At 32.3% G+C, this 60,948-nt stretch overlaps 7 protein-coding genes and 1 non-coding gene across 9 annotated transcripts; 4 read left to right on the forward strand and 4 right to left on the reverse strand.

Annotated features, from left to right (window-relative positions):
* Positions 1-5,759: 5,759 nt before the first annotated feature.
* LOC137807410 (AP2-like ethylene-responsive transcription factor At1g16060) lies at positions 5,760-9,002 on the reverse strand. 2 transcript variants are annotated; one of them, XM_068608045.1, is made up of 8 exons: positions 8,251-9,002; positions 8,086-8,168; positions 7,925-7,933; positions 7,751-7,839; positions 7,539-7,612; positions 7,389-7,439; positions 7,193-7,269; positions 5,760-6,518 (listed from the first exon to the last, which is right to left on the reverse strand). In XM_068608045.1, exons 1-8 carry the CDS (start codon positions 8,418-8,420, stop codon positions 5,965-5,967), a joined length of 1,107 nt encoding a protein of 368 aa, XP_068464146.1. In that variant the 5' UTR covers positions 8,421-9,002; the 3' UTR covers positions 5,760-5,964. The 2 variants fall into 2 exon arrangements, with proteins under 2 accessions (XP_068464146.1, XP_068464145.1); XM_068608044.1 differs by lacking the exon at positions 7,925-7,933 and having other exon boundaries at positions 7,751-7,852.
* An 11,686-nt stretch (positions 9,003-20,688) lies between these two features.
* On the forward strand, positions 20,689-23,607 carry LOC137807411 (heptahelical transmembrane protein 2-like). The gene is made up of 4 exons (XM_068608046.1): positions 20,689-21,041; positions 21,140-21,214; positions 21,332-21,398; positions 22,809-23,607. Exons 1-4 carry the CDS (start codon positions 20,827-20,829, stop codon positions 23,484-23,486), a joined length of 1,035 nt encoding a protein of 344 aa, XP_068464147.1. The 5' UTR covers positions 20,689-20,826; the 3' UTR covers positions 23,487-23,607.
* A 4,103-nt stretch (positions 23,608-27,710) lies between these two features.
* On the reverse strand, positions 27,711-28,403 carry LOC137807412 (uncharacterized). The gene is made up of 2 exons (XM_068608047.1): positions 28,146-28,403; positions 27,711-28,070 (listed from the first exon to the last, which is right to left on the reverse strand). The coding sequence occupies exons 1-2, from the start codon at positions 28,349-28,351 to the stop codon at positions 27,938-27,940; spliced, it is 339 nt and encodes a 112-aa protein (XP_068464148.1). The 5' UTR covers positions 28,352-28,403; the 3' UTR covers positions 27,711-27,937.
* Positions 28,404-32,237: 3,834 nt separating this feature from the next.
* LOC137807414 (nuclear pore complex protein NUP43) lies at positions 32,238-34,970 on the forward strand. Its single transcript, XM_068608049.1, has 5 exons — positions 32,238-32,943; positions 33,150-33,219; positions 33,766-34,003; positions 34,278-34,351; positions 34,669-34,970. Exons 1-5 carry the CDS (start codon positions 32,333-32,335, stop codon positions 34,720-34,722), a joined length of 1,047 nt encoding a protein of 348 aa, XP_068464150.1. The 5' UTR covers positions 32,238-32,332; the 3' UTR covers positions 34,723-34,970.
* A 1,052-nt stretch (positions 34,971-36,022) lies between these two features.
* Positions 36,023-37,915, forward strand: LOC137807413 (uncharacterized). Its single transcript, XM_068608048.1, has 3 exons — positions 36,023-36,362; positions 36,466-36,632; positions 37,501-37,915. Exons 1-3 carry the CDS (start codon positions 36,140-36,142, stop codon positions 37,552-37,554), a joined length of 444 nt encoding a protein of 147 aa, XP_068464149.1. The 5' UTR covers positions 36,023-36,139; the 3' UTR covers positions 37,555-37,915.
* Positions 37,916-39,430: 1,515 nt separating this feature from the next.
* TRNAL-CAA (transfer RNA leucine (anticodon CAA)) lies at positions 39,431-39,514 on the reverse strand. The gene has a single exon. It is a non-coding gene; the product is annotated as a tRNA-Leu (tRNA).
* A 78-nt stretch (positions 39,515-39,592) lies between these two features.
* On the forward strand, positions 39,593-42,474 carry LOC137807415 (large ribosomal subunit protein bL35c). The gene is made up of 3 exons (XM_068608050.1): positions 39,593-39,928; positions 40,008-40,124; positions 42,205-42,474. Exons 1-3 carry the CDS (start codon positions 39,692-39,694, stop codon positions 42,280-42,282), a joined length of 432 nt encoding a protein of 143 aa, XP_068464151.1. The 5' UTR covers positions 39,593-39,691; the 3' UTR covers positions 42,283-42,474.
* A 3,275-nt stretch (positions 42,475-45,749) lies between these two features.
* On the reverse strand, positions 45,750-52,556 carry LOC137807417 (autophagy-related protein 11). The gene is made up of 5 exons (XM_068608051.1): positions 50,539-52,556; positions 48,462-50,145; positions 47,500-47,720; positions 46,570-46,783; positions 45,750-46,358 (listed from the first exon to the last, which is right to left on the reverse strand). The coding sequence occupies exons 1-5, from the start codon at positions 51,480-51,482 to the stop codon at positions 45,960-45,962; spliced, it is 3,462 nt and encodes a 1,153-aa protein (XP_068464152.1). The 5' UTR covers positions 51,483-52,556; the 3' UTR covers positions 45,750-45,959.
* Positions 52,557-60,948: the final 8,392 nt, after the last annotated feature.

Consider the following 60,948-nt stretch of genomic DNA (forward strand, 5'->3'; position numbering starts at 1 on the left):
CCACTCGTGCAGGGTATAAAAACGAACTTATATAAATTTGTGTTTCAATTATTTAATATCCCTCCAGTGGTTCTATATGATAAGTGTATGCATAAATAGAGCATTCCTGAATTGAGTTACAACTTTAACCAATTTTGTCATGAATAAAGTTTTTTTTATACTCTAACATTATAATAGGTTTTTAGAATAAAATATTATATTATAATAAAATAATAATTTTTTTAGGTGTAAATTGCAAAAGTAACATTATCTTCTAGTATTTTCTTCATTGAAATCAACTATGTGATCTAGAGCTCTATTAAGACATGTCAATACAATTGAAACCCAATTGGCATGTCATTAAGGTATAAGACTAACAACAGATACGTCAGATAAACTTTGTTACCCGAAGCATCTGACATAAAAAATACTTCTTATCAATGTTAAAATGTTTGGTCATGTTTGTTGAACTATAATGATCTCAATTGTAAGATAAAGAAGTTTATGAAAAAGTGTTGTTCAATTAAGATAATTTAATTTTATTGGATTTCATGTCATCATACTTCGACATGGCAACGCGGGTTGGTCTGTCTCACACAAGGAATGTAAGCTCATTTTATGACCCGTTTCGCATAAGAAGTAATTCACAAACTTTTTGACCAATTCGCATAAAGAAAATATTTTTTTAAAAAAAATTAAAATTTTATTGATTATAAAAAAAAAGGATAAAAAAGCATATTTCTTCTGTTGAAAAATTAAAATTTTATCCATGTTTCAATTCATCCAATTAAGATAAAAAATATGAATTCAAGTATGATGGTTGTTAGAAGGCTATTAAAAATAATTAAAATTTTATTTTGCATCTATTTTCCTTTTATATGTATGTAAATGTATCAAAGTATCTGATAAAAGTTTTGCTATAAAATATTTTAATGAAGATGACTAATTTGTTAAAGAGTATCTTATTGAAATCTCTTCTTTATATTATTTTTTTATTAACAAATTTTAAATATAAAACTTTACTTAACATTAGATTAAGTCTCACTCTTTGATATTAACTCCTTTAAATGATCAAAATAAAACATTCCATTTTTTAGTACATTAAATTCAACTTTTTTAAAATAAAATAAATGTCACACTAAAATAATAAAAGGATGATGTATGATTTTTTTTTACAAAAAAGTAAAATAATTATTTTTTATTTATGCAGGTCAGTAGACCAATCCACCATGTCTTGCCGTTGGCCTGCACATGCTGCGAGTTATGCGGGACAGACCTAAATAGGTCAGCAAACTAGATTAATAAAATCTATCCCATGTTTATTGGTAGCAGACTTTGGAACGTCCCACATAGTCTACCCTTACATTACCATTACCATCCCTACTTGAGGGTGATAATGGGTAACGTAAGGATTGACACATTAAAATTAAGGTGCCAGTGTCGACACCTGTTATAGGTTCTCCAAAGGGAGATAAAGTTGCAATACCACATCTTCTACAAAAAGAGTGACTTCTCCAAGAGAAAAATGAAAGTATGTATTTTAGTTATCTATCTCTTTATTGTGTTGTAGCCGAGATGATGACTAATGTCAATATTTACCAAAGTTAAAATATGTTCCAATCCAGTTTGTTTAATTAAAGTAATCACTTATGAATCTGCCTTGTCCAAATATTTTATCACTCATGTTACATGTCTTCTAAAGAAATATTTCATTACTTCTCCATAATGCATTTGTGACATGTTTGTGTTTTTTGGTATAAGCCATTATTATAAGGTTTTTGGTATTTTTAGTTGTTGTGGTTGTATGGCTTTTTTTTTAAAATTTTTTTTTAAGTCACAATCTAAAAAGAAAAAAATTAACGAGGTGTGAAAATGGAGTATAAAATTAAGAAAAAATTATCTTCACACTAAGTAACATCAAATATAACTAATCTTCTCGTTAATCTTTTCGTACATGCCTAAATGATGGAATCATTATCTCAAATGTTAAAAAAAAAATGAAAGTGTTGGAACTAGAAGAGAGGTATGAAAATGCGGGAACTCGAGCACTCCAGCGCGGATGGAAGAGCACCAATGACTTATGTTTGCATCAGTTGATTTGTGAGGTAGGAAAAGCACCAAAATTATGGGAGAGGTTGTTTGATGGTTTCCTCCCATATACATTTAGTTCGCTGTCCTTTATTTTTTGTTGTTCCTTCACGTGATGTTTAAATAAAATCGAGTAGTAGATTTTAAAAGAGGAAAACAAGTAAATTATCCAGAGGAATAAACTTATTAAATAATTGTAATATTAAAAATAATTATTTTATTTTAATTTTATTTTTAACAAATATTTAATAAAATTATTATTAATAATTAATTTAAATATAATAAAAATAAATAAATAATAATATTAATTATAAAAATCTTTTTTAATTATTTTTTTATAATTATAAATGTTAATTTATTTATTTATTTTTACCTAATAATTTTTATATTCTAACAATTTTACATAATTCGTAATGTTTTCAAAGTTAACTCTTATAAGGTATCAATTTCTTTTATTAATTATAAATAATTAAAATAGACAAAATAATTATTCAACGACCCTCAAAATAATTTAAAAAAATTTAATTAACTCAAATCTGCACATAAATACTTTATATTTCATTATTCAAATATTTTTAATTAAAAAGATAAATTTGTAAACTTATATTTTACACCTTTTAAAATAATTAAAAAATCTCTCATACTCATCATCACTCATAAACTTCAATAAATTCTTCTCACAAATCTACCTAATTAATATATCTCAATCCAAACAACCTTTATTTTCTTCCCATTTTCTTCTCAAATCTTCACATATTCACTTTCTCAAACCTCATAAGTTCAATTTCTTAAATCCTCACATATTTTATCCCAATCTAAACCCGAGTTATTTAAAAAAATTTAAAATATTGAAACTGATTTTTCACGTAAGGACCGAGAAAAATAGATTTAGAGTAGAAGTGGTATAATTAAAATAATACCTGAATATTTTATTATTAAATTTAAAAGAGCATATAAATAGAAATTCAGTTATTCAGATTTCATTATAAAAGAACCATCATCTCTCTAAAAAATCATTTTTCCTTTCCTCTCTCTTCTCTCTAAGATTCTGATCTCCTCATCAGTTTGACGATCAGAGTCCGCCATCAGACTCCTGGTAGTGAATACTACAAGACTGCCCGATCAGAATCTTTAATAGAGTTAGTTCATTGTTACTTTTCTCTATGAATTAAATTTTGAACATGTTAGGTTTGTCTTTGCACAGGCTTTGCATGCGACTCTTTTAGTTTCAGGGTTAATCTATGTTAGCTCAGGGTATTAGTCATATAGTTAAATTTTTTAAAGGACTATGTGGTGCAGGTTAAGCTACCCTTGAGCTTTTGGTAGGTTTGGAGCTCTTAGTGAGTGTTTGCTTAAGTTTATGTAAGGGAAACTAGTTTATATTTTTAATAGAACCCTAGGCTAGAAGATCTGGATGTGGGGGTGACGTGGTCACTAGTTTCAAATTTTATTTGCAAGATTGATTGTTTATAACTAATGCAGAATATTGTTTGAGATAAAATGTGAATATGTTGATTTTGATATGGATGATTTATGATAGATGCTTTTGTTTGAATATGAAAAATTGGTTAATTTATATAGTTGATATAATGTATGTTACTTTTGAAGTGAAGTGAGTTATTGAAATTGTTTTGTTTGGCTAGGAATGATGAAATTAGACATAATTATGAAGATTTCTCTGCATATCTTGCTCATACGAGCTAATTCTCGCTCAAGCGAGAATAGAATGGAAAGATGGGGTACTCTCGGGTCCATTCTCGCTCAAGCGAGACCTAAAATGAAATTCTAGGTGCTCTCGGGTTGAATCTTGCTCAAGCGAGACCCATTCTCGCTAAAGTTAGACTCTCTGTAAAAAAAAACTTAAAATTTTTATTTTGCTTTTGAAAACACAGTGTATTATTGCTTATTGCTTTTAAGTGGAAATTCTAAATTTTATTTATAAATATGACTAAAGGAACTTAATTATATGTTTAAGTGAATTTTGAGATATTTGAATTGTTTAGAAAAGTTTAAAATATGATGTGATTGAATGATGCATTGATGTGTTACATGAGATATGGAATGATGTGAAAGTGTGATCAAGACATAGTATTTTCAGGAAAGGAAATATAGTGTTGAGATTGTTATTAGAGTGTATTGATTTGTAAGTGTCCTGTAAATGAGACGATCATGACTCTATTGATATAATAGAATCACATAGATGAAATCATTCAGTTGGTGAAGTCGAAAGAGGTCCATTTGGCTGAGTCTGAGGTTTGAAAGAACATATCAGAGCAGATCAAATGGATTTACCCTGTCATATGAGATGATGAGATGATGAAACATTGAGATGAATATGCGCATGACTGTGTGGATTTCACAGCGAGTAGTATGACAGGTGCATGTCTCTTGATGTCAAGTTCAATACATGAGTCTTCCAGAAGTAGAGTCGAGATACTGTGAGTCAGTAAAAGTGTAACATGAGAAAAATGAATTGTGAAATTTTGTTAGACACTTGATGATTATGTGGAAATGCATGAAAATTGATGACTCTATGTGAATATTTAAACTTTTATTTATATTAAAAGTTTTTAAAAATAGTTAGCTTACCCTTTAAAAATAGTTCTTTAATCTGTGATGATTGCGTATTTACACGGGAACAGATGATGTTACAAATGATATAACTTCTCAATGAGAGGGTAGAGATGAAAATATTTATTTTATTTTGAATATTGTATTTTAAACATTTGTGTATATATTTAAAAATTTTATGAAAAAAGATATATTTTTTTGAAACGTGAAAGAGTTATAAATATATTACATATTTTAATTATTAGGAATGAGAAAATATAGGGATATTATAAAGAATGCAGGGAACTTATGAGATTGCAATGGTTTTGAAAATTGACAGCCCATTTTTTGTAAATGGTGTTCTAAATCACGATTTGCACAATCTTCTAATTTTTTTTTTCAAATATTCTCATTTAGGTTTTACCCACTTTCTTTCGTAAAAAAAAACGATTCGGTGTTGCAGTGGAATTTATATGCCGATTGGCACTGGCAGTGATGTTCCCCAGATCAGTTGCAGCCCCTGCAAACGTTGTCCCCAGACAAATAAATTCATTTTTCTCTATTAATTCAACATCATGTTTATGAAACAGAAAATCCAGTATAGCCCCAAAATTTGTCAATATCATGTTGTTGGTTACAGATTCATCTAATATTTTACCCCATCCAAAGCTGCTATAATTGAATACAATCATCAGATGCCAGCTGTTCCAGTCAGAAAAACCAGTACTCTTACACTCTCCAGTATGGAGATGGTGGTGGGACATAAGACTATTACATGCCAAAATAAGATGCATTAGGATGCTTTTTTAGGGATCTGTGACAGCAAAATTCTTCAGTGCCCACATTATTTTTATCACTTTTCAATTTTAGCCTCAAATGGTTCACACCATCTCCTTTTTTCATGATTGTTGGTTTAATCATGGTAAACATTACTATGTGAATGGATAAGTTGTAAGGACATTGATAAGGTTTGATGGAGCACTTTAATTCTGCCCTCAGCACCCACAACAAAATGAACCATCATAGTTATTTTATAACATATTAAAAACTAATAATCACTTATTTAATTATTCGTCAAAACATCATCAATGGACTTAAACGTTATTATTAGTATAAAAGAGTTATCAAAAGCATGGTTAACAGATAAATTTTTTTCATATTCAGTAATTGAAAATAAGTCCACTTATTATAATATTTTTGTGAATGGTGATGACCTCTTCTAAAACCTTAAACTTGACTAAAGATTCGAGAGTGGTCTTTAACAGATATAATCAACCAATTAAATAAATAAAGAAACATATATAAGATTTTCTTTCCTGCATGCATTAAATATATGTAAACCTCACTTCAACTCTCGAACTCGTCACAGTGGTAAAACGGCACAATGGAGCTGAACTCGTTGAACTTGAACATGAGATCATCCACTTCCTCATATCTGTTGGAATCTTCATACTCAAAGTACGTTTGAATGTGATCAGGAAACGCGCACTGTGGCAACTCAGACTCCATCTGTGCGGACATATTGGCCACAGATGTCATCTCCATCATTTCCTTGAACTTTGATGACTGCAGAAGAAGCTCCAATGCCGACGTGGCACCTGATGGACGAGGCTGATGTGGCACCAATGTGGCTTCTTCTACAATAGTATTCAGTGAATCCTGGTTGTGGAAGAACCTTAGTTCTTGCTCTTGTTCTTGATCAGGGTTTGGGGTGAAGTTGCTGCTACTGCAATTGTTATTCATGTGACTGAGATTAATGCTAATTTGGTCATTACTGTTGGTGTTGTTATTGGGCTTAAGCCACTTGATGTAACGGCTGAGATCGAAATTGGTGACAGCATTGAGTCCACGGTATTCTATAGCTGCGAGGTCATAGGCCGTAGCAGCTTCTTCTTGGGTAGCTGTGATAATTGTATATAAATTAAAGATGATATAGATTTAAGATATTTACAATGATTGCTTATCATATGATCAATTTAAACTTTGTTTATTAATGAAAATGACATGTTATTGTGTAGTGCGTAGCAGGAAAAGGTTAAGTTAACAAATCAGTTAAGAGTTGGTGGCTTTTCTGCCTGCCCCCATTGAATACTGCTGATAAATTTGCCATACATGACCCATGCAGACCCATGGCATGGGAATAAGTTGATTAAATAATAACGGAATTGAATGTGATGAATGGAAGAGATTTATTGAACTCGTACTTTACTTCTGGATGCTTTTGGTTTACAATATACTAACTGTGAAAGTTCTTTCATATAAGTTTCAAATGGGGAGAATTTTATGCAAGTGTACCAAAAGGATTCATCAAAATGAAAATAAAAGCTTCATCTTTGAGAAATCAGGCGTTGAATATCAGTAATGATAATTACTATGGTTAAACTTTATTTTTAATTAAACAGCATCAATGTTCTGCACTAATTAAGTGTTGCCATTGCGTATATAATAGCAAATACTAGAGAACAAACAACACGTTAAAGATCCAAAGCATTTTCCTGTGTTAATTACTAATGATAATGCAGTATTTTCTTATCATTTCATTTCTGGCTAAAAGTATTTTAGGTGATGAACGTACCGTAAGTTCCGAGATAAAGATATTTATTACCAAAAACTTTGCCAATCCGAGCCTCCCACCTTCCATTATGATGATGTCTGATCATAAAAAAACAAGTCACCAAAATATGATTAGTTATATATAATTAAGATGATTATTACCACTGATGTAAATATGAAATGGTTATCGTTTATGCATAATATAGATATAAATCTACCTTGCAACCCCTCTGTATTTAGAAATCCCTCGAGAGAAACCACTGCTTTTCCTGCAATTTAATATTGAATAAATTCTTCTGTGTATAAGGAATAGTTTTTGGTGAAAAATTATGTCCATCACCATAAAAAGAAGCTTGCTAGAGATTTACCTCCTCAGTGATCCAATATACTCCTCCCGTGATTGACCCCCCATTTCTTTCAGTTCATTCAGATAGTTTGATAACTGCAATTGAAACACAAATTTGATGTGTTTTGTTCTAAACTAATTCACAAGCAAGATGCATATACATATATAATATGAAAAACCACAGAACATGTAGATTAACAAAAAGGGCAGTATAATTAGAATATAATTAAGTACCGGAAAATTAAGAATGGTATCTTGACCCCAGTATTTAAGTGCTGCTAGATCATAAGCATGTGCTGCTGCCACTTCATTGTCATAAGCACCTGAATTACAGAACTAATTGCTTAATATCCATGTAAATGATCACGATGATTCTTTTTTAATCAATGTATAATCGAATATACGTACCAAGGTAGACTGAGTTAATTATATATGTGAAGAAACCCCAGAAGATTGAGAACACCACATGGAAGTAAATTAGATTAAAAACATTAGCAAATTAACTTCATCAAACATATTCAAACTGCACACACACACACACACGTTGAAGTATTTAAAGAGCATGAAACCTTGTCGTCCTGTTTTGTTCTGTGTTTCATTCCAGCAATGTTTGTCCCACAAATGAGCTTCGTATCGACCAGTCCATCGGTGCCTGATGAAGAACACCCATGAAATTAAATTATAGGTGTAACTGAAATCGAAGAAGTAATTGAGATTGAAGAATATGTACTAACCTAGTGACTCCTCGGTATATGGAGCTGCGTTGAGGAGGGGAGTCTCTAGGGACACTTCTCCTGGTTCTTTTGACCTTGGTGGGGACAGTGTTGATTTCATTAAGATTATTGGCAATGTTGGTTGCATTGTTTTTCTGGATTCGGAGCTGTGAGTGTGATTTTTTGGCCATGGAAAAGGTTGCACCATGCAAGAGAAGAAGAAGAAGAATAAGATACAGATGGATGGATGTTGATGATATTAATGGTGCATTGCATGGATGGAAAAAAAGTTTATATATATAGAAATGTGTGTGTGAAATATGAATATGAAATATAAAGTGATTGAAGTGAAGAGGGTTTGTTTATAAAGGAATGGGGAAAGGATGGGGTTAGAATAGATTGTGCTGGCAAAGATGGGGATAGCCGGCTCAAAGATGGATGTTTCTGGCCGTCTGTAAAATCGGCTCTATGTTAAATTCTTTCCCTCTTGTCTTCACTCTCACTTTCTGCATGTCATGTACCTTTCAATACGTTTTCATATCACTTTATTTCTTAATTATCCTTTCTTTTCTCCCTTGTTAACACTTATTATCTCTCTTGTCTTTTAATTGGGTCTAAGAATCTACCTTCAAATAGTTTATTGAAATTATATGATGTGATTAACAAATGATTAACTTTAAAATGTATGTGGGTTTAATGCCTAATTTGTATGCATGAAAAAATATTTCTATATATTAAAAATTTGTAATTTCGAAAACTCTTAAAATTACTCTCTCCATTTTGTATTTTATTTCTTGTTCCTCACAAACATTTTGCCACTTTAATTATGTTATCTTCTTTCCTGTCCTTTTCATAATTTTTTTCCACTTTAACTAATAACATATGAACATTAATGAATGATTAAAGAGAATTAACAGTGTTAATTAACGTGATCTTTATTAAAATATGAGATACTAAGTATGGCTAATTCTAATCTACTTCAATTAATGTACAAAACATACAGATAAAAAAGGTTTGATATATATAATTCAATAATATATTAGACACTGAATACAATAGGTGGTGATTTAGATATTTGTACGAGATTTTAGATTTAAAAATATCTAGTTGTCATGTGCTAAGACTACAATTACGTGATGTATTGGCTTAAAGTAAAGTTGCTACCAATGTTCAGGTTTTTTCTTTCTGAGGATTTAGGTAGTTGTCAACTTTGCTTTTGTAAATGCATAAAAACATGCCTATTTTAATGGTACATTAGTTAAAATTTTAACTTGAAATGTGTATATTTAAATATCTAACAAACATTTCACATTATACAAATATTAATGAGAAAATTATATTTGGTATTTAAACACGCATTATATTAATGTAAATTATTGATTTGTACGAGTTATAATTTTTAAATCATAAAAATAATTATTAATCGGTATAACTTTGCTTTTATAAACTTAAATTAATTTACATATTTAATTAGACCTTGATGAAAAACTATCTGGGATTAATATTGTAAACGTCAGTGTTAAGCCAGTCAACAATTGTATTTTATTTTTCATCTTAATTATGTTTATATTAGTTTATCCACACAATAGTTCATTAATTTCATCGATGCAGATTAACTTGCATTTGCATATTTCACAACAGATATTTCTTAAACTGCCTCAAATGAGTTAATTCACACTTCAATAAATAAATAAAAAACATCACATTATTATATGTTTATGTTTAAAGTGATATAGGTTAACTAAAGAGGGTGATTTTGAAGTATATAAACATGAGGTGTTACACCTAATTATAAAGATGCACATGTGGTTGAACCATTTATTGGAAGTTTTTTGAAAGAGAAAATTGAAAAATATAATAGTAAGTTACCTAATGTTGTCTCCTTAGACATGGAATTTAACACTGAGCAGTTGCCCCATGTTACGATGTAGGTGTAACTACCCCATGTGATGGATTAAAAGGGTGATGCAGTTTTAGGGTTTAGGGGTGTCCCTTTTTTCCACCATTTTCTGAAATTGCGTGCTTTCTACACACTTTAATGTTGGTTGTGGGGGCCTAAGAATTAGATCATATTGCTTCTTATATATAGTGGATGGAGAGAGTTAGATGGAGTGCCATGCATGTTGCACACTTGATTGTTAATGAGTAAACCACATATGAGTTTTATCACCCAAAAAAAGATGTGCATTAATTAGTCATGCATCTCTGTTTAGTAGAAATTTGGTAAGCAAACCATTGCTCATTTTCAAACACTCACCTCACCTAAATTACACCTAATACCAAACAACCCGTTTACTACTCTCAACTTCTTTTCTCTATTGCACTCAGATCAGGAATGTTTTTAGTTAATGAATAATTATACATTGGAGGACTTTAATTTTTATGAGCCAACACTAGTCTTACTTTCATGTAGATAATTTATTTGGACCAAAAAACAAGTGATAAAAAAAAGTATGGTGACATTTTTAATTAAGATGAACTTTGTTTACATTCGACCATAAAGAGTTTGATGTAAAACTTTCATTTTAAATTATTTGTGTTGTTTTATTTTTTCTCAATCCTTCATTGTAAAAATGTCGTTTTTACCTATTTTATCTAGCAGCAACAACCTTATTGGAGGATCCATTGGTGAACTAAAAGACAATTTTGTTCGTGCTCTCTTATAAGTTTTGCATAGTAAACATTTTTTGTTCGATTGATTGTGTTTACATTCTTCATTTCATTGAGGTTAGGAGTCCAAATCTCAATTTTTTTAAATTGATACTATGGTTGTTTTTGGAGATCTTAATCACGACATTTTTGTAATTAAGATGATCTTTGTTTACATTGGACCATAAAGAGTTTGACGTAAAACTTTCATTTTAAATTATTTGCGTTGTTTTTTTATCTCACTCCTTCATTGCAAAAATGTCGTTTTTACCTCTCTTCTCTGGCAACGATTGTGATGACTTTATTGGAGGCTCCATTGGTGAATTAAAGAACAATTTTGTTTGTGCTCTCTGATAGGTTTTGCATAGTAAACATTTTTGTCTAATTGATTGTGTTTACATTCTTCATTTCGTTGAGGTTAAGTGTCCAAATCTCCATTTTTTTAAATTGATACTATGGTTGTTTTTGGAGATCTTAATCACGACAATGCATAAATTTTCCCCTTAAATTATTATTGCTTACTCTTGATGTTGAAACCATGTTATGTTGTTTAGATTTATAAACACTAGTACAAAATATAAAAACTAAGACCTCAAATTATGAAACTTATTGCAAAACCGTCATAAAAGAAAAGATGGTGACAATTTTATAATTTTTCAAACTTTTTAACATGGTTCCTGATTTCAAACTAGTAATGAGACACAAATAATGACAACAATACTATGAAATGTCGTTAAAAGCACCTCTGAACACATATAACAACGGTTCTACTATGAACCATCGTTGAAAGTGACGCCGAAAATAAATCCCACGCTCTATCACTATTTACTCTCACTTTTCACTTTGTGTGCCCTCTCTTCACTCTTCTTCTATCTTCACTCGTTTATCCACCACCAAGCATCGTTACTCACGTCGTCGCTCTTCCACCACCGCTTCTCTCCTTTGCCAAACGTCGTCCCGCTCATTTCCAAACGCTGCTGCCATGCGGTTCTGCCGCTCAATCCGCCTCCACCACCGTTCTGCTCCTCTATCAAGTGTCATCCCACTCGTTTCCACGCGCTACTATAATGCATTTTTGCCGCTCGATCTGCCTCCATCATTGTTCCGCTGCTCTATCAAGCGTCGAGCACCATGCGTTGCATTCGTGCTTTTCTGTTGCTCGTTTTTGCGTGCCATTGCTCTTGTCGCTCGTTTTCGGCAAGCTATTGTTCTTGCTTTCCTCCATGCAACATTCTTGTCGTGAAAGTGTAATTAAAAACTGGTTATTATTGATTTTACTGTTTGTTATTTAATTAATTAAATTAATGTTATTATAAATATGTGTATGTATATGTTGAATGTGTTCATTCTAAGTTTTGGGGTGTCTGATCTTTGACAATTTTGATTTATATTTTCTTAATTTACTAGTTCTATGAATCGAAGTTTATTAGTTTTTTTTGTTGAACTTTTTCATATATAATTATTTGTTGAACTTTTTATTGTACTTATATTAAATTATGATATTATATGTATCCAAAATTTCGTTAAAATGCATTATTTTTCTGGAAATTTGATCATTATGCAGAACGAAAGCATATATAGTAATATTTGAATATTAGAATATTTGAATTATTTTTATAAAAAAATCACTTTTAACGATGATTCATAAATAGAACCATCTTTAAAACTGTTTCAGGATGACTTTTAACGACGTTTCTTAGGTAGACTTGTCGTTAAAAGTGGTTTCAAAATTACTTTTGTTATCTTTATTAACGACAATTCTGAATTAAGTGTCATAATATTTTTTATTATGACAATTAGTTAAAATCTATTGATTTATAACGAAACCTCCACTAATGAAGGTTATAAAATCATCTTCAAATGTTGTTTATTTAACAGTCATTATAAATTGTTTTTGTAGTAGTGAAATTTGAAATTTTGAATATTGAAATTAATTGTTAAAATTAATATATTAGAAGGTTTACTAAATGTTTAAAATTTAAACTTAAATTTTAGAAATGCAAAAATGGTAGGGACAGGAAAAATTGATGGGGACTTAGGAAAAAATTATTTTAGTCCCTAGGAGTGAATTAATTATCAAGTCACTGATTTGTTTATAATCTTAGAGACTAAAGTATAGGTAATTTATACGATATATTGTAGGAAAATTGTTGGGAAAGTTTAAATATAAGATGTATTTTGTGAGATGTTACTAAATTTGTTGCTTTTAAAGATTATGATGGACTCTAGATCTGGAAGTGGAGAGAGTCGACTGATGACTCTTTTATGGCAAGGCAAGTGTACCGCATCAAAAGTAATAATTTGTCTCTAAGGACGGATATCGAACCCACAAGAAACAATTGAATTATTGAGTATAAGATTCACTAAATAGAAAACAAAATATTAAAGTTTGTTGGAAGTTTGTTATGTGTGATTAGGGTTTGTTGGTTATAAAGAAAGCAAGTTAAAGAGTTTGTTGGTTCAATTGGAAAAATTGGGATTAGGGTTCATCCTTCTAACTCTTTTGTATTTTGAAAAGTATAGTAATATTCTATCATTTGATTGATGTTGATGCCCATATAAAATTCATTTATATTGATTCCTCGCATAAGAGTCTCATAAATATTGATTCCTTGCATATTTATAAAAACTCTTTAGCATTACAATTAGATGTTGATAATAATTAACATTTCAAATCTTTTTCTAGCATTCAAATATGTCAAACATTATTATTTGGGTAAAAAAATTATAGATACTTTTCAGTCAAATCTAAGGATCTAAATCATGATAAAAAAGCATTACAAATAAAATGACAATACCAATCATCAATCAAGAACAAAATATTATATTTAAATATCACATCAATACATAACAGTTTGAAAAAATTACTCCGAATCCCAAATGGTAGAATAAACCACTCATGTTCGTCATTACAAGTATGGAAAGAAAGAAAAGAAGATTCAAGATGTTTCTCCTTGACGATTTCAACCTCTAGGGTTCTCTATCACCTTGATAGCTGTCGTTTTGCTGTCAAATTAATATGATTCTAGTGTAGACTTGTCTAACACTAGAGAGATGATAGTATAATTGTGGACAAATGTCCCCAAGTCATCTCCCAACGAATCCAATAGTAAAATCAGTTGATCAGGGTTTAAAATCTATCTGCAGGCAATAAAAGTTAGCAATAACAATAAAGATATAAAGGGGGTTTGAGATAGTTGTGCAAAAAATATAAAAGAGATTAAAATAGCAAATAAAAAGCGGTTGATCCCTAGTTCTTCCATCATTGAATTCTTCACAGGTTCTCTAAAGATTAATCTTTTCTCAATCCTCCAACAGAGCTAAACCAGATTGAACATGCGCCAATCTGATTCAACTGAAACTCACCAGTAAAGCATGCGTCTACTAGTTTAATCAATACCCACTTTGTTCCATGCGTATACTCTATGGGAATGCTTACCTCCTCTCCCTTGAATCATGCGCCCAAGAAATTAATTAGAACAATGTGAACTAACTAAGAAACCAAAGTTTAAGATAAGGAAGACTCTCAATCATGCGTTCAAGTACAACCTCTCACAAAAACTAGTTTTCCAGAAGATTAGACAATAAAAACAACTGCTATAAAGAATTAAAAATTGAAACTTTTATTGAACAAAACCTCAGAACTCAATGGGAAATTACAAATGAATCAACCAAAAAGGTTTAGTCTTCCACGCGGAGGCAAAACAAAAGAATTACTAAGAAGAAACTAAACTAAGAAAACCCTATGAAGCTCTCTCTTTTCTCCTTGATGCTTGTGTCCTTTTATAGGCTTTTCTGCTCCAAGGATCTTGAGAGAATATTGTAGTTTATATTTTGTTAACCGTTTCTAAGTTTCCATCTTTCCAGAATTCTTGTATTTTGCAGAAGATTTGCTTCCAATTCTGTTTCTGAGATATTGTAGAATTTATTTTCTCTTTCTTCTCCTCAGAATTTGTTTTCTGTTTTGGTTCAAGAAGCAACTTGGACTTTTGCATATTTGGCCCATTCACAAAGGTAGATGCTTCCTCCGGATAATTTACTCTAAAAACACAAAATTAACAATAATAATAGTTAAGGCCCAAATAAACCCAATTATAAGAATATTAATTAAAACAATGGATTTATTTATTATTATAGTCCAATAATCTATGAATAAGGCTAGTGAGTGTGAATAAATATATGCTCATCACACCTCTTATTCTCCTGATTGATGTTTAGGGTTGTGTCTCACGCGTCATATTTAACCTAGTTGGGTTTGGGCTAAGTGACTTCTCGTATGAACGTGATTGAACTCGCTATGGCGAGTTAAACGAAAACATGCTCAACGTCTCTAGAGTAATCTCGCTTGAGCGTGACTGAGCTTGTTTGGGCGGGATCCTCTGAGAGCTTCTGACTTAGAAGAGTTTGGACGAGTATTTGGAGTGTTTCAACTTTCCCTTTTTATTTGTATATTCTCTTTTTACCTTTTCATCATTTTTCCCCTAGAATCCTGAAATTAACACAAATTTGAGAATAAATCGTTCTTATCTATATTATAATCACAAAATATGTAAAAATAAATAAATTCATAAATTAGGAGTTATATTATAGTTATTTTATCAATTAATATCTATAAGTGCCTGTATTTTAATATGAAATATTACTGAAATATGACACTTATCACCAACCAGGTATATTTTTGACCCGATTGGCTCAAGTCATCGTGGGACAGATTGGAAAGGAAATGATGTAGGTCGACATGGATCCTCATTTGGGTAAGCCCTTAGGCCCAAAGTTTAGTAGTTATAGAGGTCTAATAGCTCGAAAACATGTATTTATTGTCATTCCATCATGGGTTGAGGTTGAAGAGACAGAGAAAAACCTCATATGGTAGGATATTAATGTATTACACCATTTTATGTTAACACCTTATTAGTTAATTTCGTTATTATCTAACATTCTCAATTGATTAATGTTTTAATTTTTTTTACAGCAAAATCTTGACATTCCAAACAGGAAAGTGGTTAGAAAGAAGGTATTATCAACCATTGCCGCCAGGTGGAAGGATTGCAAGACTTTCTTGATACGAGAGTATATGTTTGAAAAACATAAAGATGTGAGTCCTTGTGTCAAGCACTAGATAATTGAGGAGGACTAAATGTATTTTCGTGTCAGTCGATTGGAAGCTTCTTAGCATGTTAGTTTTCTACAATTTTTATACTTATACAAACTTTTACCTATATTTTTTAGTTATCTCGTAATTTTGTTTTGAATTGTAAGAAAAAAGAATAGTTGTCCAGAGAGGCATAAGCTTAATGATGCACCTCATCTGCCCTATGAAGGCTCGAATAAAGGTATTTGGGCTAAAGTGAGTTGACCTTGTACCTCCACCTCCACGTTATGTGCTACAAACTATCTTGACAAACAGATGACTAAGGACACAACATACACTTCACAATTAAGTTAGTCATCTTTGTATCCAAGACTAGGCCCCACCAAACTTCAGAAGGACCTCAACAAAAGAAGAACTGGACATAGGCCAAAGCATCAAATGTTCTTTCTTCTGGTCTTTTTAAAAGACATGTTTATATAAATAAATTGGGCTCACTTTGGGGGTCCAAATAAAAGAATAAGCTAGAGCAAGGTGTGTTTAGTTGTTTGAGTAGGGTGTGCTTAGTAAATTGGGCTTGTGCCAAACCCACCTTTCATGACACGTGCACCTAGGTTTAGGGTTTCTTTGACCTACCTTCTAGAAGGTTTCTCACAAATGACATCCCTACCCCTTTCACTCTTGCTCCCCAAGTCACTCTCTCCTATATAAAGGGTGTCTTGCCTTCTGTATTTTGACACATTGAATTTTGAATAGAAAAGAAACTATGTCAGAGTGTTTAGTGAGCTGAGTCTGCTAAAGGTTCTTGGGTCTTATCTTGTGAGTATAGTGCACTTCAAGTGGCGGCTCTTCACCACTCATCTTGGAAGCTCCCATCCTTCCAAGTGGCATGATCCATCTTCCATTCCATAAGATTTCTCACATCTTTCTCTTTTTCTTTCTTCCATTACGTCTTCCATAATTCCATTTCCATTTGCTTGTTCTTCATTTTTTATTCGGTCATCATCTTGCTTCCTTCCATCTTATGTTATTTTAATTTTCACACCTCATCATCACCTTCTATTGTGTTTTTCTCTTTGCCCTTTAGAAGTGAACCTTCACACTTACTTAACCACTTGGTTAAGTTCGTGTCCAGTGGGAATATTCTTTGGGTTTTTCACCATATTCTGCTTAAAGCAAAAACTCATAAACGAAATACCACCATAAAATGTGCAATCCTAAAATCAACTCACATCATTATGAGATATGGAAGGTTGCTTGCACGAAATTATACAAGCAAGTGACTTCACAATTTGCCCAAATTATTACAAAAGAATTTAAATATAAACACCCATATATACTATCATTTTCATTTCCCCTTGTTCCTAAGTGAAGTAGTATTATTTTATGCTTAACTATTGTTTATATTTATGTTGTAGGATTCCTTGGTTGAGCAGGAAACACATGACTCATTTGTTCCCCGTGGTCAAAAGGAACCATAACACCTAGGACATGTGTGTGGTATATTGGTGGTTTGTGGGGACTATGAGATTACTTTGGTCCACTACCACTCTTTCAGTCAAGATGCCTTGTAGAGGATTGAGATGCAGTTTGAAGAGAAACTTAATAAAATTCAGCAATCCTTACGGTAAGAATTCAATGAGAAGTTAGAGTCCATTCATTCTCAACAACAGACTCATGGCACATCTATATTTCCTAAGGTTGTTCGAGTGAGCACGAAAGGGAATTTGGTTATTGCTTTTGCAGATCCCTAAGGGGATTATACTCACACTGATATTCCAAACTAGTGTGAGTTATATGTTAAAGATAATCCCCTACGTCTAATCGCATATGAACAAAAAATAAAGGGAGGGTTAAACATCCATGATGTCCCTCTATAGTGTGACTAGACGCGAGTGGTGGTGGATGAAACTCAAGATGCTTCGGCTCGATTGCCTTTGTCTAACATAGAGGTTCAATTAATGGGGAGGCTTTGTCACATTTTTTACTTTGCCCTCACATTTGGTCGAGTAAATCTCAACACGACCACATGTAGTACATTGCGTTATTTTTTATTTATTTATTTTTATTATAAATTCTATCAATGTTCATCTAACATTTTGCTTTTGTTTAGAATCATGTGCGTCGTGGTAAGCAGGTAATGGGAGCACCTGCTAGTGATGATGATGACATGGTAAAAGTTTAGCATGGTTTAATATCTATCGTCTTACCATATTACCCAAGTTGAGAAGAAAATCATTGCAACTACATTGGAGAACATAGTATTTAACCTCAATAGTATTGTTGTTTCTCCACACATCTCCTTACTGGACACATTGGAGGTTGTTGGAGGAACCTCCATGCTAAACATTTCAATGATATAATTATTCATGTAAGTCATTTAATGTTGTCTAAATTTTCCGTAGTGTAAGAATCACATTTAACTTATAATTCATTGTGTTAGGTACATGAATAACTTGAGTATGAAGCAAGACAAATCATAAATATATGATTTTCTTGAGTCTCAATCCATCCAGAAATTTGTGAACACAAAGGTTCAAATCCAGCAATACATACAAACATGGATGAGTGACTCTCAAAGACATATTTACTTGGCTTCATAAATTGAAGGGTTAGTATTCTAACTTCTATTTTATGTTTGTCATTCATCGTAAATCCCATTGGCAGTTGATTCAAATTATTCTATAGTATGGTTTTGTTCATTCAAAAAAAAAAAGCCAAAAAATGAAAAACTTATCATGAGGGTAAAATTTTTCATTTTTCATTATATTGCAAATATAAGTTTGTTTGAACTAACATATGTCTTTGCTTTAATTAGAGTTGTGACCAACACAAACATTTTAAGCGAAAGGAGTATAACAAGGTCACTTTAATTCATATACCCGAATGTTAGAAATAAATTATCACATTATTAGGAAAAAATTTGAAGAAGAGTCTCATTCATTTACTTCCTAGTTTGTGAGGATATAAAAGGAGATGAATATAAGACTTGTAGAAGGAAATTAATATCAATTATGTTATTTTGTCTTTTCTGATTATTTATTGTTTATTTTTTACATGTGTTTAACATCTATTTTATTCTTAGTTGTTTTCTTTATACATTGATTCTTTTGTTTTACATTTTCTCTCTTTAGTAAGACTTGTGATTTGATTACAATAGAACAATAGAAAAAAAATATTAATTCTTATAACTGATCTAATATTTTTCTTACTACAGTAATGATAATTCAAAGTTTTATATAAGAAAGTAATTGTATAACTAAAAACATACTCTCTTTTTTTCGAATGGAAATCACATGAGTAATATTTATTTTTCAATTGTGTAGATAAAAATTACATACTCCTCTTATTTATTTCCAAAATTACATAATATTAGTTTTTAATTTTACAATTAATATTTATATATAATTTATACTAAAGTACTAAATATTTAAAAAAATAATACACTAAATTATAAGAATCATATACATAAATGATGTAAAAGGTGTACAATTTTAATTTAATATAAAAACAAACACAACTTTCTTTAAAACTAAAAAACACTGATTAACTTTAATTAATGTTTTATGAGTCAAACACAAATTTTCTCTTAAATTGTATCAAACGATAACGACTTGACTCTTACATATTCAAATTTATATAAGGTATGTTTACAATAAAATCATGAAAGACTAACATGAAATAACTATATGGTAACATGAGTTACCTGTATAATTAATTTTTTTCCAAATCTGTGTATATCAATAATTTTTTCTAAAATTACATCGATTCGGTTAAAAAACTTCATTTACGAGCACTTATCTGATGCTGTTTAATTAATGGGTGCTGTTTATTAATATAATTTTATTAAGTTTAATATCATAATTAAAAAATGATATCATATTTTTTGCAGAGATTCGTGTATTACTTCATTCACAAGTACCAATATGATATGACTTGACAAGAGAAGAACTCAATCTCTATATCATTCATGAATCTCATAAAATAATGTCAACTTGCTTTTCAAAGATATTATTATCAATTGCCAACTTATTTTTAACTTGTTTTCAAAGATAGATATAAATAGACGACAACTAAAATAAAAATTAAATTTATTTAATGTAAACAACTAAAAATAAAAAAGAGATTTAGAGTAAATGAAAATGAATGAAAAACAACTTTATTTTTTTAAACGATTTTCATATTTTATATTTTATTTAATAACAGTGTTTAATATTATATTATTTACTTTATAAAATAATACCTGATGTTTATAGACATAAATTGTTCAACTTGAAACAAATTAAATAATTAAATTTGTCACATCATTATATGCAATTAAAAGTGGTTGATAAGTAAAAGATTATTAATTTTTTGGTGACAAAAATCAAATAATGAAATATATTCACTTTATAAAATATTTAGATAAAATTAAGTAATTTAAAATATAAGAGCTAAAATGACTGGAATGCTAATTTTGAAAGTCTAGCTGACACAACTAAGTTTATTATATTTTATTTTATTTATACAAATTCTTATTCTAAACGATAATTTGATTGGTTATAATGTACGAAATGTGTCATGATATTATAAATTCAAAATAAATTATACATAATTTTTTACCTGTTTATAAAATAAGAAATTAATAATTTATTTTTTAAATTATTTAATACAGGTAGAACTAAATAAATTATTTATACTTGGTAGAGTAAATAGTAATTTATTCTGGAAAAGGTTAATGGCATAGGAATCAATCTTTTCTACCACGGTTTTATGTTCAAGATATTGTAGAAATGAAGTGTGGGCTGTAGGTGTCTTTGAAGGGGGCAAATAGTATAATAGATCTGCCCCAGAGCGAAGATTCGCCGGCGACGATAAGGATGAAAAGCCTTCGCCGGAGCGGCAACAAGAAACACGGCGGAGTCATGCCGGCGAAACCAAAGCGATTCGAACGGCGATTGGTGAAGTTCGAGGAGCTGCCGGAGTACTTAAAGGATAGCGAGTTCATATTGGACTATTACCGCTCCGAGTGGCCCGTGAAGGAAGCCTTGTGGAGCATCCTCGCATGGCACAACGAAACCCTAAACATTTGGACGTACGTGACCGATTCAATTCCACCACTCTTTCCTTTTCGATTTTAGTGCGATTGTTCCACTTGCTTGATGCTTAATTGCTCGAGCTAGTCCACTGCAGGCACGTAGGAGGCTTTCTCATATTCGCTGTAATGGCGGCGATGAGCACCACCGCGGAGCTCTGGAATTGGCTCAGGTATGCTAAACGCAGGATCAGCCCGTCGTTTTGATGTTTATGTATCGTGTTGTTCGGTATGAGACTGAGTGTGAATGAATGAACTGATGTTGTGTGAATGTGAGATGGTACCGCCAGATTCTCCACGGCTCTCGGATCGTTGACGACAGCGGAAATTAATGGCTCTCACAGTGACGCATTCTTGGTAATGTTTAAAAAATTCATCTTAAATTTGTTCATATAATAATGTTAATAGTGACAGTGATTATTAATTTATGATGCATGTATTGCAAAATTAATTTAAGAAGGTATTTTGTTTGATAAAGTAATGATATAAATTAAATTAGTTAAAGGTGTATGGGGTAGGAAAACAAAATGGTAGAGATGAAATATTTTATTTTATGCATATAAATTGGGAAAGGACAAACATTATTATGTCTCATTGCACCATAAATGTAACAGATATTGTTTATTGAACAATTCTAGAAACAAAACTAAACTCATATGTAGTCACTCTTGTGCTTCTATTGTTATCTTTAGCTAGAAATTTGGAATTTTATTAGGTAAATTTATGTAATAAGAGTTTGTATGAAATATTTATAGTAATTAATTAAAGTAAAATTTTAATGTTAAGTAGAAACAATGCTAAAAGCACCTATTGTAGTTTTACCAATTCAAAATCTCCAAAATATTTTTCTATTAATCTTCCTATTTAAGGCAGATTAAGTTTTTTTTTTATCTTTAACATTAAATGCATTTACTTTATTTTTTTAAAGAAATTTAGAAGATTCAAAAAAGGACTGTACAATAACATTTAGGACAAATCTTATATATTATTTATTTATTTCCAATCAAATTTTAAGTTTCATCCTATTATACAATGTATTTAATAAAATTATTTAATTTACTGAGAATAATCAAAATTTGATTAGAAGCAACACCATCAATACCTCTCCAACTATATCAATTTTCTTCTAACATTAATTATAACTTCTTGACTTAATTATCTATCATTTAATTATCCATCAATACCTCTCCAACTATGATTTTGGTGTAATTCTTAATTTTGTGTGCCTTATATTTATTTTTATTTTGATCCAATTGAATCTTTTAAACCAAAAAATCATTTAAAATACTACCAGAAATAATTTAATCCATTGAAAAATAAAATAAAATAAAAGAAATAAAGATATGCAAAAATTTAGAATTATATCAAAATTGTGAATTTTTGAAATTTAAGAACTAAAATGGCAGAAAAAATTGGAGAACAACATAGGAATCAGTATTCAGTAATGAAAAAGAGGACCAATATTGCAATTTAGCTTCATTCATTTAGTAATGAGATTTTTTACATTATCTCTGGAAGTTTAAGCATAATTGTTTTTAATGGACATTCTCTTCTACTTTTATATGTTCATTACAATCTGTTATATTGCATTATAGAGGATAGTGTTATCTTACTCATCTTCTTGTAGAAAATGTTATAACATGTTTTCTAGATTTTACTTTGCTATAATTATCGTTATGGACAATGTGGGCCCTTAACATAATATAACTAAGAACTTATTAGCTATTGTACCTTTTGTTGGTCTGGTTTCTCTGTTATGTTTTGCAGGATTTGCATTTTAGACAGGTTATGGACTCATCCGTTCTTGGTGAGATGAGAGGATCTGGGCTGGAGACAGTTCCTCGATGGCCATGGTTCGTTTTCTTAGCTGGAGGAATGGGGTGCCTTGCTTGCAGTTCTCTTTCCCATCTTCTGGCCTGCCACTCAAAAGACTTTAACCTATTTTTCTGGCGTCTAGATTATGCTGGCATTTCTCTTATGATTGTCGGTTCCTTCTTTGCTCCTATTTACTATGTTTTCTTCTGCAATCCTTACGCAAGGCTATTTTATTTGGGGGCAATATCTCTACTGGGAGTCCTTGCCATCATTACCCTGCTTGCACCTTCACTTTCTACCCCTCGGTTCCGACCCCTCAGAGCCACCTTATTCCTCTCTATGGGCTTTTCAGGTGTAATTCCCGCGGCTCATGCTGTTGTCCTGCACTGGGGTCAGCCCCATATATTTGTTGCACTTGGATATGAGCTTGTTATGGCCATTCTATATGCCACTGGAGCTGGATTTTATGTTACTAGAATACCAGAACGATGGAAGCCAGGAGCATTTGATATAGCAGGTCACAGCCATCAAATTTTTCATGTTTTTGTTGTTCTTGGCGCACTGGCCCACAGTGTTGCCACACTAGTCATATTGGATTTCCGACTGGGGTCACCTACTTGTGCCTATTAGTCAATTAATAATATTGCCTCAAAACATTTATTATGTCAGTTTTCTGTTGCATGAACTGTCATACTATTGGAGTGAGAAATGACTGGGTAATAGAGAGTGACACTTCAACTTTTTCTTTTAACTCAGCAAAGTAGCAGTGATGTTGTGTTTTAGCAGTTCTGATTTTCTTACAACTTTTATTCATTGGAATAGTCATATAGAAAATGTAATCACAACTGCAAAGATAGTAATAAGTTAGTAATAAGGGCATTCTGAAGAATGTTGTATATTCAAGCACTCAATGTTTCAGTGTATTGTCTTGTTATGAATAATACTTCGTTGTAAGGAAGAAAGGTTGTCCAAAAATGCGCACAAAAAAAATCAATTAATTGTAATAAAAGATACAACTGTATATTATGGATACAAAACTGAAAAAAAAAACAGATAGAGGAAACTGTTAAGTTGTAACAGAGGATGATATGAAAGTTTCATTTAATATTCCCCCAAGCTTATTATATGAAGATTAAACATGCTAAGCTTAAATTGAGACTGGTTGAAAAGATCGAAAATGATAGTCTTGTTTAATATTTCCCTCAAGCTTGTTATATAAAGCTTAAACATGCTAATTGAGACTAGTTGAAAAGATGGAAAGTAAAAAACTTGGTCAAAATGTTTGCTAGTTGAGATGATGCTGAGACACATGAAATTTAGAAATTCCAATTCAACCTTATACCAAACAACATTATAATCTTACTACAAGTGTTAACACTCTAATGGAAGTCAAGATTATTACTAGCAATATTAAGAACAAAATTATTGTTCCAACATAACACAATAGGTTCAATAAAAAAAATTATGCATTATAATTCATAAGTATCTTAAGTCATTATAATTCATAAGTATCTTAAGTCATTGATTCATATTCTGTCTCTAAGGACGATATTGAGATAGTTTGTCTTCTAATTTTCATGAAATGATTGGAGATGCCATGAAAAAATAACAATTGATACACAATTTCTAGTATCAACACATTGACTCAAATGATTCACTACGAGGGAGTTATCATATTATGTTTATTATGAAGAATAAGGTAAAAGAGTTTTGTTGTCTAAATTCTTTATGTAGCTATTAATATATTGGTGTGGAGCATGATTTTAGAGCATGTTAACCAATATCATGAAGAAGATCTATTGATTTGATGTGACCACTTCTATTTCTTGATAATATGTCAAAATTTTCAAGTTTATAAATATTTAAAAACATTATTCACATTATGTTTATGATGATATTAGTCTCATCCAAATCATCTTTTACAATTATAAGATACCCGCGTGTACAAGAACAATAGTAAAATGATGAATGTAGGCTTAGTAAAGAAATAATAATAGGTCATTGATGGTATGTAGCCATATTGAAAAAGAAATAAGCTTAATTTTTCATTCAATTGCTTGTTGACTTGTTTCATACTATGCAGAGATCTTGAAGTTTGCAAATTGAACTTTCTTTAGAAATAGAAAACATTGGTTGAAATTTCATGTATGCTTTATCATGCAAGTAGTGTAAAAATTATATGTTTATATAAAATTGATATAAGTACCATCCTTTTGTAGCACGAATGAACAAGAATATTCTAAATGTGGTTATGTTGATTATAAGCTTAAAAGTTTTCAAATAATCAATACCTACAAATTGTGAAGTCTTTAGCAACCAAAGAGACTTTATACTTTTGGATGTAACCATCAATGAAATACTTTATTTCAAAGATTCATTTACAACTATTGGTTTTCTTTCCTCGAGGAAGATTAGGAAAAACCCAATTCTAAACAAGTGTTTTGATAACATCTCCTTGACAATTATCTTTAACAACATCTTCATAGTGTGAGGGTTTAGAACATAAGATAAAGTAGTAGAAAAATATTTATGTACATGAGATCATTTACTTAAAAAAGAAGAAGAAATGAGATTACTTAACAAATGATGGTGATGGTGAAACCGAAAAATAAATCACTATACAATGATAATATTATAATTAATAAGGTTTTCTCATTAGATTAGATTGTCTAAGAATAATATAAACTTATCCTTGTAAATTTATTTCTTTGTCAAAAGTTTATCTCAGGTTCAACAAGAGGAATATCAACATTAACAATTTTAGAATTAAAATTAGTCATTGTGAATCTTGGCATTGGGATATATGAAACATTTTCTATTCTCATTTGAAGTATGTTTCATTATAGGTAAAATCACTAAAATTGTGATTCATTTTATTGAAGAAAAAAAATATGCTCCTAAAAAACAACATTTTTGGATATAAAAATACATCTAAATTTTAAGTTGGTTAAAATGTATCCATTAGTAACACTTATTGGATATGAGATTTCATTTCTTTTTAATAAATTTAAATGCAAAATCGATCGAACTAAACATTTTTTAAGATAACAAAAATTAGATAACTTGTTATAAAGAATTTCAAGGAGAGGCTTACTATTAAAAAGAAAGTTTGTTATCTATTCATTAAGTGTACAATACAAATAACAACAAAGTTCCATAAACAATTTGGTAGATTAGATTGAAAAACAAGAACTTTAATAATTTTTTTGTTGAGGAGAAATATTCGATCCTTTTTATAGTATTCATTAAAGTTTTTTTTTTATATTGGTACTAGATTTAGATTTTAACTTCATATAACACATCTACAATGGCAAAAACAATATTTAAGATAAGGAGTAGAAGAATATTGCAAGTGTGTCCACAAAGTTTTATGTTTTATGTTGCTTAGGAGTAAAAGTGAAACTTTAAATTTTAAGTGCAAGTGAAATTCTCTTCACTATCATTATTGAACCTGCAAACATCAAAAAGACCCAATTAATAATTCATGTTTGCTTGTAAATAGAAAGAACACCATATTCCAAATAAAAGGAACACTATATTTTGTATAACAATTGTCAGATTGTTTGAAATCAAAATTTCTTCATCCAGAGTCTCAGCCCCTATATATCTTCTTCCTCTTCCTCCATTACAATGACTATTGTTTTCCTCTTTATTAGCAAGAATCATTGATTCCTCACTAGAAATGTAAATTTGTTATTGTTATTGGAGTAATAAAGAGAAAAACCTATTGATACTAGTCAAAATATCTATATAACATTTGATCATACCCTATCACACTGTTCCTTTAAATCTTTTTAAAAAAAATATAAAAAATCACTTTCTCTACATGATTTTACAATATAATGTTCTTGTTTGTTGGTATACATTTCTTCTTGTATATTTGCAATGCAAAAATCATCCAAACATTCTCGTGGTAATATTTTTTTGAAATCTTGAGATGTTTTTGTTGTTTTCATCGACACAATGCTTTAAAGAATATAAGAATTAATAGAGTGTTGCAACCAAGGAACATGGCATGTTCCAAACCATTAATTATTAACTACATGTTTAGGTAAAATACCAACAATAAGAAACTTTTGCTTTTGTACTTAAGAGTCATCATTATGCTTTTGGAACAAGAATGATAGTTAGTATACTTTCAAAATATAAAAAATTAGAGATATGCTAGAATTTTACGACGTAATTAATATGATTTTTTCAAAAACATTAAAAATTAAATAGATATTGTTTTTATTATAAACTTCTGAAATTTCTTAATAACATGTAAGATTGATAATTCATATATACAAATTTTAGCTTTTAGAAAAAAATTATTTTATTTTTATTGATTATATATAAATAAATATTTTAATATTGTATATTTTAAACCAACCTTAGAATCAATCATTGCATTGCATTTAAGAGATATTGTCTCTTTTAAAATTCATAACTCTATTTTATCTTTAATGTATTTTAAAATTCATAACTCTATTTTATTTAAGAAATATTTTCTGTTTTAAAATTCAGAACTATATTTTATCTTTAAAAATATTTCGATGAATTAAAAGAAAAAAAAATTATATAAACAAACATTAACTTTTAAATATTTAGCATAAACAAGACCCCAATCAAGAATTAAGTGGAGAAAAGTTGTCTTTGAAACTCTTGTATATCAGAACAAAAATTTATCTTTCTAATCAATTTTCCATTTTCTTTCTTGAAAAACAAAGATACATCTTTGAAACCTCGTTTCATTACTACAGACGATGTCAATTGTAGTTATCTAGGTCCTATAGTCCAATAGTAAATCTAACTTTAAAGAGATTTTGAAAAATTTCTTTAAATCTATGAACTGGTATAGCAACTCCCCAGTGATTATTCAAGAAGCATTTCTTATGATTTTCTATTGATCATCCAAGTAACATTCTTTCAAACGTTTAGCATTTTTGGATCCTGTTGGTTCACCTTCCAACTCAGTTGGCTTAGAAGGATCTTACTCATATCCTAATTATGATCTGAGATTTAGATGAACTATCGTAGCCTATCGATTCAGTGTTTACAAGATTTTCAACCAAACTCACCACTTCATTCAGTTGAAAAATTCAAGAATTTGAGTCTGTGGGCAGAAAAAAAACTAGAAAAATACACAAGGGAACAACCAGAAAAGCTGCAACTTTAAGCAATTCTTCACTCTGTGGTGTTATTACTCCGATTCTGGACCAATCACCGCTGTACCTGAAACAACATTTGTGCATTAGCATGAATCAGAAGACTCAACCAGACAGAAAGAAAGCATACTAACTGACTTACCCGGCATCAATGAACCCTAATCCAAACATCCCAATGGCACCCCGAGAGATAATTGACTTAGAAATCCTCAGAGGAAAAAAGGGTCGCTGTTGGGGCTTACCATTCTCCTCAAAATCCTTCCTTTTTGCCAACGTTGTTCCAAATTTCCTCACAGGAACACAGTAATTGAGACACAAAACACCACACCTCGTACCAGTGACTACCATTTCCTCTTATCCACAGGCTTTCACAGTAACCAAAACATGTTAGTTTAAGTCACACAAACACAAAAGGTAGTTTCGTAATTTCCAACACGAGTCTCACTGAAAACAATTTTCACTTAATAAGTAGTTTTCTTTTGGTGATAATTATGGTTTTTTTTACGTGATGGAGTTATTTTTTTTGTTTTTATTAAAATGGGATTCGTTTTAAAAAAATTACAAACAAGTCGTGCTAATTTTAATTTTTTTTTTATAAAGTTTTCGTGTTAGGCATCACTATGCAACTTCTCAGTTAAGCTGACACCTCAAGTAACAACAATCATCTGCCATCACATGAAAAAATATTATTAAAAAAAAGAAAAAAGAAAGAAAATACAAAAATATGGGGGGATTAGACCAAAACCCATATGTTAACACAAACGATACATAGGTATATTATACCTATTCATAAAGAATTCTAAGAACAGACTAGCTGGGAGTCTATTATACCAATGAAAAGATTCTCTATGAATAAATCCTAAATTAGCCAACTTATCAGCACACGCATTCCCTTCACGAAAAATATGAGTTACCCTAAACCTGATTGTCCCACAAAAATTAAGACAAGTATTCCATCGATTCTAAAGCATCCACGGAACATTAGTCCTAGCAGTAAACGCAGCACAAACCAAGGCAGAATCACATTCAAGCCAGACATTAGTAAGTCCCATTTTTTGAGTTTCCTCCATAGCATGTATAACTCTATAAAACTCAGCAACCAAAGCAGTTTGAACTTTAAGAAACGCTGAAAAAGCACCAATAAATTCTCCCATACTCCCACGAAAAATACCTCCACAAGTAGCAAGACCAGGATACCCCCTAGCAGCCCCATCAGTATTAATTTTGACCCAGCCTGGTGAAGGAAATTCCCATCTAATAGGAAGAGGACGAAGAACTTTACCACTACGAGTCTTAATACCGAAAAACTTAATCACGTTGAAGTCCAACATATCATTCTTCATTGAAGCTTTAGACGAATTTCCCACTAGACAAGTTAAATCTTTAATTATCGAAATAGCCTTAGAAACCCCAATCTTATCCTGAAATCTAGCATAATTTCTCATACGCCATATCATCCATATAGAAAAGGTTATCACCGCAAGCTTAATCAATTTAACCAAAGGACTACCATCACTCTTAATAAAAGAAAGTATATCATCCTTATTAGAGAAATGAGAAGTAAGAAAAATTTGTCGTACCCAACTCCAAATATGCAATGCGTTAGAACATTCAAAAAATAGATGTTGAATAGATTCCTCTTGCTTTTCACAAAGCGAACACATAGAACATATATGCAAACCCTTATTCTGAATATGTTGATCTGTAGGAAGTCGCCCATGAAAATTTTTCCAGAGTACTAGAGTTTTGGAAGGCGGAATAGATGCAGACCAAATGAATTTACCCCAACCACCTGGAACTCCTGATTCCAAGAAAAAAGTCCTAGCCGATTTAAGAGTGAAACGACCAGACTCATTTAGAATCCAATTAGGAATATCCTGTTCCTCTCTAATCATGATATGATTAAAAAAAAGAGGCATTTGCTGTAAAGAGAAGGGAATATTCCAATCGCAACCTGTCCAAAATTGAGAGACTGTATCCGGAATGCTAACACCACCAGATAACCCTGCAATATTTGCTAAAGAAGTAGTAGAGCACCATTTATCATTCCAGAAATTAATAAAAGAACCTGTACCGACAGTCCAATAAGTATAGTCAAGTATGGTAGAATAAAATTGCTTAATTCCAGGCCAAAGAGAGGAAGATTTATAAACCGTTCAAAATTCATATTTTGATTTAAGAACCCTGGCTTTCAAGAGTAAAGACCAAGGTTTGTCGCTATAAGCAAAGTTCCAAGCAAGCTTAAGAAGATATGCATTATTTTCATGATGAAGATTAATGATATTCAAGCCTCCATCCTCAAGAGGTGAACAAATTTTCCCCCAATTAACGGTAGCAATACCTTTTTTCATAATATCACCAGTCCAAATAAAATTCCGACACCACTACTCAACTTGCTTAATAAGTGAAACAGGCCACTTATACATATTAAAACTATAAGCTAGAGATCCAGTAATCACTGTATTGACCAGCTGAATTCGACCCATCATGCTAAGAGATTTACCTTTCCAAGATGCGAGCTTCAATTTAACTTTATCAGCCAAAGGTTGAAGAAACCGACACTTTGGAGCACCAACAAAGATAGGCACTACTAAATAATGGAAAGGTAAACAACCATGACTATAGGAAAGAATATTTTGAATTTTGGTGACAAATCTTGGAGAATTATCCATGGTGAAGAAACTACTTTTAATTTGGAATGAAGAAACTACTTTTAATCTCTACAACGTCGCAATGAAGGTCTCTTCATTTTTTTTGGAATGTAAGAGGATTGGAAAACCACAAAACTGTGGAGATGTTGCTTAGTTTACTTAACCTACATAAACCTCTCCTGGTTTTTCTTGCTGAACCCATGATGTCGTACACTAATGCTTTCGACGTCCTTTTCAAATCTGTTAATATGCATTTGGTGACTACGACTTTATATACACAAATCGTTTTAATTTGACACGACTCTTCCATGTCATATTAACGTCGTGTAAAATTGACACGATTTCTGTCCTGTCATACCGAAATCGTGTCAACTTGGCACGACTTTTGTCACGTCATAATTTTTTTAAAAATTTTATTGTTTATATATTTGGTAGTAAGTTATGTAATGTTAAAAATTAATTTGATACATAATTTTCTAAGAGTGTTAGTTTTAAGGAACAAAAAATTGGATATATAATTATTTTTAAATTATTTAATTATTTCAAAATAATTACAAATTATTTATATTATTTGACTTATTTAAAATTTATATAATTATTTTTAAATTATTTAATTATTTCAAAATAATTACAATACTTATACCTTTTTATATTTTAATATAAATGACATTAAAAAAAATAAACAAGTTTAAAAAATGGATTATTTGAATTGTGATAAAAAAAATTATTACTTCAGACAAAAAAAATTAATAATTGTGATACACAATTATCCAATTTTTTGTTCCTTAAAACTAACCCTTTTAGAAAATCTAACCCTTTTAGAAAATTATGTATCAAATTAATTTTTAACATTACATAACTTACTACCCAATATATAAACAATAAAAAAAATTATGGCGTGGCAGAAGTCGTGCCAAATTGGCACGACTTCAGTATGACAGGACAAAAGTCGTGCCAAGTTGCCACGACTTCATTATGACATGACAGAGTCGTGTCAAATTGAGAGGATTTGTGCATATAAAGTCGTGCCAATTTGACACGACTTACCTAAACTAGTAATTTTTTTTAAACGGATCCCATTTTAGTAAAAACCAAAAAAAAAAAGTCAAAAATCGATAATTATATGTATTTTTTTCTCATTTTATAAAAAATATCCTATTTAATTTTATAATATTAATTAATTATTAATATTTTTGTATCCTTCACCATTTATTATAGTTCAGAAGATGGACAAGAAAGATAAATAGGAGACAAACTGATTAATACAGAAACCCTTCACTAAAGTTAGTAGAAGAGAAACTTGTCTTAATTACTTGTCCATCTATGACCATGTAATTTTTTTCAATGTAGTTATCTATCATAATTCTTTTATCATATTTTTAAATTCATATAATTAAAAGTCATAAAACTATGAGAAAATGAAAATTGTAAAATAAGTTCCGGGTTATTTTATTTTATATTTGAAAAAATTATATTTTAATTGTTATTTTACAATATTACAAAATATTAAATATAAAAGATAAAATATATTAAAAATTACATAGTAGATTTTATAAAAAAAGTATAAAATGTTGATTATATTTGTTAATTTTTGTGTAAAATATTCACTTGTAGAAGAAAACTAAACACTGGGTTTGGGTTTTGACCGGGTTGATACAGTTGCAGAGAAACCCTGGCAATGGCAGCTACGGCAATACACAGGTTCCCCCAATACCAATACGTAGACGCAGTCCGTTGGCTTCCTCAACTATCTCCATTGGATCGATTCGCGGTTCTAGCTCTATTTGACTTTGATTCCGATGTTTCCTCCATCCAAATCCACTCTCTCACCCCAAACCCCTTCTCCTTCCAACCCCAATTCTCATGGTCCTTGCCTTCCCGCATTTCCTCTCTCAAGACCTCGCTCTTCCTTCGGAAACCCCTCATCGTGGCTTCCACCGCCGCCGGCTCTCTCCACTTCCTCTTCGCCGATCCCTCTGACGACTCGCTCAACTCTGAGATATCGCTTCCCGAGGGCGCGCTGCATTCTGTTCCCGCTTCTTCCGTCGACCTAATGGATGGTGGCGTCGAGTGCGTCACCGCCGGGGAGGATGGGAAGGTCAACTTGGTTGGTGTTGGGGATTCGAATTTGAGTTACCGGAGGTTGTATGATAGCGGTGGTTTGGTGTCGTACACTGCGGCGAGGTGGGCCTCGACTGTGGAGTTTGCTACCGGTGGTTACGGGTTCAGCCTTCAGTGGTGGGACCAACGGAAACCGGGAGGACCTGTTTCTAATTTTAAGGGCAACTGGTAAGAGAAAAATGTTACCGAAGTGGAAGCGCATTTATTTCACCAGTGATTTGAGCATGGATGCCGTGGCTCTCTTGAACATTTTCTGAATTCCAATGATTACTAGTTCAGCATAGGCTAAACGTGTGTGTGATGATATACATATAGAAGTTTATTACTTTGTGTTAGAAATCTGCCTGATGGTTGTTGTGTAATTATGTTTGCAGGGATAAAAAAATGAGTTCAGGGATTGTGCACTCCATTGACATTCATCCATCACGGAAGCACACCTGTCTGGTGAGATGCTTGTATTCCACTTGTTATTTTGTGGATTTGATTATAAGATAACAAATACATGCCTCGTCAATGTTCATGCAAAGAGCTGGGGGATAGTTTTGGTTTTTAGATATAGTTTTTTCTCATTTGATGGCTGATGCTGTTGTTTCTTTATGCTCAGCAGTATACTTCTAGTTGAATGAATACAAGTATTATCCTGCTAAAGTTATGAATGTTGCATAATGCCAGGACAACTAAAATGCACTTCTATGATGTCTTGTTTGTTATTGTGCTTTATCTGCGATCTAACAAAATTTAAGGGTGGTTTAATGACATTATGGGAGCTGTTATCTGTCTTTCACTTCTGTTTTTTTTTTTTTTTTGATCAGCAGTCTTTCACTTCTGTATTAACAACTGCTCTGACATAAATGAATAAAAGAATGAATGATAGTTGATTTTTTTTGTATAAGATTTTAATAAATCAAACTGGCGGTTTGGAGCCTTAGAGGTGCTTAGTGCTTTTTCTTGTATGCCGCTGACATTTCTGGGATTATAATATATTCTCAGGCTGGTGGCTCCTTGGGTACTGTTTTTGCTTGGGATCTTAGGTGGCAGCAACAGCCAATTATGCTTTCTGGTGCAGGGGCTGGGACTGGGGTTGGCAACTCTATGGTCCAGTCAATATCTGAAAGTGAGGTTTGGGAGGTTCAGTATGACCGTTGCATAAAATCAAACACTTCATCAACCCGGATCTTACCTTCCATGATCTGCTCAGAGGATGGAATTCTCGCTGTGATTGAGCAAGGTATACATGTTCATTGCAATTTGCAGCATGTTAAAGTGCAATTTACGGTCTGTTTACAAGTCAGTGGAACCAGAAAATTTAGGAACAATTTATTTTTTTCTTAATGTTCTGTTTTCATTGCTTATATTTTGCTTTTAATTACAAAAATATCACCTTATTTTCGTTTTGTTTTCAGTTTTCTAATATTTGTACAGGAAACAGTAAAAATGAAGTGGCAATTTTGTAATTTGAACTAAGCTAACATTTGGTGCTTCTGTGATGTCTGATTGTATAGGCGAGGAACCTGTTGAGCTTCTAGCTGAAGCTTGTGCAATCAACAGCTTTGATATTGATCGACATAATCCATCTGTAAGTCGCTGACAGCTAATATTCTTTGCATTACTATTATGACGGAATTATTTTGTTATTTCTTTTAGCTCTTAATTTTTCGTTTCTTACAAATAGATCAGGTGTGCTTGTTTCTTCATTGTCACACCTATCCTTGGTTGCTAGGAAAGTGTGAAACCAAATCCTTGGATTGGCATCCAAGGATTTTTGAAATGGAGAAACAAACACATTGTAAATGGTTTTTGTTAAAATTAATAAAATAGAAATGTTAGAAAGAGAAAGTGAGTAAAAGATGTAAGTGGGAACTTCCTTTCTGATGGTATACGACTACTATGCAGGATGTGATATGTAGTTTAGAATGGGAAGCAGTGGCCATATTGACAAGGCAATAACATTCAGAGTTTCTACCATTTGGTGGCTTGAATTTCAAAAAGGATAAGTTTGCAACTGATACGAGGAGTGGAGCTTTTAACGGACTATTTGTGCTTTTTATGTATTCCAATGTTCTATTCCTTCTGTAAAGCCATTTGCACGCAAATGGATTTTGGGATTGTACAATATGTAGCATTCGTAAAAGTGACTCATAGAAGCAATTCCTACTGTCACCAGAATTATCTAGAATGCATTCCGTTGCTGCTAATGATGGTGGGATATTTATCCTGGATGTCACTGCTTTAACCTGATCACATAAAACAAGAGTTGAAACTGCAATTCCATAGTCAGTGCTCTTTAGAGAGTGTCCTTAAGTTGAGCAAAAGCTGAATTTATTTTATGCATGATATTCCTTTATGGACTTGCCCTGTCAGGTCAATTACCATCATAAATAATTGAAGAGCAAGGTATCCGAGTTTTGGATTTTTATTTATTTGTTCGTTTGAAATGAGATGTTTCCAAGAAATGCGCAGGTGAACACGAGGATTTTTTTTTTTAATTTATGTTTGGAAGAAAGAATGAAAACGCACAGAATTGAATTACATATTTTCATTTTTTGATCTTGTGAATTCTTCTCCAAGAAATTGATGTGAAGCCCACCCATTTTCTGCACCATCTCTTCCTTTTTACTCCATATTATCTGCAACAAACAAACCAATAAAGTAAGGAAGATAAATTCGTGATAGCAGTAACATGTTACATGTATTTGTTGAATTCTAAATAAATGAAAGTGATAGTATTGTTGTATAGCTTGAATGCCCTGAATTATTTAGCTCTTCCCTTTTAAACTGGAAGTGAGATTGTGATTATATGTATTATATTTTTATTGAATTTTATGTGATAAGAATACTGATTATACAAGGTTAGTCTTGTTTTTTTTTAAGTTTTATCTATGAATTATGAAATATATTTTTAATTTATTTTTTTGTACCGTGTTTTTTTATAATTTTCAAATTCTAAAAATATATTAAATTTTTAACCAATCACTCCTAATTACGCAACAACTACTTATTCAACTCAACTGAGAGCAAGATATAACAAACTCAACTTATTCGAACTTTTTTTCACTATATTAAAATTAGTGGTATTTTAATTTTAATTTTTTTAGTTTCAGACTTCACTACAATTTGTTAATTTTATTTTTAAATTACTCATCTAATTTGATTTTCTTAAAGTAACTTAACTTTAATTAATTTTGGCTAAGTCCTGTTTGATTTGGGAGGGAATAAGAAGAGGAGGGGAAAACAGAGGAAGAGGAAAGAATGTTAATTAAAAATTGGGGTTTGATTTTAGCGGCAAAATCAAAATAGGCGCGTCCAGTGTTGTATCTCTCTGAAGGGAATCCAAAGAGTGTGGATTGGAAGAGCAAAAGCCGAAATGGAAAACGCCACTGTAGATCTTAAGCCACACGGAGAAGATCTGAGCGGCCGCGTTCATCAACTCCCCTGCTGCGTCAAGCACGACGGTCCCGCCTCCGTTTCACACTACTTCAAACCCAAACACAACGGCGTCTCTGACGAAGGTTTGCCATTACAAGAAGCGCATTTCAGAGGAAGGTTACTCCAGGGAACCACTCTCCAACTTCCTCAGGGTTACTCTGGTATCTCTCTCATATTTATTTGTTAAATTTAACCGTTTTTTGTTGTTGACAAAAAATGATGCAAATGAATGAATGTTTTCTGCTCCTGTGTGTGGCTCTGTAGGTTTTGTTTTGGCTAAGAAAACTTCGCCTGCATCCTCTAAACAAAACTCGAACTCTTGGGACACCAAAGCAACTTTTCAGGACATAACCTATTGGAACCATGACTACGTTCCTTCCCATAACGATGAAATGTTCCGAGCTTTTCATTGGCTTACTGTTGCAAAAGCTGTAAGTCGTTTCTGAATCACTATGGGAGTGCGGTAGTTTGATTTAGTTATTGGACATTTTGGTTAGATCAAAACTCAGTATTTACTACTTGTACAATGATGAATTTTTCAGTGTTATTTTTCTTCATTATGCATTGGAACATTTGGGGTGCGTGTATTTGCTTGCCATATATGTGGGAAATTGCTTCTTGATTATATCTTGTGAGGTCTGCTGCAAAAAAGTGTAGTTATCATTCAAAATTTTGTCTCCAATCATACAATGTTAATCTAGAAATTAGTTACGAGTGTTAGCCTAAATCTTGTTGAGTTGTGACTTGTGTAGACGTTAAGGGGATTTTGCTTCTTGGATGTCATTTGTGGAGGCTGGTAGCTTGGACTTGGAACGTCTCCACCTGATTATCTAAAGGAATTGTCCAGACACACATATTGCTCTCTTAATTTCCGATTCCAGAACTTTGTCCTCTCTGTTTAGAAACTTAAATTGTTTGCATGCTAGGACTTAGGAGGCAGAGAACAAGGTAACCCATGTATTAGCGGCTTAGTCTCTTAGGCATGGAAGTTCTTGTTGGGTAGAGGATGCACCACCAGAAGCTAAAATTATGGCCCTTCTTCATGCACTGTCTTTTGAATTTCAGCAAATTCATTCAAAATTTAAAGTAAATAAAATGTTGATGGGAACGAAGAGACTTGTACTTAAATGATTCTGTTTTGTTGTTTGTCAATTATTGTGTGTATCCCATTCATTGCATCTAATAGTAGCATATGACAAATAAATTCATTCAAAAGATATTATAAATAGAAAAATTAGTGTTAACTGCCAAGGTTTTTAAGTTTACCTTATCCTTACTATATATTTGCTTGTGGTGCAGCTTCATGATCCTGTGACACCTGAGGATTTATCTTCGTCATCTTTTGCACTCTAGAGATGGACTACACTGCTTATGAGATGCTGTATCTGTTTAATTTACTCAATTTAGAGCTGTAATATTTGTTTTTTAGTTTTTCATTTTCATTGTCTCCAATTATTCAAATCTACTGTAGTGCTTCCCCTTTGACAGAAAACTATCCATTTTTCTCTATGTTAATACTATTTGTCTTCATTTACGAAAGCATGCTGTCTGCAAATGCCCGTCATGTCTAGTCTCTTTCTAGAAGGAGGCAACCTGTAGTATCCACATCCATTGGAGTTCAATATTTGGATGCAGAAAAGCGAACAGGAGTTTGAAGACTCAGGTGATGTAGCTTGTGAATGATTCTATGAATGAAAAGTATTGTGTCTCGGAAGTCTGCCCCGTTACATTTTCTATTCCGTACCTTCCACTATTGTGAACTCGTATTAACTTCATTTTTTACTTGGAAATAACATATTAACTATGTTATACCAACTTATGTTTTTGTGCTGGGGAGGGAAGAGTTCTGACAGCATGCGAAAAGGCTGGAACTTCAAATTTAAAAATTATAATTTTCTTTTAAACTCAGACATCATTGTGAACTATGACCAGAATTATAATTTGTTTACAATTCCTTAGCTTTTAGACAACTTTTCTCTTTGCCGGGACTGATGCCTATAAAGATGACAGAATGGAGCTGGTTGAGAGTTTCCATCGGGAAAAAAGTGTTCCTAATAATGATATTTGTCCAGTATAATTAGTCATATTTTCATGCTTTTGTAGAGTAACGTTATAATACCCAATGCAATATCGTACTCCATGGGGGTTTTGTTAGTTTTGCACGTACTACCATTCATTCCTCTTGAAATTCCATGCATAAATGTAAAATCTTGTAACCATTCCTTGTCATTTGAAGCCCCTGGACGATTGGGTGTGAGGGGAATGTTTGCATTTTGTTAAGCTAAGCGATATGCCTGTCAGATTTTGTTCCTTATCCGACCTTTATCTTGTTTTTCTCCCTCAGCATCTTTTAATTACTTTTGTTGGATTGAGGAGAAAATTTAAGTGAGAGAATTTGAAGTGATTGAAAGGAAAATTTTGGATTGAGAAATATTAGTCTACATTTATGAAGAAAGTTTATCGAAGTTTTTGAGTGATGTGTTGGTGGTATGAAAGTTTATGAATGACTTAAATTTAAAATAATTATAAACAATTTAAAATTAAAATATATATATATATTAATTATTAAATTTTAAATTATTTTTACTATTATAATTATTCATTTTATTATAATATAAAAATATATATTAAGTATTATACTTATATTTATATAATATATAAATTTTATATATAATCAATTTATATATAATTAATTTAAAAAAAAACAACTTTCTTCACAAATATCTTCACAGAAATTTGAAAGAATAAAAATTATCGTTTTTGAAATTTTATAAATATTTTTCTTATTTTTTTCAACTTTCCCTTCAATTCAATACTCTAGTTCACTCCTTTCTTTCCCTTTCTCTTTTTAAAGATACACCCTTCCTATTGCGGAATTGGATTTGGTGTTGTCTTTTTCTAATTTTAGTTAAAATGTACAAGTCTAACTCATTTTAGTTTCTTAGTTTTGATTTGTGGGAGACAAGTCTTTCAAGCATTGTTTAGTGCTTTTTATGGGTATGTGGTGCTTTTTATAAAACATTTAAGAAGTTTATATTGATTTTTTTATAATACTAATCTTAAATTGACAACTATGTATTAAGTAAAATGTATTATTTTACCAGTTAAAAAAAATTACATTATTAATTTTGATTAAAGAATATTTAAAACATCAAATTATATAGGTTCATATTTATTTTAATACACGATGATCTACACTTTCAAGAAAGAGAAAAATCACAAAAAGAAATGTCAGAAGTGGGATTTGAACCCACGCCCTCTTTCGAAGACCAGAACTTGAGTCTGGCGCCTTAGACCACTCGGCCATCCTGACTTTGTTGTCAAATGTGATGAAATAATGTATATATTTATAACTATTAAATATTACAAAGTTATAAATTAAAAGAAATTGTGATGAGGTGAATGTGAGGGAGAAAAAATTGAGTAGAACTTCTTTATCCATAAACCAGAACTTTGGCTTCAACGAACCTCACCTCACCTCACACTGAAGATGGCTACTGTGTCCTTGGGACTTTTATCTTGCTCTTCTTCTTTCACTCGTCTCTCTTACACTTCAGTTCGATTCCCTGCATTGAACAACACCAACTTACTCAACCTTAGTTCTTCAGCTTCCATCTCCGCTCCACTTCTTCGCCAAAAGCTATGCACAGCTCCTTCCCCTCTCTCTCCAACACTTCGCCCTCTCACCATTGTATCCGCTAAGGGCTACAAAATGAAAACCCACAAGGTCTCTTTCTCTCTCTTTCTCTATTTTTCCCACTTCATTGGGGTTTTTCGAAATTGAATTTGGTTCATGGATGATTAAGGCATCGGCAAAGCGGTTTCGGGTGACGGGGCGTGGCAAAATTGTCCGTAGAAGAGCTGGCAAGCAGCATTTGCTTGTCAAGAAGAACACCAAGCGCAAATTACGACTCTCCAAAATGGTTAGATCATGTTTATCGTATTATCCTCCTCTCTACTTTCTCCTTGCTTAAACCAATCAACTCAATGTTCCCATCGCACTTTTCAATACCCCTTTTTAGTGAATTCTCTGGGATTCTGTGATGGCCAATGACTGGTTAGATTGTTCACCTAGTTGCCTTTGGGCTTGGTTGTGCATTGTGTTAGATTTGCTTGTTTGGACCGCATTTCATTAGAACTTGACAACCTTAGTGTGTTTGCTAGTTTCTTTGCTTTGGTTTTAATTGTGAGATTAGAAGAATAGGGTTGCTTTTGGGACATCAAAGCAAAAATTGGAGGGTCAATTCCGTCTTCTAATATGCTCTCCCATTTCACAAGAAGATAAACTCAAGATTAGATATATATTTGGATACTGTTTCCCATCTATACTTATAAAAGAAATAAATAAATAAAAAGAACAAAACCTTCTCCATAAACTATGGCTTAGGTACATATAAATTAAAAATCTTCTTTTGGAAAAGTTAATACGAGAAGTAGAGAAGTTTATTTTGTTTTCTTTCTTATTTTCTTCTGTTATAAGTGCTTTGAGAAAAATATGTTTATTGGTAATAATTCAAATAGTTCAAACAATTCAAAATAGTTTAGTTTGGTTCAGTTCACTCAAAATATATTGTCCAGTTTATTTCTTCTAAACAAGTATACAGTTCAATCTAGTTTTTTCTGAAAAACTTTTAGAGTCCAGTTCACTCAAAATATATTGTCCAGTTTATTTCATCTAAACAAGTATACAGTTCAATCTAGTTTTTATGAACCACTTTTAGAGTTCAGTTCAGTTCATGCATTTTGTTCATCCTTATTTAATGGATGTCATATGGTAGTTTGTTGCATTCAATGTCTATATGTTTATAAGCAAATTTTATCTTATGCGTCAATTTTTTGGAAGAAAGAGCTTGCAACAACTAATAAGTTCAAAAATACTCAATTCAACCTTCCCCCTCCCTTTTCTATGAAATGTTAATCCATTTTTTTCTTGATGAATTCTAATTTTGTGCAATGGGACATTCACCAAATATCAAATTCAAGTTTTGAATGCTTATTTCTTGGGTCTCCTACATGTGGACTTTGTCTGTAATGGGTTTCTTCTGTCAGAAAATTATTGTAGAGTCCTACTAATGAGTGCTTTATGGGAATTGGTTAAGGAATAATAAAAAGAAAGCTTTATAAGAAGTCATGATGGGGGCGAGGGGTGCACTCCTAACACTTCCCTGTCAAAGCTTTCCATATTTAATTCTTTAATCAATGTCATTCAGTTGTTAGCATTCTTGATCATTGTTTGTATGATAATCTGAAATTTCCTCTGTAGAGATGTTGTAAAAAACTCTGCAAAGGTGCCATTCTATTCAGAAGTAGCTATTTTATTTTGAGTGTTCTGTGTAGTGTATAATTGAAATTTGGAGATTGTAACATAGTTTTCAACTTGATGATATGTATGATGAACAGCCTTTTGGAGCATCTGATATTCAAAGCATGTCATTGATTATTTTTTTGTCCTCCAAGTCAGAGCTTGCATAGCCAAAGTCTCAGTCACTGTCACTGAACTGCCTTGAGCAGTTTATTCCAAGTTGCACATGCTCTGTACTCATTTCAAAATCCTAATTTAACAAAGCATTCACGATTTTCTTGTCCAATATCAACAAAGATTTACTTCTTCAATTTTATCTGATAAATTAATGTGAATACAGCTATCCATAAATTGCATGCATGAAAGTGAAGTAGTATGCAACTTTATAAGCTGATTGAAATTATCAATTGAACTAATATTACCGTTGCTTATTTGAATTTATTACTTTATAAGAGATAAAATGAATACCACACTGATTAGGAAAATCCTATGGGGCTTCTTCTCATCTTGAACTAGGGACTTCTACCTAATCCATATCCATCTCAACAGCAATTGAATTTCTAGAATAACAGCTGGATTCAGCTGTTATGCTTGTTGACCTTGAGTTATTTTTACTAAAAGTTTTGGCTAGGATTTGGACTATTTTATTAAATTATGGGATTGGTTTTCTCGTGTCTTAATCTTTTTATCATCTTGCACAGCACCCGGTCAGCAGGAGCGACTATGACAACGTAATCGGAGCCTTGCCATATCTGAAAGTAAACAGAAATGCTAAATAGATGTCGTGTTTGTAAAACTGAGTCAAAAGCCTAGCTGTGTTTAGTCGTGAATTGTGACGCCTCCAATCTGCTTTCAAATGAATACAGTTTGTTTTGGCTAATTGAGACTTCAGTATCTTCAGAATGTGATTCACCTTCCTGTGTCATGTAACAATTGGTATTTATTGACATCCCAGTATTGCTATTTGTTTACCATCTTCCACTTTTTCTCTGCATTTGTTTGGCAAGCCGTGATAAATCATGTGAGCATCATAATCTATTTGGTGAGTTAAGTAGAATGAGGAATATTAACAAACTACTCTACATTACTTTGTTTTCAGATTACTATTTACTGTTATGTGATATACTTATGTATGTGGAATCTATCATATGAATTCTATCTAATAATGAAGAGTGGTTAAAGTGTGTAGCTAGCATTTTTTTACTTCACATATTTGATAAGTTGAAACAAGGTGTTCCGGGTTTTTACTCTAGGGTTTCAAATTATTAGTTTACAATATGATAAGTGAATTTCTCAGGATGTGCAATTTTCTTAATTTTTTTTGCATGAAGTTCTAATTCAGGTTATTGCTAAAGAAAAATTAAGCTTGCTTCTTGCTTATATCTTGATTTTTTTTTTCTTTTTTTACGATGTAATGAAGGATCTTGAAAAAAACTGCATACTTGCTAATCATTGACAAGGGATATTAACAAAATTACTTTTAATACATTCTTTTAAAAATACTATTTACTGTTAGATGGAATTTACTCAATAATTCTATCTAATAATGATGCAAAATATGGTGTAGCTAGCTTTTTTTAAGTAAAACTTAAGTCATACACAGTTCATCATTGTTTTAACGAGGAATATAGTTGATAACTTGAACCTGGGTACTGTGTTTTTCCTTTCATGTAAAGTATCCAATTATATTTTTAATATATATTTTTTATTGATTGAGATTCATTGAACGTTATAAATTCAGTATAAAGATTCTTTCTTGATTTTGAAGTTTTTAATAAAGTTAATTAATAAAAAATAATGTTTCTAGCATTCTTCTTAAAAGTTCTTTAAATTTTAATTAATCCCAGTCAAATGTGTGTTTGCGTAGCTGTACATTTGTTTTTTTATACACGAAATTTCATTTGAAGATATCAAATTAAGCTTTCTTATTGCCGATAACTTTAATTTTCATTTTATTTTATCATCTAAAGTGGTATGCTTTGAAAAGTAAAATGCATAGTTAATGATCATTGATAAAAAAATAATAATCATTAATAAAATTTCCAAAAAATATCATTAATAAAAAAGGATAGTAAAAAATTATGATGCACGGAGTACCGTTCCTTAATCAGCAAAACGGTACGGATTTTTTTTGCGAAAATACGGAAAATAATATCTATTTTATTGTTATGTTCAATTAATAAAATATAAAAGCCGTTCCCATATTTTCTCTATCTTAAAAACAGCTCTGAGAATTTTATACAGAAAAAAAGAAAATGATTAAAAAGGAATACGATTTGATAGTACATATACCATACTTCTTTGTCCATCACCATTCCTTCTCGTATTGATATTTTGCACTATCTTTTCAAAATCTTGTTTACGACGTAGAATATAATATCTAATCTAATTTTTGTTTTACTAATATATCTTACTCTAACATCTTAATTAAAAGTGATCTTAAAAAGACTTCATAATTTAAATTTTAGGAAGAGATATAAAGAAATATTTTAAAGATCTCGAAAATTCCCGCGCTGAAAGATTCACGCGCCATTGATCACTTGCACGCGCTGGACCTCAGAAGCATGAAGAATGTTTTGTTGTGTTTCCGCGAATTGCGAACCCAATCCAACTAAAACAAAAGTTCCGTTTTCTCGTGTTTGGTTTGATCTTCTCCGCGTTTTTCTCACTTTTTAAGGGTTTTTGCGATATACGAACGTTTCGATTTGTAATCCGATTCAGCATTTCATGCTCACTTTGATAACTTCCTTTTGTTCTTGTGCATGTTTCTAAAATCGTTTAGCAATGGAAAATAGTACATCTTCCGCTTCTCCGCCCCAGTACTACTTGATGAGCCTAGCCCACTGGGAAGAACCCTTTGCTATTACATTTCATACAGATGAAGCTTTCTCAAGGGAATATTTTTATTGAAATATACACAATGAAAATTTAAGCTCCGGTTTCAAAAAGGGAAGTCTTAGGCTCTGTCGAAAAGCTTAAGGCTTAAAATTTCCTAGCTTCGCTTTTAAGAATTGCTTCGTGGGAGGTATATTTAACTACGTGTATCAAGAATTTTAGGAAAGTGTTATTTTCATTGAGTTTTAAATCAAGGATCTCTTTGTGAAGTTCTTGCTATTGGCAAAATGTTACTTTGCTAAACGAAAGCTAGTTTGGGAAGTTCTTGAAGGTGAACTAAAGAGCAAAATGGAAATCCAGTGGTCAGATATCATGGCACTTAAGGCATATTGTTCTGATACGGGACCTAGCTCGTTGACTAGCTGTAATTTATTCTCATGCCTCTGCATATAAGCTACTTTGATTGTTCTTTTACAATACAATGATACAAACACATGTTTGGTTGAATGTTCATTTTCATTTTCATTGAATTATTGGTGTGTTTGTGTATTGAAAGCATACACTATGGTAAACAACATCAGATTTTAGTGATGAAGAGGCTAGCAAACACAGGTATATTCTTTTCAGCCTTCTGATGTGTGGATGTGAGCTCAACAGTAAACAAATCGTGCGTATATCATGTGTAAGAATCCGGGATTTGCATTATTTCTTGTTTTTTAACAACCCACTGGAAGGTAGGTATGTTGTATTAGAAGATAAATGAATTTCACTTTATGTATAAACATGTCTTATTATCTCAAGGTTTGTTCTACAAAGTTTCTCTCTTCAGTTTCAAATATAAAATTTGATTTTCAATATAAACAAATAATTTTTTTTTTAACTTAATACTATCATAAGAGCAACTTTTTATGAAAACTTTATTTTCAATGGTTATTGTACTGGAGATGTAAAAGTTTTAAATTAAATTTGTTCAACTAAATTAACTACTTTTTATGGTGAATCAACTTTTTATCATACTTGAGACTGGAGGTTAGTGGATATCCTCGTACCTGACTTTATATTAAAGGAATGTCATCAGACTGAGATGTGTGCCACCTGGAGATATTTATATGGCAATAAGTTGTTAGGTTTGTTAGGTGGGGGGAACTGTGGCTTCAGAACACTGACCATAACCATGAAAGAGCATTGTTACAGCGACTTAAATCAAGTGGATTTGAAAAGTACTTCTTGCAAAAAAAGAAAAAAGCTTTCACCCACCAAGAAACATTTAACATTTAGTATTAATAGTTTAGTTATATTTTTCAACTTTTATCTTAAAATACTAATATATATATAACATTATTAAAATGAATTCTAAATTAAATTTCTTTTTAGATATCAAAATATCATTTTTGGAAAAGAGCACCAAAAGTCCAAATAAAAAGTTGTAAATAATATTCACAATCTATACAAAATATCATAAAAGGTTGAAATATTTACAGAGGAAGATTGAAACTAAATTGGTTTATCAGCTGTACAAATGGTTAAACCAGCCATAATGAAAGAGCATTTGGACTTTGAATGTAGTTTATGTACAATTGAATTCTTCCATCACGTCTAATCTGCCAGGGATGAAGCAGGATCAGGAAGGAGAGGATGAATGAATGGTGGTATCAGGTAACATGGCTACTGTCACTAGGAAATATTCACAGCCAACAGGGAGACCGTATGGGTTTGGAGTTGATCCTGAATTCAAGGTCAACCAGTCAGTCCCTTTTTCAGGGGTAAATTTATCAGCCCTATCATGCTCAGGCCGAGGCGGTGCCGCCTTCACAATCTGGCGTTCGATATGCACAATTTGTCCAACAATGTAGTTAGGTCTGGTTGGAAGATGTTCTGCAAACAGGGCTACAGATTCATCAGATAAGTAATAATTAGAGCAGTTCCTGGTAATTGCCTCATAGTAGCCAGCTGAAGTGAGCACAAAGGCAGCTATCTCATGAACTTCCAGGCAACCAAAACAAATCTTCTCTTTATTTGCCTGTACAAAAATCACAAGCAGAATATAACTCAATCCAGAATTTTCAAATGGGTAGAAAATACAGTAAAAAACCATCCATGCAATCAAGTGATCATCAGGCACTGGTTTGTAGATAAAAACTAGCTCATCATCTCGAAGGGTCAAACATTTTACTGTCACGTTAAGAAAACAAGAAGCTAATAATTACCGTAAACTGAGGATAATAAATCACCTGTTTCTCAAGTTGATGCTTATTGTAATAAGTTTTGACCTGGTCTATTTTCTCCTCCAATTCTTTCCGAAGCTGTTCATTAGCAGCTTCCGTTCTTGAGTACTTCTCATGCAGCTCTTCCCGGTGCCTAGATAAGAAACTGACTTTATCGGCCAAGACACGAATACATTTTCGGAACTCAGCAATATCATCATCATCTCTGTCATTAGCAGAACTGAAAAAAGAGAAAAATGTTCCAATCATCCTTCTTAGTCGCAATTCATTGAGAATGAATATAAAATATTACTGGAAAGCACATCAGTCTAAAACAAAGGCCTGGAATCTTCTCCATTTCATGAAAAATAACAAGGACATTTGTTGGGAATATTTATATCAGAATCCCATCCAAGCAAGAGAACAAAAGGAGCGAAAACTGTTTACTCAATTGTAGAAACTCTCAAAACGTCAAACTATCAATGTGATTGCGGAATGAATTCCTCTATTATAGATAAGCTCATTACCATCAAACTTCATGAATGAACATTTCTACTACTCCCTCCGTTCTTCTTTAACTCTTTTAAGGTGCATGAACTTAGAAATACAATAAAATTTCTTGATTTTAATAAAATAGTTGTATAAATTCCTATTTTACCTCTTTCCCTATTCCCCCGCACCACACACAATAAATACATGTGTAAATCACTTAAAAATTAGAAGACATAAAGGTATAATCGATAAAAGAATAAGTAATGTAATTTTGAACTTCATAAATGACAGATAAATAGAAATAAAATTTTTTGAAAATCTGAGAGTCGAAAAGAAACAGAGTACTAAAATATGGGCCTTATTTCAAATTCTAATAAGTGAAAAAGTTGCGTTCATCACTACAAGTCTACCACCATAAAATAAATCGTTTTATCTTTGGGAATGGGCATAGTTTAAGGAAATTACTTGGCCAAAGACTGCGCCAAATTACGTAGGGAATCTGCAAAACCAGCCACACCACCGGGAGAATAAACACAGGTCTTGAGTCTTTCAAAAAAGCTGCGCATTTTAATAACAGATGCACGTAGTGAACTATACTCTGAGGCCCTCCTGTCAGCAGAACTTTTTTGTGTCTGAGCTTCCTCTCTTGCTTCATGCAAACAATTTTCCAAGTGAGCACAATTCATCTGTAGTGAAAGTGGAAAAGTACATTAGAATATAAAAGGCAAGCACAATACTGAACCAACACTGTATATTAAGTTAATGAAGCTTAGCCATTGTGGAAAAAAAAAATCAACATGTACACTTCATTCATCCAATATCCTTCTAATCCTACACAAGGCTTTGAACGAAATTCTCAATTCACCATACGAATTCAACTTCATCTCAAATCCAATATCCAAAAGGATTAATAAAGAAACTTAATTTGGTTTCTTTTTACCAAAATACCCAACAGATTTAAAACATGTATCTACAGAAGACTCTTGCCAACTGCCAAGAGTCAACTAAAACTCCGCATGGCATTATAGAACAACAAAATTAATGCATAAATTGCTTGGGAAATTTGCTATTAGTAATACATCTATAATCATTTTAATGGATCTATTGAAACTAAAATACAACAAGAAAGTGGTGTCGCAAGGCAACAGCAATATAATGATAAAAAAAATTCTTTATTTGGTTTTTGAAAGAATAATTTTGAACACCTTTCAGAAGAATAACCAATAGAATGCATGCTTCTGTAATGTATGAATCGAAGGAAGAAAACAGGGACAGAAATTAGAAACTGAAAAACGATATTAAAATAGCCAAAGTGAGAGATATCAATAAACAGATAAATAATAAATAGTTTAGGAGAATTACAAAACAGAATTAAAAAAAAAAATTGCAACCCTAAAATGATGGGTATGATTCAACTCCACAATTACCTGAGATTCATCAAGTAGTTTTTTACTTGCTTCCAGCTCCCTTTTGAGCACAACAACATCCTCCATAACATTTTTAAGCTTGGTTTCAGTTTCATTCAATTGATTTGACTTATCTGCAAGTGCACTTCGTAGTTCCAACAAAACATTATCATCATTTACATTGGATTCCGAATCTTGACAAACTGTGGAGTCACAAGGTACAAGGTCATGTGACACGGGCATGTTCTCACCAGTAGAACTGTGTGTTAATGACATGCCTAATTGTCCAATTATCTTGTCTTTCTTATCTTTATCAGCACTTTGTGTTTCTTCCCTATGATGCTCCATCATAGATGAGTCCAACTGTGGGTTCTGAACTCCAGAGGAATCCAACATGTTTTCATCCACCCCATCTAACACTTTACCAGTATGTTCTGTAAACAAACCAAGCTTTGCATCCAAGGAACTTGAGATGCATGAAACCTCATCCATGGGCTCAGAAGTAGATATAGAAGGCATGTGAGCTTCCCCGCTGATAGATTCTGACTTTATTTCCTTCCCAGCCACAAGGGGAAAGTCAGTCACATCATTTACATTGGAATTTTTCTGCCCCAGCATATACTGATCAGACAATTTCTGCTCCAATTCTTGAATTCGTTTCTCATATGACATACATTGCATCTGCTTCATCTTAAGCATGGACTGAATATGTTTAATATATTCATCTTTCAAATGCAAAGCTTCTTCTGTCTTTTCTCTAGCATTTTTTACTATATTATTCACCCTTTCATCATCCAATGACTCATACTCTACCTCGGGACAGAGTGAGCATATTAAAGCTATTCTACCAGCAAGCTCAGCTTTCAGTTTTGCATTCTCAACTTCCATCTTGCAGGTTCCAGCAATTTCAATCAATTCACTGCCATCTGGCAAGCCTTCAGAATCATATCTCTCAATTGAGTCAGCAGCAATATCTACATCCTCAGTCAAATGAGAGCTATCACTACTTAAAGCAGTTGAACCTTTAAAGCTTCCTAGCTTCTCCAGCTTGGAAGTTACTCCTGTTAGATATTCAGGAGCATAACGATCCACGTCTGATATGTCAATATTAAGCAGACTACCATCAAACGGAGCTATATTGACATCACACTGGTTCGGACTGTCGAACAATCCCATAGATGTTAATACTTCTTTAGGCATGCATGAACTATGAACTCTCAAAAACTCCTCTCGTCTTCTAAGCTCGGCCTCACGTTTTATAGCTAGTCTTTCAGCCATTTGCCCAGCCATGCCCATGTACAGCTTCATTGAAGCTTTTCGTCTCACTATTTCTGCAAGGCAAGCTCTGTATGCTGCACCAATACCATGGAACAACTTTAAATCCCCAAACAAACCATCCTGACGAGCCATTGCCTCTTTAAAAACAGGGAACTGTAGCTTCTGATCTTTGATGAGATAAGAAACGTAAGTTATGTTTCGTGTGTAATTGTGCACATAGGTATTCATTTCATTCTTGTTTTCCTTGCAAAAATCTAGTAGCTTTGAAATTGCACGATCACAAGCCTGCATTTTGGGCAGGTGATTTTTATCATGAACATCGTACATAGGACCCAAGGCTGAAACTGCATCATGAGGACGAAGTGAGGAAGACAATTGAGAGGATAGACAATCATCTACCAGTTTCTTTACAGTGTTAACATCTTTGCTGCAAAAATCCCGTAAAAATATAATTGATAAGATGTTCTGATAACATTTGACATGATGAAAATATCTCAGAAGACAAGTGATATAAATTAAGTTACAAATTACAATAATCATTAAGTACAGCAAGTATTATTCCATTAAGTACACGTTAAATAATCAACAAGGAATGGATAAAGAACTTTGCAGAAATGGTGCTTAACTATTTCAGGCCTGCTAAGTGCTAACACAAAATATGACAAGTTGAGAACCAGATTTTGAATAATGAAGTCATGAGAGAAGTGACAAGTTAAAAACAGGATGCCTTATCAAACTTGGTATACACATTAACCTTCGATCCTTCGTCAACAAGACAGCACACAAAAAATAGTTGAAAAATGTTAATATAAAAACTTACCTCAGAGATTGCATGATACTCTTTTGTTCATTTATATATCTCTGGTGTTCTTTAATTGTTTGCTCTACGTTCTTGATGGGCAAGAAAGCCCTGGAGGACAATAATTCCTCCGCCCGACGCTTCACTTCCCCAAAAGTCTGCTTAAATTGTGACACTTTATTCTCAAACTGCTTGTGGGAGCTGGCGCAATTCTCCAGTGACTTCCTCAAGTTTTCCTCCTTGACCAAATCCAGTAAGCATTTGCGATTAGCAGTTTGCAAAGCAGGGTGGAGTTTTATGGATCTTAGTTTCTCGACATTCTTCCCAAAATTCACCAAAAGATCAGAATGCAACCTGTATTGTTGCATATAACGTTTCATAAAATCCGCATAGCTTTGGTTAATCATTCGATAATACTGATCCAGGTTACCCCTTGCAACCTCCACTGCTCTTTCTTGGACCATCTGTTCTCTCCAAAGTCTATTACAATGCTCATATTTCATCAAAGTACTACTATAAATAGCATTCCCCCGATGATAATGGTACCTGAATTGCCGCTCATAAGAAGGTAAAGCCTTCAGAGCAGGATCTGAAGCATCATCGAGAGGGTGTGGATCATGGGAGGATGCCGGCGATGGAGGCTCCAAATGACTGGGAATATCAACTTGCTCCGGCGGTGGAGCCGACGAATTGTTTTGAAGCCTTGCTTTATTGAATATGAACACCTCCTTCTCCTCAGATGGAAGCTTGTACAAAGATAGCGGCCGATGTGATTCCAGCTTCATATCCAAACAAAGAACAAGCTGATCACTGAAATTTATCCCAGTAACAGACTCAATAGACCTCATAACTGCCTCAACAAGTGTGTTTTCATTGCAATCCAACTCAAAAGAGTGTCCATTCTCAGCAATATGAACAAGCAACTGGCTCTGATGGACTACACTTCCAGACACGCTGCCACTCATCTTCTCCACCAATCGACGCAAGAATGAATCACAATCCCTTTCTCCACCAAAAAATTAAACCAATCAAAACCAAACAAAGGGTTCAAATCACACCCCCACCAATAGCTTAAACACGGAAGAACACCAAGGCAAATCCAGCATAACCTTTTTTTTACCACACAATTTTACACTTCACCCGATAAAATTTATAGAAAAGGAACAAGGACAATTAGGAACCTAATAAATTCTCAGATTACTGTATCCGGAAAAGAGTCCAACCAACGGAAGAAGAAAACAAACAACCAAACAAATTTTACGCTAAATTTTCGAATGAATTAATGAATCAATTCAGCCCTTAACACTGCAACAACAGCTCAACTTTGCACATACCCAACAGAGATATTCGCGGAAAGACACGAACTTTAACCTCGGATCCCCTCGAAAACCCTAGTTAGAAGCACCCCAACTCGGAAAACAGACCCACGTGAGCAACAATCAACGAGGCCGAGACTAAAACACCCCTTATCGTTGTGAAAAGGCGACAATGAAGAAAATGCCCCAAAAGAGACGAAGCTATCAAACCCCAAAAACAAGGGCGAAGAAAAAACCCGAATTACACCCCACCAGGAACCCGGTTCGTGAAGGAAAGTGAGAATCCAACAAGTGATAGCGCATATATAACAAAATTGAGAAGTACAGAAGAGTCTGTTTGGTTGTTGAGGGAAAAGGGTATGGCGAAAATCTTGGAGTGATTAAGAAGAAGATGGTTAGAAGAAGATTACGTGGAGATTTTGATTTTCCAGAATCTCGGCTAAGCAGAAGAACAAGGCTACCACGAAACCCCCCCTTTTGATGATTTCTTAGAAATCAATCACTGCATCAACTAATTTAAAATTATACCGTTTCTCTCTCTTCCCGTCTCTCTCTCTTCCTATGCATTTATTCTTCTCTTTTCCCCATCTTTGTTTTATAGATTCCACACAGAACCTTCTGCGGGAAGTAACTCTCGCATAACAGAAGCTCTCTCTCTCCTCTCTCTCTCTCTCTCTCTCTTGCCTCAACGTTTGGAAGGATTGAAAAAGCAGACACTGTACTGAATTGTTATATATATCACATCGAATTATAGAGCGTAATCGGCATTTAATAACTGATCACTTTTAACTTTAGCCATCATAATCATTTAACATGGTTATGCAAAGATTAAGATATATTGCACCGACTACTGTTAGTTTTTTTTTTTTTTTACCCGAAAAAACGTTAAGGTAATAATAACGCTATTTTGTTTGGATCTCTTTGTTTAGCAAATAACTCTATCTGTTCTTTATATTTTTACATAAATCTCTATCTGTTCATGTATCCGAAAAAAGAAATTCTGTTATTTTTTTTTTAAGGAAATAAAATCTCACTGTCAACTTAAGCACAACGCAATAACTAATTATTATAATAACTAAATATTGTCGTTCTAGCTTGCGCTGACCAATAAATTAGAATAATTTTCAACTGCATTTATTTTTAGAACTTAGTACCTATTTACTCTAATCATACAAAAATTTATACACTCCATTAATAAAATTAAATTTTATGTAATTTATAAGGTGTCTACTACGACTGTTTATTTTACATTATAAACAATATTCTATTGTTGTATCACTGTATTTAGTTTTTTATTTTTGTCTAAATATCACTGACTTTTTATTTTTTTTACTCATACACTTATATTGCATATAGTTATAGTAATTGAGGTGATTATAATGAATATATACTCCGATCAAATCAATCAACTAAATAATTAAACGTTATATATGAGTTTTGATTTTATATACTATGATAGGAAATTTATTTATTTGGTAGAATGTTCTTTATAGTAATAATAATAGTTATAATATATTCAATAATAATGATAATATTATTTTTAATATGGTAATATATTTTATAATTTTAATAATATTATATGAAATATGTTATAATTATAATTATGAATAAAAATAAAATTATATTATTTAATTTAAGCTAATTATAATCGTTGTCATATTTATTATTTAAAAATTTAAATTAATTAATTAAATTAAGTTATTATAAAATGTTTAAAAAAATGTGCAATATGGATTATATCATTCAAGCTAATTATGTTCAGTTGAAGTATTGTTATGCAAAGAACTCCTATGATATTGGGAGTTGTAGTTGATTATGGATCTTTCAAAAAACCGTTTATCTTGATGCAATAAGAAATATAATTGGGATTCTCTATGGTAGATTGTGTCAAATATAACTTGTGGTTGTTATAAGTTTCTTTCAACAAATAATGTGTTATGATATTCATTATGATCATGATGTAAGTTTTGTATAAGTGTATTTACATTTTAGATTAATTGAAGTTAGTTTGTTTTTTTTGTGTTTTTTATATAATTTATTATGATGTTTTTTCAAGGTTACAGTCTTGAATTATATAATAAATATTGTGTTGGAATTGAATATAATTTAATATAATTATTTCAATTTTTATTTATTATGATAAGTCAAATTTTCAACTACGAAGGTGATATTTGTTTTTTAGTGTATAGAAAATCATCACAAACATTATATTTTGTTTCATTTTTTTTTTTTAAGTTTCATAATAAAGAAGTTGTTTTCATCGTTGACAACTTTGTAAAAAGTTGTCTTCACCATTGACAACTTATATTCAAAGTTGTCTTTACGGTAGACAACTTTGCATGGACACAAAAAGTTTGACACACCATTGACAACTTCTATTCAAAAAGCGTGCATCCGTTTTATTTCCTCACAAGCAATCATTTCTTTCTCACATCACATGCCTAACATATACTAATTGTTGCTTTGCTCATAACTTTTTTCTCACGTGACTACAACAATTCTTACTTTGGTCATATGAGTACAATAATAACAATGCTCAAGGATTATTTGTCAATTAAGTTTCAATTCAAACTTAATATTCATTTATGTGAGTGGAGGTTGCACCACAATATATTTACAATTCTTATTTAATAGACCCCTACTCCCTTCACATTCAACCATGCTTACTTCCTGTTTCTTTAGCTTTGCCATTTTTTTTATTTTTTTTAAGTGTTTATGTGTGCCAATTTACCTTCAAAATTATACTATATATGAATATTCTTTTAAAATGTTATGAACATTTTTCTATTATATTTTTTAGTCTTATAAATATTTTAGTATGATATTATACATGAATATTAGTATATTATATTACTAGATATCAATATTTTTTTTGAGCAATATTTTTACGTTAAATTATATATAAATATTTTTATATTTTTCTATTATTAATGAATATTTTATATTGTATTATATATGAATAGCTTTTTATATATATTTTAAATCTTATAAATATTTTATTATGATATTATATATAAATATTACATATCAATATTTTTTTACAGTATTTTTACGTTATATTATATAAAAATATTTTTATATTTTTCTATTACTTATGAATATTCTATATTGTATTATTTAGGAATAACTTTTTAAGATGTTATAAATATATTTCTATTATTTTTTTAATCTTATGAGTATTTTACTATGATATTATATATGAATATTTTTACATTATATTACTACTAGCGGGCACACAGTCGCACAGTCGCTCTCGCGCCTGTGTATCCGTTTTTTTATTTTTATCATTTATATATATATATATGTTTAATATTAAAAATTCAAATAAATAATGTTATTATTTGCACACTTATATTAATAATATAAATTTAATATAAATTTATAGTATATTATGAATAAAAAATATCATTATCATCATCATTATGTAAAATCATTATACCTTGGTGTTAATTGGCTTAATCAATGCGAGTGGTCGATCATCCTTCTAAGTGTTCCATTGTTTTACAAAATTTATTCTTACTAAAGAATGTCAATTATGAATAAATTGCAAAATACAAACACACATACACACACACATATATATATATATATATATGCAATATACATATATTAATTTTTTTTATCAACAATAAACAATGAATAAATGTGAGTCACTTTAGGGGTGACCCAACCCTTATACAAAACACACGACCTTTAACCTTGTCCACAACACACACCCCGCCAACTCCTAAAAACTTAAATAAATCCGAAAAGAACCGCCTACAACCCTCACTCTTATACCCAAACAAGACATCAAAACATCATCTTCATACAGACCAAAGGATCAACACACCGTCAGAGAAGGAAAAGATAGCATCCTGCGACTTGGAAGTAACACAAGTTCATGCCTTTAGTTGCACCAACGTGAATACTTCCAATACATCTATTACACCCCCTCTAAATATTACTATGTTTCTATGTTTCCAGATTTCGTTGACGACTGCAATCCAAATCACTCCCCAAACCTCATTTACCGAAACAGACACGTTACTCAACCTAAACTGAGAGAAATTTTGCAGTGAAACATTATGAAACACACTTTGCACGCACAACCAAGCACAACAAAGGTTCCACACTCGCCACGCAGAACTACACTCAAAGAACAAATGAGTGTTAGATTCCTCTTCCACCTCGCAAAGACTACACACAGAACTTACCACCGTGATCTCACGTTTTTCCAAGTTAGCCTTAGTAGTCAGCTTATTTTCCAACACCCTCCACGCCGTAACATGTGCAGAAGGTACAACCTTACACTTCCATAACTTCATAAACTCCCCCTCTCTCTCCCCTACTCGCCCCTCTTAGGCGGAGATATCCAGTTTTAACCGAATACCCTACCTCCTCCCCTTCCTTCCACTCCCAACTATCTTCCTTCTCCAAATTCAAGCTCACACCCTGAACTTCCTGAAACAGTAGACACACTAAATTCTTTTCCCACTCAAAAAGATTCCTTCTCCAACCAAACTTCCAAACACAAACATTGTTGTTCCAAGCCCCTACCTCTGCCACCGTGGAAGCTTTTGAGACACTAAGTGAAAATAGCCTCGGGAAAACACTTTTCAACGCCCCCTACCCACCCAATTGTCTTCCCAGAACATAACTTCCTTCCCATTACCCACCTTCCAAGCCACGACATCTTCAAAATTCTGACCCCACCCTTCTAAGTTCCACACCTCCCTTAAATCTTTCCACCACAGGGATTTTGAACTTCCTCCCCTTCCCTCTCTCAAAATTCTCCAGCCCCCGTACTTGGAATCAATTACCTCCTTCCACAAACCACCCTTATCCGACCCCAGACGCCAAATCCATTTACCGAGTAAAGTCGAGTTGAAAATCCTTAAGTCAATGATGCCAAGCCCTCCATCCTCCCACGCTTCACACACCTTTTTCCAAGAAGCCCACGCTACCTTTCTTCCATCAGAGCCCCAACCCCACAGGAAATTCCTTTGAATACTCACTATCTCGTTTGCCACCCCAACATGCATTTTGAAAAGAGATAGGTAAAACAAAGGGATAGAAGAGAGAACCGACTTGATCAGGCAAATTCGCCCTGCAATAGACAATAACCTGCCTTTCCAACTACTCAGTCTTCTTTTCACTCTATCTATCACCCCAGCCCAAAACTCCTTTTTCTTATGACACCCTCCTATCGGCAAACCCAAATAAACAAAAGGAATTGTCATCACCTCGCAATTAAGAATTGACGCAAAACACTGAATCGATATTTGCTTTACCCCCACACCTCCTAACTTGCTCTTCATAAAATTCACCTTAAGCCCAGACGCAAGTTCAAAACAATTCAAAGCCGCCTTAATATTGAAAATGCTTTTGACATTAGCTTCACAAAAGAAAACAGTATCATCAGCATACTGTAACATGTTAACCTTCACCTTCTCTCTGCCAATCTCCAGACTATCTATCATCTTCCTCTCAGTTGCCATTCTAGACACGCCTGACAAGCCTTCCGCCGCAATAAGGAACAAAAAAGGGGCTAACGGGTCGCCTTGTCAAAGTCCTTTTTTTGGGAAGAACTCCTTAGACGGACTACCATTCACTAGTACAGACACAGAAGCAGACTCCAAACACCCTTTTATCCAACAAATCCATTTACCACAAAAACCGAGCCTTTCTAACATATAATAGATGAACTCCCATCTCACTGAGTCATACGCCTTTTCAAAATCAGCTATGAAGAAAACACAACTTTTCTTCCTTCTCTTTATCTCATCCAGAACTTCATTGGTGACTAACACACCATCCAACAAACCCCTCCCCTGAAGAAAGGCGGACTGCCTGACATCAATGAATTTCCCAATCACCTTTTTTAGACGCAGCGACAGAGCCTTCGAAATAATTTTGTACAGACATCCGACCAAAGAGATAGGTCTAAACTCCCCAAGTCGCAGAGGATTTTCACATTTAGGGATCAAGCATAAGAATGACGCATTTGAACCCCGAGGCCATTTTCCGAAGGATTCAAAATCCTTTACTGCAACCATAATATCTGCTTTGATGAGATCCCAACAAAACTTATAAATCCCATATTAAAGCCGTCAGGACCAGGACTCTTCGAGCTGTCACAACTCCACACCGCTTCCTTAATTTCCTTTTCAGTAAAATCTCCAATCAACATCTGATTATCCTCTACGGAAATGGAATTAAAACAAACGTTGTCCAGCCTAACCGACAACTCTTTATTTCCAACAAACCTGGCTTCGAAGAAATCTCTGACCTTAACCTTAATCTCATCCTTATCCTCACTCCACCGGCCGTTCTCAAAAACCCCATGTAACTCATTCTTAACCTTCCTCCATTTAATAGATGAGTGAAAAAAATTTGTATTAAGATCACCTTGCTTCAACCATTTCAGCCTCGCGCTTCTGCTTTACCACTGCCTCTTGCTTGAGGAGATTTTTGTTAAGTTTAGCTAATAAAGGACCTTAACACTACTTTGTGAGGGTCTCAACATTGTTAGAATTTTTTTTTTCTCAACATTGTTAGAATGGTCAATCACCGGTTCTTCAGATGCTTCATCATTAGTAGCCAGTGTTTTAGAAGCAGGAAGTTTCCTTGTGAGGCTTTGTTTCCAAATTGTACATCGAATATATAGAAATATCAACCATCATGTCTAACACCTGGAAGACAAAAGATACTAATTAATGGTGAATTACAATCAAACATAATTTTCCAGATATACAATTACATTACTATAAAAGAAAAAACACTTATGCAAACATTATTGAAAAAACAACTATATGAATAAGTGAAACCCCATGATTGATCTAATACTAAATATAAAATAAGATAATAATAATGATTTAATATGACAACAAAAGTGATTACAGTTCTAATGGAGACATTCTCTCTAAACTCATCCAAAAAAACTGCTAAATATCAAAATAATTGTTTTACCTTGCATACACTGAAAAAAAAATTCTGCCAAAACTCAAACAAAACACATGAATAAGCAAATAAACAAATCAGTGCTAGTGCTACGTTAATAATCATTTTTCCCCAATTAAAGGGAGTGAAGATGAAGGAATATAGTAGAATGAGAAAAAGAAGAATAAAAGTGAAACCTGCTCCTGGAGGGTTCAAGCAAGCGAGATCAGAATCAACCTAGTTGAGATTAGTGAAAGGGGTCGCAAAAGATTGGGAAGAACAGTTGATTCTCCTTCACCTAGATCAGCTTCTCCATTTTCTACTTCTTCCGCCTCCACTTGCTCTTCCAACAATTAAATAATCAAAATTATATAGACTTCTTTTGTGCTTAGAGAGCATTTTGAAAGAGTGGAGGCCGATGAAAAGGCGGAATGGATGTAGTGGACGTGAGACGGGTGAGAGTAGGAGAAGAACACGAGCGTGAAGGAAGAGGGTTCAAGATGTGTCAAAATTTATGAGATTTTTTTCTTTGGAGTCGAAATATAAAAGAGAAAATGAAGTGGATGTAACCGGTGAAAACTGCTCATTCCGAAGTGGATGTAACTGGTCCTTTTCAACTACTCCTGAAACCCACTACTCCTATGTAACCGCTCAGTAATAATGGAAAATGACAAAATGACAATATACTCAAGAATTTTCAAAATTGCTCACAGCCACTACTCACTACTCACGTTTCCTAATATTTATTTCTCTCTCATCAAACAGACACTCCTTTCATTATGCAATTAATTTTCAAAATAAATTATCTCTTTAAATTCAAAACAGTTGCTCGATTTATTTCAAATATTCTTTAAATTTATTTCTCTCTCATAATTTAACACAGTAGGCTTTTTTTGGCTACATGTTAAATGCACTAGGAGAGCATAGTATCTAACAATGTGCGCAATTTACACCCAATGAGCTCTTTACACCCAATGAGCTCTTGAATATGAGCATCATCCCAAGTGTTAATCCTACTTTATCCCGTAATGATACCAACAATTTCACATTTAATATTATGAAGCATTTTAATTGGTAAGTAGTTTTCTAGTACTCTAAAAATTGCTTGTATTTTCAAGAATCATCCTATTAGAATTTCATGGCATCTCATCGCCTTTCCGCGAATACGTTCCTATTGCGGCTCCAAGAGAAACATGTTACTAAAGATGTATGAGAATGTAATGAAAGACTATTGAGACCCAGAAGACATGCAATATGAGTACTAAAGCATGAGGACATACTTGATCAACGAGTCAGACACTTAATTGATCATTCTGGTTTTGGACATTTGTTAAAATTTAAGAACATTAACTTCAACCACCTATTACTTACAACATTAGTGAAAAGGTGGAGAACAAAGACTCATACCTTTCACTTTTCTCTCTGTGAAACAATTATTACATTGGAAGATGTGGAAATGGTATTGGGTTTACCTGTTGACGGAGAGGCTGTCACTAGGATTACTAGTGGTGATTTAGTATCTTTGTGTGACTAGTTGCTCGGATTTATACCACCCACTACAATAGTGAAAGAAAATGCAATTAATTTATATTGGCTTAACAACACTTTTCAGGAACTGCCACATCATGCAACCGATGATGTTATTGCTCAACATGCTGGAGCCCACATATTAACACTTATTGGAAGCCTATTGATGCCCGATTCTTCAGGTAATAAGGTACATTTAATGTATTTATTATTGTTGGCCGACTTGAACAACGTCAAGAATTATAGTTGGGGTCAGTTGTATTGGCTTCTTTGTACCGTGCGCTCGATCACGAAATAGACTTTAATCAGGATAATATTGTAGGTTGCACGCTGCTTTTACAGTGTATGAGACTTGATGAATTATATTTATTATTTGAAATTGAAATTATATAGAAAATTTTATATAGCTAGCTTACCCTTTGTTTTGTTTTGTGTTTGTTTTCTTTAATCTGTAATGATCATGTTAATTTACACGGGAGCAAATGAAGTTGCAGGTGATAGAGCTCCTTAGTGAGTAGCCAGAGGAACAAATATTTTTATTTTGAATGTTTTGTTTGTAATATTATATGTAAATATTAAAATCCATAAGAAGAGTGATATATTTTGAGATACAATATTAAATAATAGTATATGTTCATATGTTAATTAGATATTACTTATTTTACTT

Source organism: Phaseolus vulgaris, chromosome 3, assembly GCF_000499845.2.
Source record: "Phaseolus vulgaris cultivar G19833 chromosome 3, P. vulgaris v2.0, whole genome shotgun sequence".
Lineage (NCBI taxonomy): Eukaryota > Viridiplantae > Streptophyta > Magnoliopsida > Fabales > Fabaceae > Phaseolus > Phaseolus vulgaris.

Bases quoted from the DNA above. Each gene is read 5' to 3' on its own strand.
- LOC137807410 (XM_068608044.1), bottom strand. From the start codon at position 8,437: ATGGTGCAACCTTTTCCATGGCCAAAAAATCACACTCACAGCTCCGAA. The intron at 7,853-8,085 runs GTTTCATGCTCT...TTAAGCAATTAG, and splicing joins GAACAAAACAGGACGACAAG to TTCTGTAATTCAGGTGCTTA. The intron at 7,270-7,388 runs GTAGATTTATAT...TTTTATGATCAG, and splicing joins AAATACAGAGGGGTTGCAAG to ACATCATCATAATGGAAGGT.
- LOC137807411 (XM_068608046.1), top strand. From the start codon at position 20,827: ATGAAAAGCCTTCGCCGGAGCGGCAACAAGAAACACGGCGGAGTCATG. The intron at 21,042-21,139 runs GTACGTGACCGA...AGTCCACTGCAG, and splicing joins GAAACCCTAAACATTTGGAC to GCACGTAGGAGGCTTTCTCA. The intron at 21,399-22,808 runs GTAATGTTTAAA...TATGTTTTGCAG, and splicing joins CTCACAGTGACGCATTCTTG to GATTTGCATTTTAGACAGGT.
- LOC137807412 (XM_068608047.1), bottom strand. From the start codon at position 28,351: ATGGTAGTCACTGGTACGAGGTGTGGTGTTTTGTGTCTCAATTACTGT. The intron at 28,071-28,145 runs GTAAGTCAGTTA...ATGTTGTTTCAG, and splicing joins TTAGGGTTCATTGATGCCGG to GTACAGCGGTGATTGGTCCA.
- LOC137807414 (XM_068608049.1), top strand. From the start codon at position 32,333: ATGGCAGCTACGGCAATACACAGGTTCCCCCAATACCAATACGTAGAC. The intron at 32,944-33,149 runs GTAAGAGAAAAA...TTATGTTTGCAG, and splicing joins TCTAATTTTAAGGGCAACTG to GGATAAAAAAATGAGTTCAG. The intron at 33,220-33,765 runs GTGAGATGCTTG...ATATATTCTCAG, and splicing joins CACGGAAGCACACCTGTCTG to GCTGGTGGCTCCTTGGGTAC.
- LOC137807413 (XM_068608048.1), top strand. From the start codon at position 36,140: ATGGAAAACGCCACTGTAGATCTTAAGCCACACGGAGAAGATCTGAGC. The intron at 36,363-36,465 runs GTATCTCTCTCA...GTGGCTCTGTAG, and splicing joins ACTTCCTCAGGGTTACTCTG to GTTTTGTTTTGGCTAAGAAA. The intron at 36,633-37,500 runs GTAAGTCGTTTC...CTTGTGGTGCAG, and splicing joins GGCTTACTGTTGCAAAAGCT to CTTCATGATCCTGTGACACC.
- LOC137807415 (XM_068608050.1), top strand. From the start codon at position 39,692: ATGGCTACTGTGTCCTTGGGACTTTTATCTTGCTCTTCTTCTTTCACT. The intron at 39,929-40,007 runs GTCTCTTTCTCT...TGGATGATTAAG, and splicing joins ACAAAATGAAAACCCACAAG to GCATCGGCAAAGCGGTTTCG. The intron at 40,125-42,204 runs GTTAGATCATGT...CATCTTGCACAG, and splicing joins AATTACGACTCTCCAAAATG to CACCCGGTCAGCAGGAGCGA.
- LOC137807417 (XM_068608051.1), bottom strand. From the start codon at position 51,482: ATGAGTGGCAGCGTGTCTGGAAGTGTAGTCCATCAGAGCCAGTTGCTT. The intron at 50,146-50,538 runs GTAAGTTTTTAT...GGATTTTTGCAG, and splicing joins AGTATCATGCAATCTCTGAG to CAAAGATGTTAACACTGTAA. The intron at 46,784-47,499 runs GTAATTTCCTTA...CTCTTTTTTCAG, and splicing joins TTGGCGCAGTCTTTGGCCAA to TTCTGCTAATGACAGAGATG.